Source organism: Salvia miltiorrhiza, chromosome 4 (genome assembly GCF_028751815.1).
Source record: "Salvia miltiorrhiza cultivar Shanhuang (shh) chromosome 4, IMPLAD_Smil_shh, whole genome shotgun sequence".
Classification (NCBI taxonomy): domain Eukaryota; kingdom Viridiplantae; phylum Streptophyta; class Magnoliopsida; order Lamiales; family Lamiaceae; genus Salvia; species Salvia miltiorrhiza.
In genome coordinates, this window is record NC_080390.1 from 13,139,427 (window position 1) to 13,200,374 (window position 60,948).

The following is a 60,948-nucleotide window of genomic DNA, read 5'->3' on the forward strand; positions in this document are numbered from 1 at the left end:
GGAGGGAAACAAGAGAGGAAACGACTTCGTATGTAATTAGGGTGTTAAATTGGTTTTTTCACGACGTAGAGCATCCAAAGTTGACGTTTTTTCCAGAAATCGAAACCTAATCTCAGTCTTCAGATTAAAAAATTGGTGGAATCCATAGTTGTAGAGTTCTTTATACCTCAAATTTCTACTAGTTTCGTCATTAACGTGGTGGTGGTCCCAGATTCTGGTTCACACGGATAATAGTAAATGCGAGATGGGGGATAGGTAGGGCTTTATTCTCTTCTTTTCTGCTTTTAATTTTTTTTAGCTTGGGTTTCTATCGTCTGTAGTCGATTTTAGGGTATACAGTGATTTATTTGTTGTTTTTTTCATTTTTTGCAGTTCATTTAGAATTTACATTCACCATGGTGGTAGATTTGTGCGTTTTGATGGTAAGGACATTTATGTTGGGGGGAGGGGAATGTGAGGCAACCTTCAAACATGATCCAGATAGGTTTGGGTATTTTGATGTGGAAGAACTAGTTAAAAATCTAGGATATGCTAGTTGGGGGAGATTGTGCAATGTAATTCCTAGAAGTCAGTCGTTTCATGTCCTCGAAGATGATAAAAATTGCATGGACATGGTTTCTTTCCTTAATCCATATATCAGGGTTTTACATGTTCATGTTGATCATGGGGTTATTTCTAGTGTGGATGTTTCTGCTAAGAAAGTTGCCTGTGAGAGTAGTAGTAAGGCAGGTGAGGGGAAAGTTGCCTGTGAGAGTAGTAGTAAGGCAGGTGAGGGGAAAGTTACCTGTGAGAGTAGTAGTAAGGCAGGTGAGGGGAATGCTGAGGGTAATAAGTCACTGGTTGATAATGGTGAGGATGTTTTGGGGTATGAAGAATTGACAGGTTGTGAGAGTGATAATAGGTTTCAGGGTGATTGGGCTTGTGATGGGGAGGAAGAACCTATTGCAGAGGGTGATGTTGACGGGGAGGATGAACCTAATGCAGAGGGTGATGTTGATGGGGAGGAAAATGATTTTGATGATGATAAATCCGAAGATTCAACATACCTCCCTCTAGGTCGTGAGTCATCTGATGATGAGTTGGCTGATGATGAGCTTGTACCGGATGATGAAGAGTATGAGAAAACTAGGAAAGAAGTTAAGGCTAAAATAAATTTATTTGATTTAGTGGATCAAGAGCCTGAGAAAGGGATGGGTTTTAGTCTTGTTTATGAGCCTGAGAAAGGGATGGGTTACGTGGAATTAAGTAGACTTAGAAAATTAAAAAAACCTAGACGACGTCGTCTGGGATGGGAGGGAAACAAGAGAGGAAACGACGTCGTATGTAATTAGGGCGTTAAATTGATTTTTTCACGACGTAGAGCATCCAAAGTTGACGTTTTTTCCAGAAATCGAAACCTAATCTCAGTCTTCAGATTAAAAAATTGGTGGAATCCATAGTTGTAGAGTTCTTCATACCTCAAATTTCTACTAGTTTCATCATTAACGTGGTGGTGGTCCCAGATTCTGGTTCACGAGGATAATAGTGAATGCGAGATGGGGGATAGGTAGGGCTTTATTCCCTTCTTTTCTGCTTTTAAATTTTTTTAGCTTGGGTTTCTATCGTCTGTAGTCGATTTTAGGGTATACAGTGATTTATTTGTTGTTTTTTTTCATTTTTTGCACTTCATTTAGAATTTACATTCACCATGGTGGTAGATTTGTGCGTTTTGATGGTAAGGACATTTATGTTGGGGGGAGGGGAATGTGAGGCAACCTTCAAACATGATCCAGATAGGTTTGGGTATTTTGATGTGGAAGAACTAGTTAAAAATCTAGGATATGCTAGTTGGGAGAGATTGTGCTATGTAATTCCTAGAAGTCAGTCGTTTCATGTCCTCGAAGATGATAAAAATTGCATGGACATGCTTTCTTTCCTTAATCCATATATCAGGGTTTTACACGTTCATGTTGATCATGGGGTTATTTCGAGTGTGGATGTTTCTGCAAAGAAAGTTGCCTGTGAGAGTAGTAGTAAGGCAGGTGAGGGGAAAGTTGCCTGTGAGAGTAGTAGTAAGGCAGGTGAGGGGAATGCTGAGGGTTATAAGTCACTGGTTGAAAATGGTGAGGATGTTTCGGTGTATGAAGAATTCACAGGTTATGAGAGTGATAATAGGTTTCAGGGTGATTGGGGTGGTGATGGGGAGGAAGAACCTATAGCAGAGGGTGATGTTGATGGGGAGGATGAACCTAATGCAGAGGGTGATGTTGATGGGTAGGAAGATGATTTTGATGATGATGAATCTGAAGATTCAACATACCTCCCTCTAGGTGGTGAGTCATCTGATGATGAGTTGGTTGATGATGAGCTTGTACCGAATGATGAAGAGTATGAGAAATCTAGGAAAGAAGTTAAGGCTAAAATAAATTTATTTGATTTAGTGGTTCAAGTGCCTGAGACAGGGATGGGTTTTAGTCTTGGTTATGAGCCTGAGAAAGGGATGGGTTACGTGGAATTAAGTAGACATAGAAAATTAAAAAAACCTAGACGACGTCGTCTGGTATGGGAGGGAAACAAGAGAGGAAACGACGTCGTATGTAATTAGGGTGTTAAATTGATTTTTTCACGACGTAGAGTATCCAAAGTTGACATTTTTTCTAGAAATCGAAACCTAATCTCAGTCTTCAGATTAAAAAATTCGTGGAATCCATAGTTGTAGAGTTATTTATACCTCAAATTTCTACTAGTTTCGTCATTAACATGGTGGTGGTCCCAGATTCTGGTTCACGAGGTTAATTGTGAATGCGAGATGGGGGATAGGTAGGGCTTTACTCCATTCTTTTCTGCTTTTAAATTTTTTTTAGCTTGGGTTTCTGTCGTCTGTAGTCGATTGTAGGGTATACAGTGATTTATTTATTGTTTTTTTTTCATTTTTTACAGTTCCTTTAGAATTTGCATTCACCATGGTGGTAGATTTGTGCGTTTTGAAGGTAAGGACATTTATGTTGGGGGGAGGGGAATGTGAGGCAACCTTCAAACTTGATCTAGATAGGTTTGGGTATTTTGATGTGGAAGAACTAGTTAAAAATCTAGCATATGCTAGTTGGGGGAGATTGTGCTATGTTATTCCTAGAAGTCAGTCGTTTTATGTCCTCGAAGATGATAAAAATTGCATGGACATGCTTTCTTTCCTTAATCCATATATCAGGGTTTTACATGTTCATATTGATCATGGGGTTATTTCGAGTGTGGATGTTTCTGCTAAGAAAGTTGCCTGTGAGAGTAGTAGTAAGGCAGGTGAGGGGAATGCTGAGGGTAATAAGTCACTGGTTGAAAATGGTGAGGATGTTTCGGGGTATGAAGAATTGACAGGTTATGAGAGTGATAATAGGTTTCAGGGTGATTGGGGTGGTGATGGGGAGGAAGAACCTATTGCAGAGGGTGATGTTGATGGGGAGGATGAACCTAATGCAGAGGGTGATGTTGATGGGTAGGAAGATGATTTTGATGATGATGAATCTGAAGATTCAACATACCTCCCTCTAGGTGGTGAGTCATCTGATGATGAGTTGGCTGATGATGAGCTTGTACCGGATGATGAAGAGTATGAGAAATCTAGGAAAGAAGTTAAGGCTAAAATAAATTTATTTGATTTAGTGGATCAAGAGCCTGAGAAAGGGATAGGTTTTAGTCTTGTTTATGAGCCTGAGAAAGGGATGGGTTACGTGGAATTAAGTAGACTTGCAAAATTAGAAAAACCTAGACGACGTCATCTGGGATGGGAGGGAAACAAGAGAGAAAACGACTTCGTATGTAATTAGGGTGTTAAATTGATTTTTTCACGACGTAGAGCATTCAAAGTTGACGTTTTTTCCAGAAATCGAAACCTAATCTCAGTCTTCAGATTAAAAAATTGGTGGAATCCATAGTTGTAGAGTTCTTTATACCTCAAATTTCTACTAGTTTCGTCATTAACGTGGTGGTGGTCCCAGATTCTGGTTCACACGGATAATAGTAAATGCGAGATGGGGGATAGGTAGGGCTTTATTCTCTTCTTTTCTGCTTTTAATTTTTTTTAGCTTGGGTTTCTATCGTCTGTAGTCGATTTTAGGGTATACAGTGATTTATTTGTTGTTTTTTTCATTTTTTTCAGTTCATTTAGAATTTACATTCACCATGGTGGTAGCTTTGTGCGTTTTGATGGTAAGGACATTTATGTTGGGGGGGAGGGGAATGTGAGGCAACCTTCAAACATAATCCAGATAGGTTTGGGTATTTTGATGTGGAAGAACTAGTTAAAAATCGAGGATATTCTAGTTGGGGGAGATTGTGCTATGTAATTCCTAGAAGTCAGTCGTTTCATGTCCTCGAAGATGATAAAAATTGCATGGACATGGTTTCTTTCCTTAATCCATCTATCAGGGTTTTACATGTTCATGTTGATCATGGGGTTATTTCGAGTGTGGATGTTTCTGCTATTAAAGTTGCCTGTGAGAGTAGTAGTAAGGCAGGTGAGGGGAAAGTTGCCTGTGAGAGTAGTAGTAAGGCGTGAGGGGAATGCTGAGCTTAATAAGTCACTGGTTGAAAATGGTGAGAATGTTTCGGGGTATGAAGAATTGACAGGTTATGAGAGTGATAATAGGTTTCAGGGTGATTGGGGTGGTGATGGGGAGGAAGAACCTATTGCAGAGGGTGATGTTGATGGGGAGGATGAACCTAATGCAGAGGGTGATGTTGATGGGTAGGAAGATGATTTTGATGATGATGAATCTGAAGATTCAACATACCTCCCTCTAGGTGGTGAGTCATCTGATGATGAGTTGGCTGATGATGAGCTTGTACCGGATGATGAAGAGTATGAGAAATCTAGGAAAGAAGTTAAGGCTAAAATAAATTTATTTGATTTAGTGGATCAAGAGCCTGAGAAAGGGATGGGTTTTAGTCTTGTTTATGAGCCTGAGAAAGGGATGGGTAACGTGGAATTAAGTAGACTTACAAAAGTAAAAAAACCTAGACGACGTCATCTGGGATGGGAGGGAAACAAGAGAGGATACGACGTCGTATGTAATTAGGGTGTTAAATTGATTTTTTTTCACGATGTAGAGCATCCAAAGTTGACGTTTTTTCCAGAAATCGAAACCTAATCTCAGTCTTCAGATTAAAAAATTGGTGGAATCCATAGTTGTAGAGTTCTTTATACCTCAAATTTCTACTAGTTTTGTCATTAACGTGGTGGTGGTCCCAGATTCTAGTTCACAAGGATAATAGTGAATGCGAGATGGGGGATAGGTAGGGCTTTATTCCCTTCTTTTCTGCTTTTAATTTTTTTTTTAGCTTGGGTTTCTATCGTCTGTAGTCGATTTTAGGGTATACAGTGATTTATTTGTTGTTGTTTTCATTTTTTGCAGTTCATTTAGAATTTACATTCACCATGGTGGTAGATTTGTGCGTTTTGATGGTAAGGACATTTATGTTGGGGGGAGGGGAATGTGAGGCAACCTTCAAACATGATCTAGATAGGTTTGGGTATTTTGATGTGGAAGAACTAGTTAAAAATCTAGGATATGCTAGTTGGGGAAGTTTGTGCTATGTAATTCCTAGAAGTCAGTCGTTTCATGTCCTCGAAGATGATAAAAATTGCATGGACATGCTTTCTTTCCTTAATCCATATATCAGGGTTTTACTTGTTCATGTTGATCATGGGGTTATTTCGAGTGTGGATGTTTCTGCTAAGAAAGTTGCCTATGAGAGTAGTAGTAAGGCAGGTGAGGGGAAAGTTGCCTGTGAGAGTAGTAGTAAGGCAGGTGAGGGGAATGTTGAGGGTAATAAATTACTGGTTGAAAATGGTGAGGATGTTTCGGGGTATGAAGAATTGACAGGTTATGAGAGTGATAATAGGTTTCAGGGTGATTGGGGTGGTGATGGGGAGGAAGAACCTATTGCAGAGGGTGATGTTGATGGGGAGGATGAACTTAATGCAGATGGTGATGTTGATGGGTAGGAAGATGATTTTTATGATGATGAATCTCAAGATTCAACATACCTGCCTCTAGGTGGTGAGTCATTTGATGATGAGTTGGCTGATGATGAGCTTGTACCGGATGATGAAGAGTATGAGAAATCTAGGAAAGAAGTTAAGGCTAAAATAAATTTATTTGATTTTGTGGATCAAGAGCCTGAGAAAGGGATGGGTTTTAGTCTTGTTTATGAGCCTGAGAAAGGGATGGGTTACGTGGAATTAAGTAGACTTACAAAATTAAAAAAACCTAGACGACGTCGTCTGGGATGGGAGGGAAACAAGAGAGGAAACGACGTCGTATGTAATTAGGGTGTTAAATTGATTTTTTAACGACGTAGAGTATCCAAAGTTGACGTTTTTTCCAGAAATCGAAACCTAATCTCAGTCTTCAGATTAAAAAATTGGTGGAATCCATAGTTGTAGTGTTCTTTATACCTCAAATTTCTACTAGTTTCGTCATTAACGTGGTGGTGGTCCCAGATTCTGGTTCACGAGGATAATAGTGAATGCGAGATGGGGGATAGGTAGGGCTTTATTCCCTTCTTTTCTGCTTTTAAATTTTTTTTAGCTTGGGTTTCTATCGTCTGTAGTCGATTATAGGGTATACAGTGATTTATTTGTTGTTTTTTTCATTTTTTGCAGTTCATTTATAATTTACATTCACCATGGTGGTAGATTTGTGCTTTTTGATGGAAATGACATTTATGTTGGTGGGGAGGGGAATGTGAGGCAACCTTCAAACATGATCCAGATAGGTTTGGGTATTTTGATGTGTAAGAATTAGTTAAAAATCTAGGATATGCTAGTTGGGGGAGATTGTGCTATGTAATTCCTAGAAGTCAGTTGTTTCATGTCCTCGAAGATAATAAAAATTGCATGGACATGCTTTCTTTCCTTAATCCATATATCAGGATTTTACATGTTCATGTTGATCATGGGGTTATTTCGAGTGTGGATGTTTCTGCTAAGAAAGTTGCCCTTGAGAGTAGTAGTAAGGCAGGTGAGGGGAAAGTTGCCTGTGAGAGTAGTAATAAGGCAGGTGAGGGGAATGCTGAGGGTAATAAGTCACTGGTTGATAATGGTGAGGATGTTTCGGGGTATGAAGAATTGACAGGTTATGAGAGTGGTAATAGGTTTCAGGGTGATTGGGGTGGTGATGGGGATGAAGAACCTATTGCAGAGGGTGATGTTGATGGGGAGGATGAACCTAATGCAGAGGGTGATGTTGATGGGGAGGAAGATGATTTTGTTGATGATGAATCTGAAGATTCAACATACCTGCCTCTAGGTGGTGAGTCATCTGATGATGAGTTGGCTGATGATGAGCTTGTACCGGATGACGAAGAGTATGAGAAATCTAGGAAAGAAGTTAAGGTTAAAATAAATTTATTTGATTTAGTGGATCAAGAGCCTGAGAAAGGGATGGGTTTTAGTCTTGTTTATGAGCCTGAGAAAGGGATGGGTAACGTGGAATTAAGTAGACTTACAAAAGTAAAAAAACCTAGACGACGTCATCTGGGATGGGAGGGAAACAAGAGAGGATACGACGTCGTATGTAATTAGGGTGTTAAATTGATTTTTTTTCACGATGTAGAGCATCCAAAGTTGACGTTTTTTCCAGAAATCGAAACCTAATCTCAGTCTTCAGATTAAAAAATTGGTGGAATCCATAGTTGTAGAGTTCTTTATACCTCAAATTTCTACTAGTTTTGTCATTAACGTGGTGGTGGTCCCAGATTCTAGTTCACAAGGATAATAGTGAATGCGAGATGGGGGATAGGTAGGGCTTTATTCCCTTCTTTTCTGCTTTTAATTTTTTTTTTAGCTTGGGTTTCTATCGTCTGTAGTCGATTTTAGGGTATACAGTGATTTATTTGTTGTTGTTTTCATTTTTTGCAGTTCATTTAGAATTTACATTCACCATGGTGGTAGATTTGTGCGTTTTGATGGTAAGGACATTTATGTTGGGGGGAGGGGAATGTGAGGCAACCTTCAAACATGATCTAGATAGGTTTGGGTATTTTGATGTGGAAGAACTAGTTAAAAATCTAGGATATGCTAGTTGGGGAAGTTTGTGCTATGTAATTCCTAGAAGTCAGTCGTTTCATGTCCTCGAAGATGATAAAAATTGCATGGACATGCTTTCTTTCCTTAATCCATATATCAGGGTTTTACTTGTTCATGTTGATCATGGGGTTATTTCGAGTGTGGATGTTTCTGCTAAGAAAGTTGCCTATGAGAGTAGTAGTAAGGCAGGTGAGGGGAAAGTTGCCTGTGAGAGTAGTAGTAAGGCAGGTGAGGGGAATGTTGAGGGTAATAAATTACTGGTTGAAAATGGTGAGGATGTTTCGGGGTATGAAGAATTGACAGGTTATGAGAGTGATAATAGGTTTCAGGGTGATTGGGGTGGTGATGGGGAGGAAGAACCTATTGCAGAGGGTGATGTTGATGGGGAGGATGAACTTAATGCAGATGGTGATGTTGATGGGTAGGAAGATGATTTTTATGATGATGAATCTCAAGATTCAACATACCTGCCTCTAGGTGGTGAGTCATTTGATGATGAGTTGGCTGATGATGAGCTTGTACCGGATGATGAAGAGTATGAGAAATCTAGGAAAGAAGTTAAGGCTAAAATAAATTTATTTGATTTTGTGGATCAAGAGCCTGAGAAAGGGATGGGTTTTAGTCTTGTTTATGAGCCTGAGAAAGGGATGGGTTACGTGGAATTAAGTAGACTTACAAAATTAAAAAAACCTAGACGACGTCGTCTGGGATGGGAGGGAAACAAGAGAGGAAACGACGTCGTATGTAATTAGGGTGTTAAATTGATTTTTTAACGACGTAGAGTATCCAAAGTTGACGTTTTTTCCAGAAATCGAAACCTAATCTCAGTCTTCAGATTAAAAAATTGGTGGAATCCATAGTTGTAGTGTTCTTTATACCTCAAATTTCTACTAGTTTCGTCATTAACGTGGTGGTGGTCCCAGATTCTGGTTCACGAGGATAATAGTGAATGCGAGATGGGGGATAGGTAGGGCTTTATTCCCTTCTTTTCTGCTTTTAAATTTTTTTTAGCTTGGGTTTCTATCGTCTGTAGTCGATTATAGGGTATACAGTGATTTATTTGTTGTTTTTTTCATTTTTTGCAGTTCATTTATAATTTACATTCACCATGGTGGTAGATTTGTGCTTTTTGATGGAAATGACATTTATGTTGGTGGGGAGGGGAATGTGAGGCAACCTTCAAACATGATCCAGATAGGTTTGGGTATTTTGATGTGTAAGAATTAGTTAAAAATCTAGGATATGCTAGTTGGGGGAGATTGTGCTATGTAATTCCTAGAAGTCAGTTGTTTCATGTCCTCGAAGATAATAAAAATTGCATGGACATGCTTTCTTTCCTTAATCCATATATCAGGATTTTACATGTTCATGTTGATCATGGGGTTATTTCGAGTGTGGATGTTTCTGCTAAGAAAGTTGCCCTTGAGAGTAGTAGTAAGGCAGGTGAGGGGAAAGTTGCCTGTGAGAGTAGTAATAAGGCAGGTGAGGGGAATGCTGAGGGTAATAAGTCACTGGTTGATAATGGTGAGGATGTTTCGGGGTATGAAGAATTGACAGGTTATGAGAGTGGTAATAGGTTTCAGGGTGATTGGGGTGGTGATGGGGATGAAGAACCTATTGCAGAGGGTGATGTTGATGGGGAGGATGAACCTAATGCAGAGGGTGATGTTGATGGGGAGGAAGATGATTTTGTTGATGATGAATCTGAAGATTCAACATACCTGCCTCTAGGTGGTGAGTCATCTGATGATGAGTTGGCTGATGATGAGCTTGTACCGGATGACGAAGAGTATGAGAAATCTAGGAAAGAAGTTAAGGTTAAAATAAATTTATTTGATTTAGTGGATCAAGAGCCTGAGAAAGGGATGGGTTTTAGTCTTGTTTATGAGCCTGAGAAAGGGATGGGTAACGTGGAATTAAGTAGACTTACAAAAGTAAAAAAACCTAGACGACGTCATCTGGGATGGGAGGGAAACAAGAGAGGATACGACGTCGTATGTAATTAGGGTGTTAAATTGATTTTTTTTCACGATGTAGAGCATCCAAAGTTGACGTTTTTTCCAGAAATCGAAACCTAATCTCAGTCTTCAGATTAAAAAATTGGTGGAATCCATAGTTGTAGAGTTCTTTATACCTCAAATTTCTACTAGTTTTGTCATTAACGTGGTGGTGGTCCCAGATTCTAGTTCACAAGGATAATAGTGAATGCGAGATGGGGGATAGGTAGGGCTTTATTCCCTTCTTTTCTGCTTTTAATTTTTTTTTTAGCTTGGGTTTCTATCGTCTGAAGTCGATTTTAGGGTATACAGTGATTTATTTGTTGTTGTTTTCATTTTTTGCAGTTCATTTAGAATTTGCATTCACCATGGTGGTAGATTTGTGCGTTTTGATGGTAAGGACATTTATGTTGGGGGGAGGGGAATGTGAGGCAACCTTCAAACATGATCTAGATAGGTTTGGGTATTTTGATGTGGAAGAACTAGTTAAAAATCTAGGATATGCTAGTTGGGGAAGTTTGTGCTATGTAATTCCTAGAAGTCAGTCGTTTCATGTCCTCGAAGATGATAAAAATTGCATGGACATGCTTTCTTTCCTTAATCCATATATCAGGGTTTTACTTGTTCATGTTGATCATGGGGTTATTTCGAGTGTGGATGTTTCTGCTAAGAAAGTTGCCTATGAGAGTAGTAGTAAGGCAGGTGAGGGGAAAGTTGCCTGTGAGAGTAGTAGTAAGGCAGGTGAGGGGAATGCTGAGGGTAATAAATTACTGGTTGAAAATGGTGAGGATGTTTCGGGGTATGAAGAATTGACAGGTTATGAGAGTGATAATAGGTTTCAGGGTGATTGGGGTGGTGATGGGGAGGAAGAACCTATTGCAGAGGGTGATGTTGATGGGGAGGATGAACTTAATGCAGATGGTGATGTTGATGGGTAGGAAGTTGATTTTTATGATGATGAATCTCAAGATTCAACATACCTGCCTCTAGGTGGTGAGTCATTTGATGATGAGTTGGCTGATGATGAGCTTGTACCGGATGATGAAGAGTATGAGAAATCTAGGAAAGAAGTTAAGGCTAAAATAAATTTATCTGAGGAAACGACGTCGTATGTAATTAGGGTGTTAAATTGATTTTTTAACGACGTAGAGTATCCAAAGTTGACGTTTTTTTCCAGAAATCGAAACCTAATCTCAGTCTTCAGATTAAAAAATTGGTGGAATCCATAGTTGTAGTGTTCTTTATACCTCAAATTTCTACTAGTTTCGTCATTAACGTGGTGGTGGTCCCAGATTCTGGTTCACGAGGATAATAGTGAATGCGAGATGGGGGATAGGTAGGGCTTTATTCCCTTCTTTTCTGCTTTTAAATTTTTTTTAGCTTGGGTTTCTATCGTCTGTAGTCGATTATAGGGTATACAGTGATTTATTTGTTGTTTTTTTCATTTTTTGCAGTTCATTTATAATTTACATTCACCATGGTGGTAGATTTGTGCTTTTTGATGGAAATGACATTTATGTTGGGGGGGAGGGGAATGTGAGGCAACCTTCAAACATGATCCAGATAGGTTTGGGTATTTTGATGTGTAAGAATTAGTTAAAAATCTAGGATATGCTAGTTGGGGGAGATTGTGCTATGTAATTCCTAGAAGTCAGTTGTTTCATGTCCTCGAAGATAATAAAAATTGCATGGACATGCTTTCTTTCCTTAATCCATATATCAGGATTTTACATGTTCATGTTGATCATGGGGTTATTTCGAGTGTGGATGTTTCTGCTAAGAAAGTTGCCCTTGAGAGTAGTAGTAAGGCAGGTGAGGGGAAAGTTGCCTGTGAGAGTAGTAATAAGGCAGGTGAGGGGAATGCTGAGGGTAATAAGTCACTGGTTGATAATGGTGAGGATGTTTCGGGGTATGAAGAATTGACAGGTTATGAGAGTGGTAATAGGTTTCAGGGTGATTGGGGTGGTGATGGGGATGAAGAACCTATTGCAGAGGGTGATGTTGATGGGGAGGATGAACCTAATGCAGAGGGTGATGTTGATGGGGAGGAAGATGATTTTGTTGATGATGAATCTGAAGATTCAACATACCTGCCTCTAGGTGGTGAGTCATCTGATGATGAGTTGGCTGATGATGAGCTTGTACCGGATGACGAAGAGTATGAGAAATCTAGGAAAGAAGTTAAGGTTAAAATAAATTTATTTGATTTAGTGGATCAAGAGCCTGAGAAAGGGATGGGTTTTAGTCTTGTTTATGAGCCTGAGAAAGGGATGGGTAACGTGGAATTAAGTAGACATACAAAAGTAAAAAAACCTAGACGACGTCATCTGGGATGGGAGGGAAACAAGAGAGGATACGACGTCGTATGTAATTAGGGTGTTAAATTGATTTTTTTTCACGATGTAGAGCATCCAAAGTTGACGTTTTTTTCCAGAAATCGAAACCTAATCTCAGTCTTCAGATTAAAAAATTGGTGGAATCCATAGTTGTAGAGTTCTTTATACCTCAAATTTCTACTAGTTTTGTCATTAACGTGGTGGTGGTCCCAGATTCTAGTTCACAAGGATAATAGTGAATGCGAGATGGGGGATAGGTAGGGCTTTATTCCCTTCTTTTCTGCTTTTAATTTTTTTTTTAGCTTGGGTTTCTATCGTCTGAAGTCGATTTTAGGGTATACAGTGATTTATTTGTTGTTGTTTTCATTTTTTGCAGTTCATTTAGAATTTGCATTCACCATGGTGGTAGATTTGTGCGTTTTGATGGTAAGGACATTTATGTTGGGGGGAGGGGAATGTGAGGCAACCTTCAAACATGATCTAGATAGGTTTGGGTATTTTGATGTGGAAGAACTAGTTAAAAATCTAGGATATGCTAGTTGGGGAAGTTTGTGCTATGTAATTCCTAGAAGTCAGTCGTTTCATGTCCTCGAAGATGATAAAAATTGCATGGACATGCTTTCTTTCCTTAATCCATATATCAGGGTTTTACTTGTTCATGTTGATCATGGGGTTATTTCGAGTGTGGATGTTTCTGCTAAGAAAGTTGCCTATGAGAGTAGTAGTAAGGCAGGTGAGGGGAAAGTTGCCTGTGAGAGTAGTAGTAAGGCAGGTGAGGGGAATGCTGAGGGTAATAAATTACTGGTTGAAAATGGTGAGGATGTTTCGGGGTATGAAGAATTGACAGGTTATGAGAGTGATAATAGGTTTCAGGGTGATTGGGGTGGTGATGGGGAGGAAGAACCTATTGCAGAGGGTGATGTTGATGGGGAGGATGAACTTAATGCAGATGGTGATGTTGATGGGTAGGAAGTTGATTTTTATGATGATGAATCTCAAGATTCAACATACCTGCCTCTAGGTGGTGAGTCATTTGATGATGAGTTGGCTGATGATGAGCTTGTACCGGATGATGAAGAGTATGAGAAATCTAGGAAAGAAGTTAAGGCTAAAATAAATTTATCTGAGGAAACGACGTCGTATGTAATTAGGGTGTTAAATTGATTTTTTAACGACGTAGAGTATCCAAAGTTGACGTTTTTTCCAGAAATCGAAACCTAATCTCAGTCTTCAGATTAAAAAATTGGTGGAATCCATAGTTGTAGTGTTCTTTATACCTCAAATTTCTACTAGTTTCGTCATTAACGTGGTGGTGGTCCCAGATTCTGGTTCACGAGGATAATAGTGAATGCGAGATGGGGGATAGGTAGGGCTTTATTCCCTTCTTTTCTGCTTTTAAATTTTTTTTAGCTTGGGTTTCTATCGTCTGTAGTCGATTATAGGGTATACAGTGATTTATTTGTTGTTTTTTTCATTTTTTGCAGTTCATTTATAATTTACATTCACCATGGTGGTAGATTTGTGCTTTTTGATGGAAATGACATTTATGTTGGGGGGGGAGGGGAATGTGAGGCAACCTTCAAACATGATCCAGATAGGTTTGGGTATTTTGATGTGTAAGAATTAGTTAAAAATCTAGGATATGCTAGTTGGGGGAGATTGTGCTATGTAATTCCTAGAAGTCAGTTGTTTCATGTCCTCGAAGATAATAAAAATTGCATGGACATGCTTTCTTTCCTTAATCCATATATCAGGATTTTACATGTTCATGTTGATCATGGGGTTATTTCGAGTGTGGATGTTTCTGCTAAGAAAGTTGCCCTTGAGAGTAGTAGTAAGGCAGGTGAGGGGAAAGTTGCCTGTGAGAGTAGTAATAAGGCAGGTGAGGGGAATGCTGAGGGTAATAAGTCACTGGTTGATAATGGTGAGGATGTTTCGGGGTATGAAGAATTGACAGGTTATGAGAGTGGTAATAGGTTTCAGGGTGATTGGGGTGGTGATGGGGATGAAGAACCTATTGCAGAGGGTGATGTTGATGGGGAGGATGAACCTAATGCAGAGGGTGATGTTGATGGGGAGGAAGATGATTTTGTTGATGATGAATCTGAAGATTCAACATACCTGCCTCTAGGTGGTGAGTCATCTGATGATGAGTTGGCTGATGATGAGCTTGTACCGGATGACGAAGAGTATGAGAAATCTAGGAAAGAAGTTAAGGTTAAAATAAATTTATTTGATTTAGTGGATCAAGAGCCTGAGAAAGGGATGGGTTTTTGTCTTGTTTATGAGCCTGAGAAAGCGATGGGTTACGTGGAATTAAGTAGACTTAGAAAATTAAAAAAAACCTAGACGACGTCGTTTGGGATGGGAGGGAAACAAGAGAGAAAACGACGTCATATGCAATTAGGGTGTTAAATTGATTTTTTCACGACGTAGATGACACGCACCCAGTCGCGGCCAAGCCCGCTAGGGATAGCGAACTCGGGGAACCCGCGACTAGGGGAGGGGATTTAGGAGCGGGGTTAGAAATGGGGCATGCTTGACTTCTTGAAGACTCGAATATATATAAAGGAAACAAACGGAGTGACTGGATATTAATCAAGGGCCGAAAGGGGGGCCGCACATAATTATCCGAGAGGGTACTCGAAGAGTTTGAAAACATTGTTGAATAGTACATATTGTTTGAGAAATGACATGATAACTAAGCAAAAACAGTGTATGCAGCGGAAAAACATCAACTCGAGTATATGTATGAAGACATATACTCCTGCTCTGAGGCTCTCATCCTATCTTGACAAAAGCTCCGCTTGCACACCACATTCTCGATCACCACTCAACCTGCACATTTAGAAATATATGCAGGGCTAAGTACGGAAGTACTTAGTGGACACTTGCCGAAATATACATACATACATAAATAAAAGCATTTTATTGTCAAGCCAATCATAGGTAGTAAGATACGAGGGTTTTCCTTTAAAGACTCGTACTTACTACAAAAACAATATCATTTCTTTCATAAATATCTCGAGCCGGCATTTTAATATCATTAATCACCATATCAGTTACTCGTGCTGAGAGGTAGGCCTCCATCTACGGACACTATGATCGGCCAACCCGCTAGATGACTCACGATCACAAGGGTGTACACTAATTCTGAAGGGATTTGCGGTCCCATCCAGAATCCGAATTCGATTAGCATCAGATAGGTAATTAATAACAAAACATAAGGCATTTAGGCATTGACAATATCATTCAAAATCATAAGCATAAAGTCATAACAATTCTATAATATGGTTTTAGTTTTCGTAAGAAAGCCCACCTGGTAATGGTGACTCACGGTTAAGCCTTAGACTCTTGCGTTCAACCTTGATTCGGAAAGAATAACGTAAGGTCTTAGTCCGCGGAAATTCTAACATAAATGAGGATGCGTAATGCAATTATGCATGGCTCATATTCCTTTTTATTAACCAATTAACCCAACTAGGTTCCGTCCCATGAAGTCAGGTGATTAACTACATTGATTCGTTCTCATTAGGCATTTTAAACGGTCAGCAAAATGTAATAATCCCTCTTTGTGTAAGCAAGGGAAGAAAATAGCAAAGATTCGCAACACCCTAAATTCTCTTCTCTCTCTCTCTCGGTCCGCTCTGCTCCTTCGCTCTCTGCTCTGGAGGTCAGCCCTGGCCTCTAAGTCAGCTCTGGCATGAGCTAGCTCTGAGGCGAAGTGATTCCTCGGGGCGGAACGATTCCTCTGATGAAAGTGATTTCTCTGGCGAGGAACGATTCCTCTGGTGAAGTGATTCCTCTGGCGATGTGATTCCTCTGGCGAAGCGATTCCTCTGGCGATGCGATTTCTCTGGCGAGTCGATTCCTCCGGCGGCGCAATTCCTCTGGCGACGCGATTCCTCTGGCGAGGCGATTCCTCTGGCGAGGCGATTCCTCTGACGAGTCGATTCCTCTGGCGAAGCGATTCCTCTGGCGAGGCGATTTCTCTGGCGACGGGATTCCTCTGGCGAGGCGATTTCTCTGGCGACGCGATTCCTCTGGCGAGGTGATTCCTCTGTCGACGCGATTCCTCTGGCAAGGCGATTCCTCTGGCGACGCGATTCCTCTGGCGAAGCGATTCCTCTGGCGACGCGATTCCTCTGGCGAGGCGATTTCTCTGGCGACGCGATTCCTCTGGCGAGGCGATTTCTCTGGCGACGCGATTCCTCTGGCGCTTTGACTCCTTTGGCGCCTCATCTCCTCTCGCACCTTGGCTCCCCTGGTCTGGCCGTTCCTCCGGCCATTCCTCTGGCCATTTCTCTGCTCTGGGAAGAGCGATGGGGAGTCCAGTTTTCCAAAACCAGATGCATACTGATTAAGTAGCAACAAGGGTCGACGATTACCTTGGTATAACATGCTTTGGTTGGGTAAAGAATGATGGTTTCTCGCTGTTTCGAGCGTCGAGGTGCAAACTGGAAATGAAATGGCTGCTGTTCTTAGGTTGAAAATAGGCGGAAAGAATCATGGCAAAGGATGGAAAATTAAGCCGAGTTTTTACCTTGTTCAAGTTGGAAGCAAGAATCTCGATCTACTCCCCTTCGTGCAAGGCGTCGAGAGAGATGAACTTCTTGCTGTTGCTGCTGAAATTTCTACGTGTTTTGAAATGGAGAAAGGGGTGGCTCAAGGATTGAAGAGTGAATTTATAGGAAGAGCTCGGCTGTGTGCACTTGAGTGCCTAAGGGAGAGCATAGGCTGAAATAGGGTGCAGCAGGTGAGGTGGCGTGAGGCCTTTCGATTTCCTGGCCAATGGGAGGAGAGCTGCTGCTGCTGCCGTGCCGTGCTCGGCAGGCGTGGAGGTGGAGTGTGTGGCAGCAGCTGAGGCGTGGGTGTCCCTTCGGCTGCCCAGCCAATGGGTGCTGCCGCCGTGGCTGCCGCTGTTCTGGCGTGGAGGTGGCGTGCGGCCCTTCGGCTGCTCGCCCAATGGGAGGAGAGCTGCTGCTGCTGCAGCTTGCGTAGGAGGCCTTTCGCCTGCCCAGCCAATGGCTGTTGCTGCAGCACCTTATCCACCTTTTCCTTTCTCCCCTTTTTCCTTCTTTTCCTTACATGTGGCTTTAGCAGGTGGCGGATATGGTGGCGTGGGCGGCGGTGTGATTTAAAAAGGAAAGAACTAAATATAATCCTTCAGTGTAGGTCTCTCTCAGTATTAGAAATACCGGTTCCGCATTTCTGCTGAAATCGATACTTGCTAAATTAAATCCGTAGATTTAATTCGTTCGTCATTCTAATACTTAAATTAAATCCGTAGATTTAATTATCCTCAAAGTCGGAATTAATTCACGACTTGGTAAATCATGCGATGTTAAACTCCATCTTGATAAATAACACAACTTAGCTAAGTTGGTTATAACTCGGATTAATAATCAGTTCAAAGATTCTCATCGCGGTCTTGAAACGCGAAAATAAATAAAGCATACTGTTAGCTAAGTGACTTTGTCATCAAGATTCATAAACATAATAGAAAACATAAAACTTCAATTACTGGCAGATAGGTAAATAAACACACAATACTATAATTAAAATACTGATAAAAGAGCGGGTTACTACACACCCATCGTGCGGTGCGGGCAAAATACTTGTGTATGCCTAGTACAGACGATACACACTCCTACGTCTCACAACAAGAATTCAGTCTTAGTGGCAAGTGTAGGGTCGAATCCCGCAGGGAGTGAGGAACCACTTTGTTCTCCAACGACAAACTGAGGTGTCACAAGTCTCAATCTGTATACTCTGCACAAGAAATTAACGAGATCAATAATAACAAAGGGGTGAGGTTATTCGGTTAGGTCATAACTGTTGTCAACATTCGTTTCGGTCACAGGCATACTAATGATCCGTTCATGATCCATATAAACCCAAGGTGTGGCCCAAAGACATTGTGGCATTTCAAGGGTTACACTTCACATTTAGGATGGTTGATCCCATTATGGTCACTTGGTCCGAACGTCACACATTCCCCGGTCACAAGGCAGTGCTTCACTTCTCCTTAGATGGTAGTGATACCCGTTACTCACCAAGTATGACCCTCACCAACCTTCTCTCCCGAGGTCCCCAACTCTGCACTTTGAGTGACACATGCCTCCTGGACACAACCATTTTCGGCTTGTCAGCCGACCAGTCATAGACATGCTACGGCGCAAAGATTGCTTTCCTCGTTTGATAACCATGGCTTTATGCCTCGTCACAGTTTGATGGATAGTCTCTAGAGAAGCCCAAGACTGGAGAAGGACAATGTATCCCATCAATCCTTTCCCCACCGTCCGGATCTACAACGCCTTTTGTTGACGCTGCTCAGTTACTCGGTCTTGGGTATACCGATTGTCACCCCCTGGTACACCCTTGCCTTTGCTTGACATGGACAGCGTTTTACCGAACGGAGATCACCCGTTAGGCCCCTACTGCCCATGGTTTCGAACAGATCCTTCTGGAACCACGAGATTCAACCGAAAGAACAAATGCCTCACGAATGTTTACATGTTGACAACAATTATTTCCACCCCTAAAACCTCACCTAAGGAATTACTCACACATTACAGAATTCATAAATGCGAAATGAATTAAACATATCATGAAACAAACGGAAATACTTAAATAAGATGAAATAATACCTAAGGCTACGAGCCTTGAATCTTGTTCGAACTGAAAACACACGGAAATGGGAAATAGTGTTGAAATGTAAATTGTTTGGATGTCACACACGGCGAATTAAAGTAGTAAACTAAAATAAAACAGAGTTCAAAAGAGTGCCAAGAGCTTCTTCACGGCGCACATCCTTAACCTTTTATACTGCCAATCGGTGAAGGTCTAACCCTAGCTGCGCCAGCTTCATATCTTCATCGAGATCTTCTTTCCTTCTTTAGCTGAATCCTTGATTGATCCGATTGAAGATAGCTTCCAGCTGCATGCTGTAGTCAAACTTTCCCTTTCTCCAGATTCTTCCAGTTCCTTCTTCGTTCTTCTCCATCCTTCCTCCAAATCTTCGGGATTTACTTTCCTTTCTTGGCCTTGGCTGTCTGCTTCTCATTGTAGTGGTCAGACGGATTGCTTCATTCGGTTTGACTCATACCAGGTGGGTTGCTTCAGGTTCCCATGCCCCAAGTTAAATTGGAGAGGTACTGCGGCCGAAGCTCCATGCTGGTAAACATGACATTGCAATCTAGGCTTGGTAGTGCCCATTCCAACCACATTCTTTCCGTTTCCGGTCCACTGGACCTTCCTTCCTCAACAACTTCATCCTCCCCTGGACAGACCTGAACTGACACAAATAAAGAGAAAAAATAGGGCCAAATGGCCCAAAATTCGAAGACGCATCACACCTACACACTTAAACCATACTTGCCCTCAAGTATGTGGGTGGATTCACAGAAGACACGGACGAAAAGCTTGAAAGGAAAGAAATAAAACTACGAGACATGAAACTTGCACCAACATCAGGATCAGATCATACTAACATGCATCATTCAGTTTAGTCTAACCACAAACTACAAAGTAATGATAATGCATAAAGTGTGATAGTAGTTTCTTTCTCTCTCTCAAGTACCGGGCTAAGTGTATACACTCTTGCTTTGTTGTACCAGTTCTTCTATGAGTTTGATTGAAAACTACAAGTGAAGCATACTAGCATGACTCATCAGAGGGCCTTTGCTTGGTTGTAATGGGGTATACGGAGCAAAGGTGAGATAAATATAGATCAGTGGTTAATTCAGTATCACCCATACCCAGCATATATATTTAGTAAAACCTCAACCAGCTTTTTATTTCCCTGTTTTAATAGGGACCAACCTTTCTTCGATTTTTGGCAACATTTATTATTCATTTTTTTTATGCCCAGATTTTCTTTCTTTTCTTCAATTCCTTTGTTTACCATTTCATGCACACATCAATTCTTTCCTTTAAATATGACAACAGAAAGGCTCAAGAAAGAATAAGTTTGGCTCAAGTTGGCGTAACAAGGGACTTTATCATATTCAACAAAGAAAAATTCTGGGGCCCTAATCAAAGAAATGTGCCCTAATCACACAAGTCATTTCCAGCAATAGAAGTTTTCAAACAAAGTCTAGATTCCCTAGTACAGCAAAGTCTCAGCAGAATACCTGCAATTTTTTTTTCTAAATATGGTTCTGATCTCACTGGTGGGGTACTATCTGTATGCTCACAACTACCATCATGCATATCACACTCAACCACCAAATCAAACCATAACCAAAATCAGCATGCATAATCTCATCACCATCACACAGTGCAAGTAAGACTCGACTTCAAACAAAATTTTAAAGACACTAAAACATGAAAATCAAAAGATAAAATAAAACCTAATCTAAGAGTTCAGGGGAAAAGAACTTAGTCATTTTGGTTGGAGGGCTCACCCGCCGCCTCCAGCTTTTCCTTGATTTCTTTAAAACCAGCTTCCATCGCTTTGAATCCTTCTTCCATGGTGTCTCTCAAAGTGGCCACTTCTGCACCCAACATCAACAGCTCATCCTTAATCTCCTTCAGTTCGACCGTCAGCATGGCAATCTCACTACTGACCAGGCGAGATGCACCCTGTTCCTTTGCAATTTTCGGTTCAGGTCTAACTGAGCTGCCCTCCGGGTGGACCAGGCGGTGACCGTCTCTCTCATCAACCTCGACAATCCGCCAACGCACAAGACGCCCAATATCAAGGAATCGGGTCTCTGCTACAGCTGCTTCATCTGGGGCCTCAACATTGAAATTCGTGAGTTTCTTCGCTAGAAGGGTCACCAGCGGGCATAGGGAGAGGTATTTGTTGGTATGGGTTACCCCATACTGAAACTGCATTGCTGCGGTGAATCCGAAGTTCACCCTCTTCTTCTCCACCATGCACCAGAGCAAGAAAAGCTCTTGCTGCGTGACCACATTCGACCTCGATCCGGCCGTAGATGTTGTATGCCAACCATCGATGGCATATTTGCAGAGCTGGATCGCGGATTTCGTTAGACTTACTGATGTTCTTTACATACTTGGCCCCTGTTGAGATTTGGGACCAGTACTGGTCAATCTGACTTCGCCACTCGGGTGGAGCCATGGTCTCAGCTTGCTTGTACTCATCATCGTACACCTCCTTGTCTTCAATTACCCCCAGGTGGATGTTCAAATCGTTGATGGAAAGTGGGAACATCCTCCCCCGCAGCTGGAAACGCAGGGTACCTGTGGTTTCAATCGTGTAGTTTCCCTTCGGTTTGAACTCCACAGTGCTCATAAACTCCTCTGACATCTGCTTGAATGCCAACACATTCCATCCCAAAACCTTCCCCCAACCAATGCTCTTGAAATACCCTTCTACACGCTCTTTTATCCCAAAATCTTCCAACACTTCAGTTATTAGAAAGTACCATGGTGTTATCTCCCGATTCTGCAGAATGGCATACCTCTGGTTGTCTCTCGGTATGGCGCGCTGCCTCCATGGCGCTAGGTCGTACCAAGCCCTTGCGCTTAACACCTTTCGGCCTCGAGGTGATTGTACTTGTTACCGGCTTAGCAGGGGCAACGACGTCCTCCGAGTTGGAGCTTTCCACCGTTTCAGTCTTCTCTGGATCTGCCTCTAGTGGTATTTTCGTCTCCTTGGCTTTTCCCTTCCCGGCTGCAGTAGGCTTCCTCTGTCTCCGGCTCTGTTCACCTTTGGTTCTGGTCTTACTGCCTACCGGTGCTGGTCTAGCCTTAACGGGCAGTGGAGGCTTTGCGACGTCGAGCTTCCTTTTGACCCCTGGCCTCTTACTTTGTGGTGTCGGGATTTCCACCTCCTCCCTCTCCTTCTTCAACCTCCTCCTCTTCCGCCTTCTCTTGTTCTTCTTCTTCTCCTTCCGTATTCTCGGAAGCGGTTCTTCCCTCCTGCATGGAGGTCTCGGGAATTTGCGGTTGAGGTTGGGCTTGAACAGGTGGTGGCACGACAATGGATCGCGTCGGAGTTGCCTTGCCCGTTTGGGCTTTCTTCGATTTCTTTGTAGGATGCGTGAGTTCAGGCTCCTCTTCTTCAGGCTTCCCTGGTTGTTTTGACTCAGCGGCTGTTCTTGCGACCTCCCGTTCCTCTTGTTGTAGAACTTCAGTACGTCCCCTGTCCTCAGGCTGAATAGTTAGCAAGGGATCTTCGGTGACCTTGGTAGAGGTCTCCTCTGAGGTGGTTCGCCTTGTAGATCGCTTCGGAGGTTAGGGTTTGGTAGTTTTCCCCTTTGGTGGTTGGGTGCTTCCTGAGCCCGTTCCTCCCTTAGTTTTTGCCATGATGATCTGCAGAGATCAAAGAGTAGGTGTTTGTGTGGAAGTTTTGGGTTGTGTGGGAATTTTGGGAACAAGGTTGGCTTTTAAAAGATTAGCGGCAGTTATGGAAATTTATGGTTTGGAGAGAGTGGAGATCGTGGTGTAGCAGTTTCGGAAGTTAGGGTTTATGGGGGAAATCGTGGGTTGAAGGGTTTAAAGAAGGCAAGAATGGCGGTTATGGCAGTAATTTAATTCTTAAGGAAAGAAATCATGGCAAAAATTTGAATTTCAAATTTTCTGCGGAAACCGAAGGGCTCCCGTCACATCGCCGCCTGCCGCTGACACGCTTACGTCACCCTCCTTCGTAAGCCCTTATCCAGATTGTTCCAACCCCAACTCTCCACCAACACACTTTGCAATGCAAAGTGGGCTCGGATTCTCCGCTGAGCCTCCACCCCTTCTTACTCTTTCGGCCCATCTCACCTGCGAGTTAGTTCATCCAAAACAAAACAAAACAACTTAAAAGAAAAGAAAATTCGGTACAGTCTATACCGAAGCACAGCACTGGGTTGCCTCCCAGCAAGTGCTCTTGTTTTTCATCTTGAGCTCGACTATCCCTTCTTCTTCACTCGTACACAGGGTCGAGAAGGTGGCATTCCTCCTTCTCCTTCTCTACTTCAGCTAGTTCATGGTAGGGTTTCAGGCGATGCCCATTTACCACGAACGTATCAACTCCATTGTGATCATACACTTCTATGCTCCCATTTGAGAAAATCCCTTTGATCACGAATGGTCCTGACCATTTTGAACGAAGCTTCCCGGCCATCATCTTGAAGCGTGAATTGAAAAGTAGGACTTTTTGTCCCACCAAGAATTCATTTTTTCTGATCTTGGCATCATGAATCCTCATGGTTCGCTCTTTATAGAGCACCGCATTGTCGTAAGCCTTCAACCGAAGCTCTTCCAACTCACTCAGCTGCAATTTCCTTACTTCTCCAGCTAGGGTCATACTGAGGTTAATTTGCTTGATTGCCCAGTACGCCTTATGTTCGATTTCCACAAGCAAATTACATCTTTTTCCATAGAGCAAACGGAACAGGGACATCCCTATGGGTGTCTTGAAAGCATTTCGGTATGCCCATAACGCGTCTCCCAAATGATTACTCCAATCCTTGCGGTTGGGGTGTACCACATTTTCCAGGATGCTTTTTATCTCTCTATTGGAAATCTCATCCTGGCCATTTGCTTGGGGGTGATATGCTGTAGTGACCTTGTGTGTCACCCCCACCTTCTGAGTTAGTGCTCTGATAGTGGCGTTACAGAAGTGAGACCCCTGATCACTGATTAGGATTTTGGGTATACCATACCTCTCGAACACTTGTTCCTTCAGGAACCCTACCACGGTGTGAGCATCATTGATTGCGGTTGCCTTGGCTTCAACCCACTTTGACACGTAATCAACGGCCACCAGAATATACTCGTAGTTCCTCGACTTTGGAAAGGGCCCCATAAAGTCAATTCCCCACACGTCAAAAATCTCAACTGGCATGATTGGAACTTGTGGCATTTCATCTCTTGCGGTAATACCTCCAGTCATTTGGCACTTCGGGCAGCTCTGTACCCATTTCCTTGCGTCCGCAAATATGGTAGGCCAGTAGAATCCACTTTCTAGAATTCTGTGGGCTGTGCGCTTTCCTCCAAAGTGCCCATTGTTGGCTGTTCCATGACACATGTCTAGAATTTGGGCATGTTCATCCTCAGGTACGCACCTCCGTATGACCTGATCCGCTCGAATCCTCCAAAGATATGGATCCTCCCAGTAGTAGAATCGTGCTTGCACAAGTAACTTCCTTTGCTCGAACTTTGTCAATCCTGGGGGCAACTCTTTAGTGATCAGATAGTTAGCTATATCGGCATACCATGGCTCCTGGTTGGTTAGAGCATTCAGTTCTCCTCCTTCTACTCGGGCGCATACGGAGTATAAATTTTCGTCTGAAAAGTATCAGTAATGGGCATACCATCATCCTCTTCCAGTTGCAACCTGCTCAAATGATCTGCCACAAGATTGGCAGCTCCCTTTTTGTCTCTTATTTCGATGTTGAACTCTTGCAAAAGTAGAATCCACCTGATGAGCCGAGGTTTGGACTCTTTTTTTGCCATCAAATACTTCAACGTTGCATGATCTGTGTAGACCACTGTTGTCGGGTAGGGCACTTTGACGACAGAATCGACCTTAGGTTTATCCACTTCGATTCCCCTCTCCGAGATCACGTGCCCCAGCACTATTCCTTCTCTCACCATAAAATGACATTTCTCATAGTTAAGGACCAGGCTTTTCTCCACGCACCTTTTCAACACGAGCTCTAGATGCTTCAAACAAGTGTCAAAAGAGTTTCCATATACGGTGAAGTCATCCATAAAAACCTCAATGCAATTCTCAAGTAGGTCGGAGAAAATGCTCATCATGCACCGTTGAAAAGTTCCCGGTGCATTGCATAATCCAAACGGCATTCTTCGATATGCAAATGTTCCAAATACACAGGTGAAAGTGGTTTTCTCCTGATCTTCATGTGCGACAAAGATTTGCATGTACCCTGAATATCCATCGAGGAAGCAGTAATAGGCATTACCAGCTAGCCTTTCAAGCATCTGGTCGATAAAGGGCAAAGGGAAGTGATCCTTCCTGGTTGCCTCATTCAGCTTCCTGTAGTCGATGCAAACTCTCCATCCTGTCTGCAAACGGGTGGGTACCAGCTCGCCCATACTTTCAGTTTCTGTACTATTTTTACATTAACTAATATTTGTTCATGTTTTTACTTAGGATGGGAACAACCAAATGTTCCCAATTGCATGGGCAGTGGTTGAGGTTGAGAATGAGAGTTGTTGGACTTGGTTTTTGGAGATTCTGCTCGAAGATCTTGCTATCACAGATGGTAATGGATGGAGTTTTATTTCTGATCAACAAATGGTAAAAATTTATGATGGTGCTTGTTGCTATGTCTTCTGAAGCTAATTGCTATAACAAGTGTACATGAACTGGTTGCTATGTATTATGATGGTGAATGCTAGTTGTTGCACATTGACTCATCCTAAAACACCTAATGGATGGACTCGAATTTATACGAGGTCGTCCTAGGGTGGTAAGGTGACTCAAGTCGTCTCTCAAGGAAGACTTAACAGGGCTTCGATTATGCTACTCACAAGTACAGAAATAAAACCTAAACACTCTAATCGGATAATTGGGGCTGGCACTGACTAACGCTCTAACACCGGTACGTAATTGAAATGAAGCAATAAACATTAACTAATGCAGAAACATGTACGAACACATATAAGAACTAGAACACGGCATTTAAACATTAACGGAATCAACTAGGGTTTCAATCTCGAACTCTGAACCAAACAATCATAAACTCATAAGCATTAGCAATAAATCATTACCTAGGCAAGAAACTAAATCAAGCATCAAATTCAACTCACAAAAATCTTCAATCACCATAAAAGAGATTACTAAACATTCACCAACAAAAGAAATCCTAAGGCGCAATACTTAACAATGATTCATGTACTTCTCACGATTCAAAAAGAAATCCTAAGGCGCAATACTTAACAATGATTCATGTACTTCTCACGATTCAACGACACTGATCTACAATCACCACATTCATCAAAAACACAAACTAAAGGATTCAAGTGACCAAAGATTCAAATCAACTAAATAAAGTAAATGAGTTCTTACAAACGTAGTGATCCGAGCAAAACAAATCCAACGGAAAGAAACGATCGATCCACGGCAATCCAGTGAATCCAAGAATGTATAATAATGTTTTGAATCTCTAAAAACCAAGGAAAAATAAATGAAAATCGCCCTAGAGGCTGTGCTGATCGGAACTACCCAATAAAACCCTAAAAATGGGTTTTTATACTAAAAACCGTAACTGCCGAAAAATAACAGCGGCGGCGGCCGCCGTGAGACGGCGGCGCCGTGGACGGCGGCCGCCGTGGCACGGCGCCGCCGTGGCACGGCGCCGCCGTGATGCCCTTTCGCAGAAACTCCCAAAAACGTGCACGGCCCGCGCCGTGGGGCTGCGGCGCCGTCTAGACGGCGGCCGCCGTGGCGCGGCGGCGGCCGTGGGTTGTCTTCGAATTTTGCTTCAATCTATGCTGAAAAACTTGACAACTCTCGAATCCTGCACATGACAACAATATACCAAGAAGGTCATCGAGCACGTGAAAAATAAGGCAAAGAGGAATAAAACATGCTCGAAAACACGGTAGAACACTAGCAAGCACCGCCCAAAAACGAGGTAAACAACCCCCCCACACTTAAATCCTTGCTTGTCCTCAAGCAACAAACACACAATCGAAAGAAAACTCACAGGCGATTCTTCTCACCAATCAAACTCAAACCAATCCAAGCCTTTCAAGAAATCGATGTCCCCCAATCAAGTGTTCAAAGCTAAGATTTAAAAGTGCAACAACGAGGTGATACAACTCAATCCGATCAGACCCAGTTCTCCGCTAAGGGTGAATTTCCTAATGCAATTCCCTTTACAATCATGTCTCATTCCTTTTCATATTCTTTCACTATTCGCATTACGCTTCTCTTCTCTCTTTTTTTTTTTTTTTTTTTTTGGGGTTAAGTTATTTTCGCTCTTAATAGATGGGCCATAATTCACGAGATTTCACTTTTGGAGGTGATCCAAAATGTTCTCGTGTGGTTTCCCATGCCCATAATGAAATCATTAGAGGAGCAGAGACCCAGACTATCAGAAGCTCAACAACCAACCAAACATTTCACAACAGAGACAGATATTAGGAAATTGCACTGAAAACACTCCCCTTAGCATCTACCGGACAAATCACGTCAAGAGTTGCTCATCAGGGTGTTGCACCAAAACCTTAAACTTATTACACTTCATAGGGAGCAAATCAATCAAGAAAAACGAGGACACAATCCAAACAGACACAATCCAGAATCGCCAATAAGTCACCATCAATCATGTGAAGTACTTAAAAGAAACAGGCAAGAAGAAAAAGGAAGGGGACCATTCGCCCCAAGACAAACAACCAGGACAACAAAACCAAGCATGCAACGAATTGATAAAGCATCATAAACCGCATGCGGCACAACCAACAACAAAACCAAGACAGATCCCCACAACAAAAAATAACGGCCCTCCCCCTCACAGAAAAACTTGCACTGTCCTCAGGGCATGAAAAGGATAAAGTTAGAGAAAGTCCCTGAATAGGAGTGCAGTCAACACGGCGACGGCGGTAGAGAGAGCGGCGACCGAGAGCCTGTAAACCAAACAACCACAAAACCCACAAGAGAAAAAAAACAGCAGAAAAGCAAGAAAGAAAATAAAGACAAAGCAACTATGTACAAAGGTGGGTAAGAGGATGCTCAGTAGGGGCCCCGAGGGGGGCCCGGGGGCGGGTGCCAGAACTGGTCCTGGTTCTGCAACGAGAAGGCGGCCCACTGTCTCTCTAGGTCGGCGAGGTAGTAGTTGGTGTCGGTTAGTCCGTGGTTGGCAGCAGTGAGGCCCTGGTTGTATTCGCCAAACCGAGCATCAAATGACGACACCTGTTCACGCAGACGCGTGACCTCTCCGCCAATGGTGTTCACCTGGCCGTAGACGTCGCCCAACTGTGCATGCATGGGCGTCACATAACCACCAAGATGGTCCAGATGACCAGATATGTCGTCGATCCTAGCATAGAGGCCGCCCACCGAGTCCTCCACTGAATCAAAACGGGAGGAGACCTCCTGGCGGAACTGGCCAAAGGACTCGTCAAAATGGGCCTGGAACTGCTGAAAGGCATTTGAGGGTCCGGCCTCAGGATCATACACGAAAGTAGGTGGTGGCACAGGTTCTTCGTACTCCGCCTCTTTATCGTCCTCATCATTGTCATCTACGACATGGCGCACCGAGGATGACGTGCCCTCGCCCCGTTAGAGTTGCTGCAAAATGGAACGGACGTTGGGGCGTTTGGCCTGTGGAATGATGGTGAAGTCTTTGGCCACAAAAGTCTTGAGCTCAGAGTGATCAATCGCCCGTGTCTCAGAGGCGCGCAGGTGTGAGGGAACCTGGGTCGGCGGGAAGAGGCCGAAATGGAGGGCCAGGGCGGTGGAGATGGGGCTCAGAGAAGGCTTGAAACCCCCATACCGGGCCATGCTGTGAAGCTGGTTCCAAATGATGGTCGTGGCGTCAATCTTCTTCTTCCGCTTTGCACACCATAGCATATAGAGTTCTGTCTCATTTACTTTGTTGGCCTTGTCCTTGCCCAGAATGCAGAATGACAGGAACTTATGGAGCACGCCGATGTCAGCGTCAATGAGTTGGTTGCTCGGGGCACCTTGGCCAGTCCAAGTGGGCAATCCAGTCAGTTCTTTCCAAGCCTTAGCCGGCACCCACGTATCCGGGAATCCCCTCAATCGCTTCGGGTGAAACCCAAAGGCTTCACTCATGATCCGGTAGGTGACGACGCATGGCGTATCGAGCATGCGGAAATGGAGCTGGGACTTGTCTGCTGTCATGTTGAGTGTGCAAAGGAACTCCAAGTGTAATGGAAGCAAACCCGGCGGCGTGGTTTGGGAAAACTTGTAAAGTCCCAAACTCTTCAAATGTGCCGTGACGTCTTGGTCGAGTTGCGCCCTTCGGAGCAGGGGCCAATCAAGACATCGAGGCTGAGTCACCTTCTTCCCTTTAAGGGCCTTCCATCGGGTGCCTTCCCAGTCCTCAAAGATAGCAAAAGGGGCATTGTAGACATGCCGGATGTCCTTCGGTGGCGAGGGAGGGCGGGGAATCGGCGAGGCCGGCTGGCGGCTGGAAGAGGCCGGCTGGCGGCTAGGAGGGGCCTGAGGGCTAGGCGGGGCCTCATCTTCGCTTTCGTCGACGACGAGGGGGCGGCGGCGCTTGTAGGTGGTGAGAGGTGCCATGGGAAGGGCCGAAAGTAGACGGCGGCGGCTGTGCTGACGGCGGGGGCGGTGCAGACGGCGGCGGCCGTGGAGACAGCGGTGGCTGTGGGATACGGCGGCGGCCGTGGAGACAGCGGCGGCCGTAAGCGGCGGGAGGAGAAGGGCTGGTCTGCTCTGCGTCGGCGGCTGCGTACTCGGAACGGCGGTGGCTGCAGGGGTGGTGGTGATGGAGGTTGTTAAAGGTGGAGACGGGCTGGCGGGGGGTGGTGGACGGTGGTGGTCGGATGTGGGTAGTAGAGGTGGTGGGGCGGCGATTATTGAGAAAGGGGGAGAGAGATAGGGAGGGAGGCGGGAAGGTGGGGGGAGGCAGCTAGGGTTGGGTTCTTTTAAAGGGTGGGGACGGGCCGGGCTGGGCTTAGCGGGCTGGGCTGGCTGGGCTGGGGGTGACGGCGGCCGCCGTGGGACGGCGCCGTCGTGCACCCCCTTCGGGGTTTTTGTGAAAAGAGCTGGTGAAAATGGTGGCTGCGCCCGCTGTCAGGCGGCGGCGCCGTGCACTGCGGCCGCCGTGAGACGGCGCCGCCGTCCCCCTCTTTCGGCGTTTTGTGTAGATTTTGAAGATTTTGGTGGCAGCAATTGGCGGCGCCCGCCGTGTGGCGGCGGCGGCCGTGTGCGGCGGCCGCCGTGAGACGGCGCCGCCGTCCCTCCCCTTCGGCTGTTTGCTGAATTCAGCCAGAATTACACTCTTTGGGCTCGGGGACAGTCCGGGAAGCCTATTTCCTGCATCACCACAAAAGAACACCAATGAAAACCCATCTAACGCCGGCAACAACAGGAAACAACACCTCAAGGATTCACTCCACACAAAACAAAAAGGAAAGAAAGAAAAGAAGAAACGTGGGTTGCCACCCACGAAGCGCTCTAGTTAAGGTCGAGAGCTCGACGGTATTAAGCTTGTCAAAACAAAGGGTCGTGGAGTGCTTGGGACTCCACTACGGCGGCAACCACTTCATGCTCCAAGTAGGGCTTCACTCTATGTCCATTGACGGTAAACGTCTCTTCGTTATTCTCCTTGCTTAAGATCACAGCGCCATGAGGGAGAATCTCCTTAAGAATGAACGGGCCACTCCAACGAGACTTGAGCTTGCCCGGGAAAAGTTTCAACCTTGAGTTGAACAAAAGAACTTTCATTCCGGGTTGGAGATTCTTTGGCACAATACGGCTATCATGCAACCTCTTGACCTTGTCTTTGTAGATCCTTGCATTCTCGTACGCCTCGTTGCGCAATTCATCGAGTTCTTCCATTTGCAAGGCTCTGTGCTTCCCCGCGGTAGTAATGTCGCAATTGGTGGCCTTGATTGCCCAATAAGCTCGGTGCTCAACCTCCACCGGTAAGTGGCATGCTTTACCGTAGACAAGGCGGTAGGGGCTCATTCCCAAGACTCCTTTGAAGGCGGTGCGATATGCCCACAAGGCATCATTGAGCTTAAGAGACCAATCCTTACGCGAGGGTTGGACCGTCTTTTCCAGTATGCCCTTGATTTGCCGATTACTTGTTTCGGCTTGGCCCGAGGTCTGAGGATGATAAGGTGTGGCCACTTTGTGAGTAATGCCGTTTTTCCTCATAAGCTTCTCAAAAAGCTTGTTGCAGAAGTGTTTGCCTCCATCACTGATTATGGCCTTGGGAAATCCAAACCTACATAATATGTTCTCCTGCACAAACTTCAAGACGACATTAGCATCACATGTCCTTGTGGGGATGGCCTCAACCCACTTGGACACATAATCAACGGCAAGCAAGATATATTCATAACCGTAAGACATGGGGAAGGGGCCCATGAAATCTATGCCCCACACATCAAAAATCTCCACAACAAGAATGCTCGTGAGGGGCATTTCATTCCTGCGCCCAATTGTCCCCACTCTTTGACACCGGTCACAAGCAATATAAAAAGAATGAGCATCTTTGAAAAGAGTTGGCCAAAACAAACCGGATTGGAGGACCTTATGAGCCGTCTTTTGTCCACCAAAATGCCCACCACAATGGGCTTCATGGCAAAGCCTCAACACTTGTTGTTGCTCCACATCCGGGATGCATCTCCGAATCACCTCGTCCTTTCCCAACTTGAAAAGGTAGGGATCTTCCCAATAGTATTGCCTGCAAGTAGCCAAAAACCTTTTCCTCTCTTGGGATGTTAGATCGGGTCTTAATTCCCCACAAGCAAGGTAATTGACAATATCAGCAAACCAAGGCACAGAGGCAATTTCATAAGTATGCTCAAACGGGAAAGACTCATGTATGACACCTTGACTCGATTCAACCACCATATGCTCAAGTCTAGACAAGTGATCGGCAACAGAGTTTTCACTCCCCTTCCTATCCTTAATCTCAAGATCAAACTCTTGCAATAATAAAATCCAACGGATAAGGCGTGGCTTAGCTTGGGACTTAGTCAACAAATACCTTAGAGCCGCATGATCACTATGGACAATTACTTTAGAGCCTATGATATAAGCACGAAACTTGTCTAAAGCAAAGACCACAGCAAGCAACTCTTTTTCAGTGGTGGTGTAATTCACTTGTGCGCTATTCAAAGTCAAGCTAGCATAGTAAATGACACGCAACATTTTATCCACACGTTGACCAAGAACGGCTCCCACAGCGGAGTTTGACGCATCACACATAATCTCAAAAGGCAAAGACCAATTGGGTGCAACAACAACAGGTGCAGTGCTCAACTTAAGCTTCAACAATTCAAAAGCATGCATACATGTTTCATTAAAATCAAATTCCACATCTTGAGCAAGTAGACGACATAAAGGTTGGGTAATTTTAGAGAAATCCTTAATGAAACGCCGGTAAAACCCGGCATGACCTAGGAAACTCCGTATACCTTTCACATCAATTGGTGGGGGTAATTTTTCAATCACCTCCACCTTAGCCCTATCAACCTCTATACCATCTTTTGACACCACGTGGCCAAGAACGATGCCACTAGTCACCATGAAGTGACTCTTTTCCCAACTAAGAGTTAGCCCACTCTCTATACACCTTTTTAAAACCAAATTAATTTTACCCAAGCAATCACTATACGAATTTCCAAACACGGAAAAGTCATCCATGAAAATTTCAACAAAATCACCTATCATTTCCGCGAAGATCGACATCATGCACCGTTGGAAGGTCCCCGGTGCATTGCACAGCCCAAAAGGCATCCTCTTCCACGCAAAGGTACCAAATGGGGTTGTGAACGCCGTCTTGTCCTGGTCCTCCGGCGCGATTGCTATTTGGTAATAACCTGACAAACCATCAAGGAAACAGTAAAAATCATGGCCAGCTAAACGATCCAACATTTGATCAATGAAAGGAAGCGGAAAATGATCCTTCTTTGTGACGGCGTTTAGCTTCCTGTAGTCAATACACATACGCCAACCCGTGACCGGGCGGGTCGGCACCAGCTCCTTGTTGTCATTCAGGACAACCGTGATTCCTCCCTTCTTGGGCACCACATGCACCGGGCTTACCCACTCACTATCGGCGATAGGGTAAATGATCCCTTCCGCTAATAGCTTGAGTACCTCCTTGCGTACTACCTCCATGAGGACGGGGTTGAGTCTTCGTTGACCATCCCTCTTAGGTGTTGCTCCATCCTCTAGGTGAATCCGATGCATGCACGTGGCGGGGCTAATACCACTAATGTCGGCAAGGCCCCAACCAAATGCCAACTTGTTGCTCCTTAGCACTCCCATCAACGCCAGTTCTTGCTCATGCGTGAGCTCGGCGGATATTATCACGGGCTTCTCCTCTCCTTCTTCCAAGTACACATACTTGAGGTGTTTAGGGAGATCCTTGAGTTCCAACTTGGGCTTTTTGCACTTCGTGGCCTCTTCAAGCACCACAGGCTCATCAATGGGGAGTTTGTCTCTTCGTTCTCTCTCTCTTTCCTCGGCTTCCCGAGCAAACTCCTCCATGTCCGCCGATCCTGCAAAGACCCCCACTATCTCTTGTTCCTGCGCAAAAACCATCTCGGCGAGGCCATCAATAGCATCTATATAAGAGCATTCATTAGTGAAAGAAGATGATGGCGAAGCGCGACTATGATGCACAGAAAAAGACACGGACTCTCCTAACACGGTCATTTTTATTGTTCCATTTTTCACATCAATCAACGTGTTAGTGGTGGCCATGAATGGTCTTCCTAGCAGTAAAGTGTGTTCCTTGCCATTCTCATGGACTTCTCCTATCTCAAGCACAACAAAATCGACAGGCACAATCAAACCACCCACTTTAACTAGGATATCCTCAATAACCCCGCGAGGATACCTAACTGATCTATCGGCCAATTGTAAGCACATTCTAGTGGGTTTTAAATCGCCTAACTCTAATTGCTTAAAAATAGAGTACGGCATCAAATTAATCCCTGCCCCCAAATCAAGCATACCCGAGGCCTCCTTACCGTTCCCCAAAGTAATATTGATAACAAAACTACCTGGATCTCGTTGCTTGGGTGGCAAGGGCTGCTGCATGATGGAATTGGCAACCTCGGACACAAGAATCTTCTCGTTGTCAACAAACTTCCTTTTTTTGGACGCCAGCTCCTTGAAGAACTTCACGTAAGCTGGGACATTTCTGATCACGTCCAGAAGTGGCAGGTTCACGTTCACCTTTGCCAACATGTTATAGAAGTCGGTGAACTGTTGGTCCAGCTTTTCATTCTTCAACCGGCTTGGGTAGGGAACCGGTGGCTTGTATGGCTTGGCAGCCTTGTGGAGCTTCACCTCGGGCTCCTTCTCTTTCTCCTTTTCCTCCTCTCTTGGCTGCAGCGGCTCCTTTACTTGCTCTTCCATGCGAGCTTGTTTGGGTGGTTCTTCCACAGGGGCTTCCACTTTGTTATTCACCACCTTTCCATTGCGTAAAACAGTAACTGCTTGGGCTTGGTGGGGCTGCAATCCTTGTCCATGGAGCTTCCCTGGTTGTTGCTGCTGCTGCATCTGGTTCAATGTCCCGGAGAGCTGCCCAACGGTTGTCTCGAGACGCTTGATTGTAGCCGACTGGGACTCCATGCTCTGCTTGGTCATCTCCATAAAAGATTGCATGGTGTCCTCGAGAGTCGGCTTCTGTGGTTGGGCTTGCTTCTGAAACTGTTGGGGAGCAGTCTGAAATTGCTGCTGCTGCTGCTGCTGAAAATTCCCCTGCTGCATAGGGGGTTGTTGGTACTGCTGATACTGCGGTGGCTGCTGCTGGTAAGCTTGTGGGTAGTTCTGCTGCTGAGGAAAGGGGAACTGCTGTTGAGGTGGGTAGAACTGCTGCTGGTTCTGATACCCAAATTGCTGAGGAGGACGGCGGAATAGATTTCCTTGATTTGATCCCGACCCTTGGCCAGGCGCTTGGTTCCTCCATCCAGAATTCTGCTGAGTTCGCCACCCCGAGTTGGAATTCTGTTGCCCTTGATTAAACATGGGCCTCTGTTCAAATTGAGGTCTCCCCTGGTATCCCTGAGCAGCATAGACCTCTGCCTCCCCTTCAGGTGTGAACTCCCCCATTCGGTGGCACTCGTTAGTTCCGTGGCTAAAATCGCCACAAATGCCACACCCTTCTGCTGGCGGTGCCTGAGCTGGCGGTGCTTGTGCTGGCGGTGCTTGAACGGGTTGAGGCTCCACCTGATTCATTCTTAGATGCTGAACTTGCCTCATCAGGTCCGCTACTTGCTTCTGCAGCTCATTGTTTGGGGCTACCGCATTGGCTTCGATCCTCCTTCCTCTGACTGATTTTTGTTGAGAACTCGCGGCAAGAGTGTTGAAGATCTCCTTGAGCTGATCAGCTGTCTTTCGGGCAATGTTGCCCCCAGCGGTACTATCCACCATAAACTGTGCCGTCTGAATCAATCCGTCATAGAAGAACTGCATCAGCATGACGGGAGCCAACTGGTGCTGCGGGCACTGGCGGAGAAGCTCTTGGAATCTCTCCCAAGCCTCGTGAAGGGGCTCGTCAGCTCCTTGCATGAAGTTCATTATCTGTGTCCTAATCTCTTGCGTCTTGTGATTAGGGTAGTATTTGAGCATGAACTTCTCACTCGCCTCCGCCCATGTGGTGATGGAGTTTGGCGGCAAGGACAGTAACCATGTTCTAGCCCGGTCCTTGAGTGCATAAGGTAAGCACTTGAGTCTCAACTGATCCTCGGTGAGCTCCAATAGTGGGAAGGTCTGCACTTGAGTGCAGAAGTCACGGATGAACTGTAAGGCGTCCTCACTCGGCATCCCATAAAAGAGCGGCAACAGGTTCGAATCGTTGGGCTTCAGATTGTAGTTCCGGACTGCCGTGGGAAGCACTATCGCTGACGTGCTGGTGGTCCCAATGACTGGCCTGGAAAAATCTCCCATGTACTGGACATTCTGCTCCGCCATGGTTTCTTGGTCAGGATTAGGCTGAGCTTCTTCTTCTCCTTCCGAGTGCAACGGAGGTGTATCCTCGACGGCTTCCAGAATGGGGTTGGAAGCGATTCTCTCTTCACGGTCTCCCTCTCGAGACTGTGATTCCACAAGGGTTCTCGAACTGGACTCAGACTCCTCCTCCAGATTTAAAAGGACCTCACGAGGTCGGTGAATGTTGTCAAAGTAAGGCACTAGCTTTCTCTTCAAGCTACGGCGACCTTGCATACACAACACTAGCAAACCAAATCAAACGCACCGGAGGGAGAAAATAACCAAGTCAAAAGAAAGAAACAAAAATAAACACGGAAAACAATGCAACACAATCAAATGCCTAAAGCCTTCCCCGGCAACGGCGCCAAAATTTGACTCATCCTAAAACACCTAATGGATGGACTCGAATTTATACGAGGTCGTCCTAGGGTGGTAAGGTGACTCAAGTCGTCTCTCAAGGAAGACTTAACAGGGCTTCGATTATGCTACTCACAAGTACAGAAATAAAACCTAAACACTCTAATCGGATAATTGGGGCTGGCACTGACTAACGCTCTAACACCGGTACGTAATTGAAATGAAGCAATAAACATTAACTAATACAGAAACATGTACGAACACATATAAGAACTAGAACACGGCATTTAAACATTAACGGAATCAACTAGGGTTTCAATCTCGAACTCTGAACCAAACAATCATAAACTCATAAGCATTAGCAATAAATCATTACCTAGGCAAGAAACTAAATCAAGCATCAAATTCAACTCACAAAAATCTTCAATCACCATAAAAGAGATTACTAAACATTCACCAACAAAAGAAATCCTAAGGCGCAATACTTAACAATGATTCATGTACTTCTCACGATTCAAAAAGAAATCCTAAGGCGCAATACTTAACAATGATTCATGTACTTCTCACGATTCAACGACACTGATCTACAATCACCACATTCATCAAAAACACAAACTAAAGGATTCAAGTGACCAAAGATTCAAATCAACTAAATAAAGTAAATGAGTTCTTACAAACGTAGTGATCCGAGCAAAACAAATCCAACGGAAAGAAACGATCGATCCACGGCAATCCAGCGAATCCAAGAATGTATAATAATGTTTTGAATCTCTAAAAACCAAGGAAAAATAAATGAAAATCGCCCTAGAGGCTGTGCTGATCGGAACTACCCAATAAAACCCTAAAAATGGGTTTTTATACTAAAAACCGTAACTGCCGAAAAATAACAGCGGCGGCGGCGCCGTGGACGGCGGCCGCCGTGGCACGGCGCCGCCGTGATGCCCTTTCGCAGAAACTCCCAAAAACGTGCACGGCCCGCGCCGTGGGGCTGCGGCGCCGTCTAGACGGCGGCCGCCGTGGCGCGGCGGCGGCCGTGGGTTGTCTTCGAATTTTGCTTCAATCTATGCTGAAAAACTTGACAACTCTCGAATCCTGCACATGACAACAATATACCAAAAAGGTCATCGAGCACGTGAAAAATAAGGCAAAGAGGAATAAAACATGCTCGAAAACACGGTAGAACACTAGCAAGCACCGCCCAAAAACGAGGTAAACACACATGTAGGGATTGCTATGTCTTCTGAAACTAATTGCTTATGATGTCTTCAGGGATTAATGAATGTTGTACACAATTTGGCACCAATGGCTGAGCACAGGAATTGTGCCAGACATGTGTACATGAACTGGAAAAAACAACACAAAGCCACAAGTTTGAAGAATATTTTCTGGAGTATTGTGAAGAGCACATATGTCCAGGAGTACAACATGAAGCTGGAGGAACTAAAGAAGGAGAATGTTGCTGCCTATGATGATTTTATATCCAGAGATGTCAAGCGTTTCTGTAAGGCTTTCATTTCCCTGTCACCATGTAGTGATTGATAGACAATAACATTGCAGAGACATTCAACGGGTACATAATAGCTGCTAGGGGAATGCATATTATTCATATGTGTGAGCAGATAATGAGGGATCTTATGGTTAGGCAGGTAGAAAAGTTGAAATTGATGGCTATGGTCAGTGATAGAGTTTGTCCTGGTATAATAAAGGGTCTGGAGAAAACAAAGAGTAAGAGTGTGGAAGCATATGTGTTTTCTAACATGAACAAGAAGTATGAGGTCAGTTTCAGGGGTAGAGCTTTTGTGGTGGATGTCAATGCTAGAAGTTGTACATGTAGGGAGTGGGATGTGACTGGAATCCCCTGTCTTCATGCATGTGCTGCCATCCAGTTTGAGGGTGAGGAGCCATCTGCATACGTGCATGGATACTATACTGTAGAAAGGTATCTAGAAGCATACAAGTATGCTATAGAGTCTTTGGTGAGTGGGGAGATGTGGCTCGAGGCTAATGGATTTGTGGTGAAGCCCCCAGCTATTAGGAAATTGCCTGGTAGACCCAAAAAAGTCAGGAGAAGGGATCTTGAAGAAGATCCTAAAAATCCACATAAATTGAAGAGGTTTGGACTTGTAATGACATGTCGTAACTGCCAGCAAAAGGGGCACAACAGCAAGACTTGTAAGAATGAGAAGGCACCACCTAAACCCAAGGTATGTGATTCTCTGCATTATTTGTTTATGCATATTTGTTTACATACTCTTCTTTTATCTTGAACCAGGGTAAACGAGGAAGGCCAAGAATTCATCCAATCCAACCTCCAAGGCCCAAAAAAAGCAAGGATCAGCAGCTTGAAGCAACTTCAAGGCAACAGGAGCAAACAAGGCAAACAAGGCAGAGGAGAGGCTTTGTTGTAAGTAGTATAAAGTGTGTTGCTTATTTTATATTTCTTATGTCAACTGACTACTACTAACTAATTTGGGGATATTATTACCTCTAGATTCCTAGGAGGACAGTTTGGCAAGAGAATGTGTCTTATTCACAAAGCAATGTCACAAGAGCCCTTGAAGGCCCCTCAATACAAGAGAGCAGGAATCCAGCTGGAAACTAGCTAGTAAATGCATATTTTTGATGTAATAGCTAGGTCTTCTTTTGTGAACTTGTTATGGAAATATTTGTGTAACAGCTAGGCCTTTTTTGTGGACAAGACTAGTAGATTCATATGGCACTTTCGATGTAACAGAAGGGTCATTAGCCCTTTTTAAGCTTATAACAAGTGTTTGTGCATACATTTCTCATTACTCAGTTTATTAAAGCACAAAAGAAAGTAATAACATAAGTTCTTAGCATTAAACTGGAACAAAGAGTTAAACAATACAGCAACAAGTGCTCAACACACTACACCACCAAAAGGTATAAAATACATTGGCATCATCTACCACAATAACTACATACTAAAACCAAGCAAAGAAGACAAGTACAACAACAACTACAAAACCCATATACAATAGCTTCATCCTTTTCTCCACATTATGATTTTGGCTCCCAAGTTTCCTGTAGTCATCATCACCTACTGATGAAGGTATATCTTCTTCATCCACAATGGAGGGATTTTTATCTGCATTTTTTTTTCCTCAGCCGAATTATTTCTTCAAGCGCCAATTCCTTTTCAAGCTTCATCTTCAAGAAGCAATCCTTATAGTACGCCGGTAGAACTGGATCAATCCACTCCCAATACTTGCAATCACCACGCTACCAACACAATAAAAAAATGTAATGAATCGATGCAAAAAAGGCTTGAAACGATGCAATACTATGCAATTCTCACCCGACCACGACGGCGACAGTGGTAGTAGCGCCTCTCCGGATTAGTCACACTATTTGAGGCCTGCATGTAACACCCCGATTTTCCATAAGATAATATTAGATTATTCTCTAAGATATTTGGTGAGATTTGAAAAAATCTAGGATTTATTTAAACCTAAAATAAATTAGATTTTAAAATAAATGTGTTGTTACTCATTTCTCATTATATTTAAAATTTGCATTTACATTTCTTTAAGCATTTTCACAGCATTAGCTCAACTGCATTATATTGTCATATTATTTTCTAAATTTGAAGATATATTTTACCTAAAAGAATTTGTTTATACTTATATATATATATAAGAGATATATTATTATATATATTCCCTTAAAATTTCTTATAAATATAATATAATATATAGTGCATACATATACATATATATCTTGAGCTAATTGTATTTTAGTTAATTATATATTTACACTATATGTAATAGTATGCAGTATATATATTATAATATACAGGTAATTAACCATATAGCTTTGTAAGCTAAATGATTAAGCTATTATATATATATAAAACGAAAAGTGCATGCATGTACATTACTAATTATTAACATATAGGTGTTTAATATATAACACCTTGTGACGAGTGACGAGTGACGATTGGATCGGGTAGGAGAATTTTGATAAATTGATAGAGCATCGTAAAATTAAGGTGGGTTCTATTTTCCAAAATATATTTGAGTTATTAAGCTCTGATGATATTATATAAAATGTGATATGTTCATGAAATGTTTTCACGTTCTCCCACTGTTTAATGCTCTTATGTTAACAATTGTGGCTTTTAATGGGTCTGACACACCTATTAAAAGTTGTGCGCACTGTCTTAAGGTAGTGGATTGATCCCCACGAGCCTTATAGACGAAAGGAGGATTTTGGGTTCGCCCTTAATCCGGCTAGATGGTGTAGCTGACATGGGTTCGTCCCGGGGTCCCATCTAGTTAATGAATGAATGAATGATTACTTCCCAGGGGTCGCCCAGGGACTACGAATGAAAGGATAAGGGTAACAGTGGTGTTACGGTATGGCGCGCACAAATGAATGAAAATATTTTGTGATTATAGAAGTTAAATATTTATTTTTAAAATCTTCTATAATTCACGTACATGCATGGACTATCATATGGAAATGATTATTTCAAAAATGCATGACCCACTGGGTACACTAGTACTCAGCCCAAAATTCTTTTAATCTTTTCAGGTCAATAAGTTGGTGGAGATGGAAGCAGTTGTGGAGGGCTGGCTGCAATATTTTGAAATAGCTATTATAATAAAAAGTCTATTATACATTTTGAGTATGTAAAAATTATAATAAAAGATTATATATATATAGAATGTTTGGTATTATTATTTATTTGTACGCAAATTATTTATTATTTACCGCTCGATGGAGAGTGCATGTAGTCGGCCCCTCTTGGACGCTTGACCCAAGCCCTCATGATCATGTTGTGCTATGCCAATTTCATGAGTGAGCTGGTCGGTCAACTCCTTTTAGCGAGCTAGATTCGGTTACCCCATCATTTACCGCTTTATTAAAATTGTAATTAAATGTCCGATTGTTTAGCCGCACGTATTTGTAGACTGGTTCTAAACCACCAGCGTGCTGAGCCAAACTTTCCGACTTTAATATTAAAAATATTGCTACTTAAATAAGTTATCTATATTATTATTATTATTATTATTATTATTATTATTATTATTATTATTATTATTATTATTATTATTATTATTATTATTATTATTATTATTACCCCATTCTTTCCCGCTTCTTAAATCCAACCCCTAGTCACGTTTCGGCATTCGTGCCTTCCTTTGGGAATTGGGGCGTGACAGAGTGGTATCAGAGCAGGATCCTGTCGGATTCGCGCTCCCAGTTTGGTACCAATTTAATATTAAAGTAATATTTTTGACTTGAATCAATCAATAAATGAATAAGACTATATGATTAAGTATGTAAATGCAGCAACCCCCAGCTAGCTATCTCTCCACCAAGGTACAATATTTTTACATGCAGCATGAATTAAAAGTTGCATATGTTTAAATTACATATGCGTAATAGCGCGCAAGAAATGACTTTTCAGGAAATATTTGACATGTTCTATTTGAGTTTCTCATATGAGTTTCTCATGATGAATGAATCACAAATGGCATAAAATTATTATGCATTAAAGATATATTTAAAAATGATGATTGATTTCTTCCATGTATTATGGTTGAAAGTTTGTGATTATTTACATGTTATATTATTAAAAGTGATAATAATGAGTTATAAAGGAATGATGATAAAAAAAAATGTGCATTGATCACGAGACTATAAGAAGAGGTTTCGTTGTACCACTATACATAAGTTAGTGGTCTTTATAAATTAATTATGCTAGTTGATATATATTATATTTTCTATAGATTTGTTGTATCACAGATGGACTTATGGGATGTAGAATCCGAAAATGCTTGGTACATGAACCAACTTTTACAGTGTGACGTGGAATACTTCAAAACATATACGGTAAACCAAAACAAGTCCCTAGGACAGATGCTTGCCGATTTCTGTACTATTTGGCAACCGGTCAGATATTGGATTACAGATTGGGAAGTGGCAAATATGTTTTGTTCACAAGTACCACTTTCATGGAAGCCATGGGTGGAGCAAGAAATCATGAGGCTTAGAGAAGATGACTCAATGTACTACCCAGTCATTCACTTCCCAACTTTTGCAACCACTCTGTTCAAACAATGGGTAACTATTGGTGCACCGCCACCAGAAGTAGATGATATGAATATATATCAACAAATGACCCGTAAGAAATGTAGCAAGCAACAGGTCCAAGAAAGAAAATACATGCCAATTTCCCCAATAGGTTTTCAACAACCTAATTATCCAATCAGGGCACATGACCACGAAGCGGGTTCTTCTATGTTTCAGTCTAGGAAGCCACGTTGCAGGATTTGTACGGATTTTGAATATTTTCGTTTTGAAGCACCGCGTGAAGAAGATATCAAGATGAAAGATAGTGATGATGAGGAAAATTGGTCAATGATTGTGGAGACTGCATCAAATACAACACCGGGAAGTCAGAAACGTCCGCTCGAAATCTCTAGCGACAACGATGATGATGAAGTTAAGCGTTTGGGTTTAGGCTATGGAGGGGAAAATAAGAAAAATAAGAAGAGTCGGGGATAGACTGATAAAGCAAAGTTTTGATGTCAGGGATTGACAATTTTACTTCGTCACCTTGACACTAGATCGGCTATATTTGTGTAATATATCTAAACATGTATCCATACTTCCAAAGACCTCAGTGGAGGCATTGTAAAATATAAAGTCTGTATGTGTATTACCTTTGAATTTCTTCACGTAATACATGTTGAATACTATAAAGTCTTATTATTACTTCTTTTGACAGATGACAACTAGAACTCGAGCTAGAAACAACGAAAATCCCGAGGGTGACGAACTAGTTAATCACATCCCAATCCGTGATATCGAAAACATGTTTAGAAAACAACACCCTCCAACTTTTGACGGCTTAGGCAATCCGTTAGATGCCGAAAAATGGGTTAGAGCGATAGAGCGAATATTTGCATATATAAGGTGTGAAGATCGTGAGAAGGTAATATATGCAAAATACCAGCTGATTGATGAAGCTGACTTTTGGTGGGAGTCAGTCGAAAGGACTATGACTCAAGCGCAAAAAGACACTTTGACTTGGGAAGGCTTCAAAGAAAAGTTATTTGAAAAATTTATTCCAGAATGTTATAGGCAAAAGAGACAAAATGAGTTTTGGAATTTAAGACAGGGAAAAAGTATGGTCACAGAATATGATCGTGCATTTAATCGATTGTCAAGATATTATCCACAACTGGTGGATACTGATGAAAAGAAAGCTGACAGATTCAGAAAAGGGCTGCGTCCTGAAATCGCAGTTTCATTGGCTAGTCAGGGAACACTAACCTATGCCCAATCACTAACAAGGGCATTAAACATTGAGACATTACTGCCAAAAGAAAGAGAGAAAGGAGCCATACAACAATTTGAGGGGGATAGAGGAAAAAGGAAATGGGAGGATCGAGCATCGGGAGAAGAAATTGTAAAAAAGGGATTTTGGAGAGGGCCACCACAACAACAATTCCTACCACAACAACTCCAACAACAACAATTTCAACCTCGACAGCCACAACAACAATTTCAACAACGGCCATTGCGACCCCAACAATATTATCAGCAGTACCCCCAACAGTGGGGATTTTCAGGACAGAAACCTGTGTGTCCCCAATGTAAGAAACCTCACTTAGGAGAATGTCGGATTGGAACAAATGTTTGCTTTAGATGTGGGAAGTCGGGACATATGATTAAAGATTGCACCAATGGAAAATGGTCAATGAAGGGTCAGCAACAGCAAGGTCAAGGACCTACTAAGACTCAAGGGCCAATAATGAGACAACCTCAACAGGCAAGGGCTTATGCTTTGAACAAGCAACAGGTTGGAAATGCGCCCGAGAACTTAGCAGGTATGATCTATATAAACGAAACTCCAATCTTAGCGCTATTTGATACAGGAGCTTCACATTCGTTTATATCTAAGGTTGCGTGTGAAAAGTTATCTATAGTAACTGAAGTACCTGAATTGGCATTGAGCGTGAGTATACCAGCAGGAAATACGGTTACTATATTAGAAGTTAGTAAGGGTCAAGACGTTAAAGTTGGAGACCTAATATTTAAAGCTGACCTGCATGTCATCGACATGAAAGAAATTGACGTTATTTTCGGAATGGACTGGTTAGAAAAAAATAGAGCAACGATACGCTGCCAGGAGAGGGAAATTTTGTTCCAAACACCTAATGGAGAGAAAATTATTTTTCAAGGAGGGAGACTTGGAACAGAAGTGCCTGTTATAACTGCAATGAAAGCCATTAAGATGTTGAGAAAAGAAAATTGCCAAGCATTCTTGGTAAACTTAACGGCGGAAAAGGAAAATGAATTGAAAATAGATGATGTGTCAGTAGTACGAGACTATCCAGATGTGTTTCCCAATAACTTACCTGGATTACCACCAGATAGACAAGTGGAATTTTCCATTGACTTGAAACCAGGAGCAGCTCCAGTATCAAAAGCCCCCTACCGTATGGCACCAAAGGAATTGCATGAATTAAAGGTGCAATTGCAAGAATTATTGGATCTTGGATTTATCCAACCAAGTGTATCACCATGGGGAGCGCCGGTTCTCTTTGTGAAGAAGAAAGATGGAACCATGAGAATGTGCATTGATTACCGTGAATTGAACAAATTGACCATTAAGAATAGATACCCATTACCTCGAATCGACGACTTGTTCGATCAATTAAAGGGAGCGGGCGTGTTCTCCAAGATTGACTTGAAATCGGGATATCATCAGTTGAAAATAAAGAAAGAAGATATACCGAAAACAGCGTTTAGGACGAGATATGGGCATTACGAATTTACAGTTATGCCTTTTGGGTTGACAAACGCTCCTGCAGTTTTCATGGATTTGATGAATCGAGTTTTTCATCAGTACTTGGATAAGTTCGTATTAGTTTTCATCGATGACATATTAATTTACTCGAAGGATGGAGTACAACACGAGGAACACTTGAGAATCATGTTGGAAATTTTGCGAGCAGAACGGCTCTACGCTAAGTTTAGTAAATGCGAATTTTGGTTGAAAGAAGTTATGTTTCTTGGGCATATAGTATCAACCGAGGGAATTAAAGTTGATCCCACTAAAGTAGAAGCCGTGAGTGGATGGAAAACACCAACAAGCGTGAATGATATCAGAAGTTTTCTAGGATTGGCGGGTTACTATAGAAGATTCATTGAAGGATTCTCGAAAATAGCAAAACCCATGACACAACTATTAAGGAAAGGAGTTAAGTTCGAATGGACTAAAGAATGCGAGAAGAGTTTTCAAGAGCTCAAGAAAAGATTGACTACAGCACCGGTATTAGCAATACCAGAAGAAAATGAAGAATTCGTAGTATATACCGATGCTTCGAAGTTGGGGTTAGGATGTGTGCTAATGCAAGATGGGAAAGTAATAGCCTATGCATCACGACAGTTGAAACCTCACGAAATGAACTATCCTACCCATGACTTGGAATTGGCCGCAGTAGTACATGCGTTGAAGATTTGGAGGCATTATCTTTATGGAGCTAAATAAAAATTTTTTACGGATCACAAGAGTTTGAAATACTTTTTCGAGCAAAAAGATCTGAATATGAGGCAAAGAAGGTGGCTCGAATTAGTAAAGGATTACGATTGCACTATTAGTTATCACCCTGGAAAAGCAAATGTGGTAGCAGACGCCTTGAGTAGAAAAACAAAAGTGAATTTGGGTTATCTTCTCACTGAGCAGAGAGAATTGATAAAGGAATTTGAAGGATTGAGTCTAGAAGTGGTATGCCCGCCCGAATCCATAACAAGTTGTATCGCAACCTTGGTAGCGGAACCCGATTTAAGAGAAAGAATAGTAATTACTCAAAGATCAGACGCATCTTTAGAAAAGAAACGATTAATTGCAAGGATTGATCAAACGAAAGGGTTTACCGAGGGAAAAGATAATGCTTTGTTATTCAAAGGAAGGTTGTGTGTACCTAATAGTGAGGAGTTAAGAAAGGAAATCTTGATCGAAGCTCATGAGACGCCCTACACAGCCCACCCAGGAAGCACTAAGATGTATAGAGATCTAAAAAGAAACTTTTGGTGGGAAGGTATGAAGAAAGACATCGCCTCATTCGTTGAACGATGTTTAACATGTCAACAAGTAAAAGCAATACATCAACGACCATCAGGTATGTTGCAACCCTTACCTATACCCGAGTGGAAATGGAAGCATATCACGATGGATTTCGTGACAGGATTACCAAAAACAATCAAGGGGAATACTGCAATATGGGTGATAGTAGATCGTTTGACGAAATCCTCACATTTTGTTCCAATCAAGATTACATTTGGACTGGAACGTCTAGCTCAATTATATGTTAAGGAAATTGTACGTCTTCATGGAGTACCGGTGTCAATCACATCAGATCGTGATACAAGATTTACTTCACGTTTTTGGAAAAGTCTGCAAGAAGCCATGGGTACGCAACTAAATTTCAGCACAGCATTTCATCCCCAAACTGACGGGCAATTAGAAAGGACGATTCAAGTTTTAGAAGATATGTTGCGAACGATCGTTATAGATAAAGGTGAAAATTGGGAAGATGTTCTGCCTTTGGTCGAATTCGCTTATAATAATAGTTATCAGGCAACGATCGGAATGGCACCTTTTGAAGCATTGTACGGGAGAAAATGTAGATCGCCTCTTTATTGGGATGAAGTTGGGGAACGAAGAATTCTAGGGCCGGATCTGGTTCGACGAATGGTTGAGCAAGTTGACCTTATCAAGAGACGAATTAAAGAAGCTCAAGATAGACAAAAATCATATGCTGATAGGCGTCGAACAGATTTACAGTTTAATGTTGGAGACCACGTGTTTTTGAAAGTTTCTCCATCAAAAGGAGTAACGAGATTTGGTAAACGAGGAAAATTGAGACCCAGATTTATAGGACCTTTCGAGATCTTAGAAAGAATAGGCCATGTCGCATATAGATTGGCATTACCTCCGAGTTTGCCAGATGTGCATGACGTGTTCCACGTCTCAATGCTAAGAAAGTATGTTTACGATCCAAAGCATGTCGTAAGATATGATGAAGTTGTTCTAAACCATGACCTAAGCTATGAGGAAAAACCAGTAAAGATACTTGACCGCAAGGTCCAAGTCTTGAGGAATAAAGAAATACCTATAGTAAAGATTTTGTGGAATCGTCATGGCCAGGAAGAAGCTACATGGGAACTAGAAGAAAAAATGTTAGCTGAATACCCTGAATTGAGTGATCAAGGTACGCAAATTTCGAGGACGAAATTTTTATAAGGAGGGAAGGATGTAACACCCCGATTTTCCATAAGATAATATTAGATTATTCTCTAGGATATTTGGTGAGATTTGAAAAAATCTAGGATTTATTTAAACCTAAAATAAATTAGATTTTAAAATAAATGTGTTGTTACTCATTTCTCATTATATTTAAAATTTGCATTTACATTTCTTTAAGCATTTTCACAGCATTAGCTCAACTGCATTATATTGTCATATTATTTTCTAAATTTGAAGATATATTTTACCTAAAAGAATTTGTTTATACTTATATATATATATATATATATATATAAGAGATATATTATTATATATATTCCCTTAAAATTTCTTATAAATATAATATAATATATAGTGCATACATATACATATATATCTTGAGCTAATTGTATTTTAGTTAATTATATATTTACACTATATGTAATAGTATGCAGTATATATATTATAATATACAGGTAATTAACCATATAGCTTTGTAAGCTAAATGATTAAGCTATTATATATATATATAAAACGAAAAGTGCATGCATGTACATTACTAATTATTAACATATAGGTGTTTAATATATAACACCTTGTGACGAGTGACGAGTGACGATTGGATCGGGTAGGAGAATTTTGATAAATTGATAGGGCATCGTAAAATTAAGGTGGGTTCTATTTTCCAAAATATATTTGAGTTATTAAGCTCTGATGATATTATATAAAATGTGATATGTTCATGAAATGTTTTCACGTTCTCCCACTGTTTAATGCTCTTATGTTAACAATTGTGGCTTTTAATGGGTCTGACACACCTATTAAAAGTTGTGCGCACTGTCTTAAGGTAGTGGATTGATCCCCACGAGCCTTATAGACGAAAGGAGGATTTTGGGTTCGCCCTTAATCCGGCTAGATGGTGTAGCTGACATGGGTTCGTCCCGGGGTCCCATCTAGTTAATGAATGAATGAATGATTACTTCCCAGGGGTCGCCCAGGGACTACGAATGAAAGGATAAGGGTAACAGTGGTGTTACGGTATGACGCGCACAAATGAATGAAAATATTTTGTGATTATAGAAGTTAAATATTTATTTTTAAAATCTTCTATAATTCACGTACATGCATGGACTATCATATGGAAATGATTATTTCAAAAATGCATGACCCACTGGGTACACTAGTACTCAGCCCAAAATTCTTTTAATCTTTTCAGGTCAATAAGTTGGTGGAGATGGAAGCAGTTGTGGAGGGCTGGCTGCAATATTTTGAAATAGCTATTATAATAAAAAGTCTATTATACATTTTGAGTATGTAAAAATTATAATAAAAGATTATATATATATAGAATGTTTGGTATTATTATTTATTTGTACGCAAATTATTTATTATTTACCGCTCGATGGAGAGTGCATGTAGTCGGCCCCTCTTGGATGCTTGACCCAAGCCCTCATGATCATGTTGTGCTATGCCAATTTCATGAGTGAGCTGGTCGGTCAACTCCTTTTGGCGAGCTAGATTCGGTTACCCCATCATTTACCGCTTTATTAAAATTGTAATTAAATGTCCGATTGTTTAGCCGCACGTATTTGTAGACTGGTTCTAAACCACCAGCGTGCTGAGCCAAACTTTCCGACTTTAATATTAAAAATATTGCTACTTAAATAAGTTATCTATATTATTATTATTATTATTATTATTATTATTATTATTATTATTATTATTATTACCCCATTCTTTCCCGCTTCTTAAATCCAACCCCTAGTCACGTTTCGGCATTCGTGCCTTCCTTTGGGAATTGGGGCGTGACACTGCAAGATGCAAGGCTCCGGCTCTTCGCACATGCAGAATCTTTGAGGTAATGGAAAGTGGGATGAGCTCAATTATCCCGTTTGAGAAGAAGACTCCATCGCTTAGACCTCAGATTTTGAACCGAGAAGAAATGGGAGAAGACTCTCGATGCGTGCTTTGAACTGAGAAGAAATTGGAGAAGAGATGAGGAGATTTCTTTGAACCGAGAAGAAATTGGAGAGATGAGGAGATTTGAAGCCATAAATCGATATATATTGAACCCAAGATTTGATTTTGTTAAAATTTGAATGAAACGATGATGTTTTAATATAACTTGGGACGACATCGTTTAATTAGCGGCCACCACTTGCCACATCAACTTCACGGGATTCCACATAAGCATTCACTTGGCCGGAAAAACACCGGGGATGCCAATTGCAATAAATTGAAAGGTCGTTCAATTTCTTGCTACAATTAAAAAGTTTGTCAAAAAATCGAAATTTAGTATAAAGTGAGGTGTTTTCATGCAATTTGCCCTACATATATATATATATATATATGTGTGTGTGTGTGTGTGTGTGTGTGTGTTGTCATAATAAATTGAATTAAGTAGTGCTTATAAATTATCAAACTAAATTTTTATTTTCCATACAAATTTCAAAGTGTAACGTGGTAATTATTGAATTATTGATTTAATTTAATTTTGCTATCAATCATAATTTCAACGAATTATTGTTTACATGCTAGCCACTAGCGTGAAATATATATGTTGTCGTCATAATAAATTGAATTAAGTAGTGCTTATAAATTATCAAACCTCCATCAAATTTTTATTTTCCATACAAATTTCAAAGTGTAACGTGATAATTGAATTATTGATTTAATTTAATTTTGCTATCAATCATAATTTTAACAAATTATTGTTTACATGCTAGCCAAACAAGTAGCTAGCGTGAAATAATCATTCTTACGTAGCAATCAATTGACAGAACGATGTCGTTTCTTGTGAAACAACGTCAATTATTCGACTTGTCATGTCAGCAGTAAATTTAGTCGGAATTTTAATTGGTAGTAAAATCATTTTAATCAATAATTTTGTAATTACAAAGCAAAACTTAGAAATTTATATGTAAAATCAAATATTTATAAAAAGTTTGAATAATTTATATTGATCATTACCCTTATTAAATTTACCTGCTCGTATTTTAGCTATTTATAGTCACGTCAAATTCAAAACATCAAATCAACGTCTGTTCCAGTTAAATTTTAATATCAAGACAAGAGTACTGTAGATAATAAATTTTACTATATTAGGTTGATTATTATTATTGCAGTCTGGAGCAAAAAAATTGGCCCTCACCACAGTTTTTGAAGAGGCTGACTTCTATCTATAACGTACACAAAAAATCATGCAGCTAAATTTACCAACTTTTGAAATATCTCATAACTGGAGACTTTTCTCACTGAAATTCATTCAATTTTTTTACAACATTTAATTTCTTATATATATAGTATATTTTTTCTTTAGTAGGGTTATCCCCACTATGGCTGCTTTAATCATACATTCTGTCGTGGAGATGCTTGCAGCACATACTTACACCGTTACACGTGTGTGGATGCTATATGGACCCTAAAGTTCTTGCAATTTTTGTCTCACTGTTATTTATTAGTTTGTGAGATTTTTGTCTCAGTGGAAAAAATTAATACCAAGATAATTTTGAAGAGACAAATTAAATTTATATCTATATTATCGTGTAGTGCGTGTCTACTAATTATTTACGACTTTTGATTGAAATTAGTCAAACTGGGTAAAATCAAAGTGTAAATCTATTTAGATCAAAATTGATCCTGATGAACGAGGATAAAATAATCATATTATTAAAAGTAAAAATATATTTTATTTTAAATACCTCTATTAAAAGCTTCCCTATATATATAAATATATATATTAAATCAAGTTCAGAATTTGAATTACATATATTTTAATATTATTTAAATAACTAAACATATTTTTAAAAATGGAATGAAAATTTATATTTTAATTAAAATAAATTACCATAAAAAAAACTATCCATTTTGATGATGACTTTTAAATTTTTCAAAATTTTTATTGAAAATACAAACATTTAATTAATTTTTTATTCCCAATATATAATTAAATTATAGAATGAAAATGTATAAAGGGTAAAAAAAAATTATGTTAAAACTAACTATTTATTACATTTAACCCGAATTAAATTGATCCAAATAGCATCACCCAAAATCAAAATAGTAAAAGAAAAGGGCAAGGAAATGTACCTCTCCCATAATTACAACAATATTAATTAGTTTTAGTAGAATTTAATTAATTACTGATTGACAGGAAATTGTATTATAATTATATGACGTGGAATTAATTAAATAAAAATTGTAAACGGTGGAATTAATAATATTATTTATATATATGGTCTTCGTCGGCGAGCCGTAAGGGGGTGAGCAATGTGTTTTGTCGTTTTATGAAAAGAACACAAATGAAAACAGATTAAATTATCAGTAGTCAAAACGAAGATTTTTCTTTTTCAGACACGACACAATGCGTAGATTCTGGGTTTGGCCCTTAATTAAATTATGTTTGTCTCCTCCTTTCTCTCTCTCTTTCTCAATTTAATTATAAACAGTTATAAACTATAATAAAATGGGTGCAGATTGGAGAGATATATACAGCAGCATGCCTTAGAAATTAAAATGGCTCCCAACTCTGCATGATATATTAGTAGATAATTAACTACCAAAATAAGCGTGGTTTGGGTTATTTTATAGGAGTAGGTGAAATTTGTGTTATAGTATTTATATTGTATGCGTGTTGAACGTGTTAGAAAAAGGGCACAATACTACATAAGTCTGCGCACACGAATGTGCTACCAAACAACATATAGAGAGCTTCTCCCATGTGCTCTCATGTACAACTGGAGCTACCATTCGTTATATATATATATAAGTTGGGTGTCGTAAAAATTATATTTTATTATGATAAATAATATTGCACCGACGTGTAAAGTTATTGTATTCGTGTGAAAATAGTTATACTAAAAAAATTAGATAAAAATGAATTTTTTCTCCCTCTAAGATTTGAAACCAGATGCACTACCTACCGTAGATCTTCATGATCGAAGGACTGAGAATACTTCTTCATTCTAATTTTAAATGAAAAATTCTCATTTGAACATCTTCCTATATATGAAATTGTTGATTATCATGGAAAAAAACATCAAATTTTATCTTGAGAAGTGATTAACATGTAAAGTTACTGCATTTCTCGTGAAATTAACTACACTCGTGGAACAAAAATGAAATTTTCAAGCTCCCCGGACCCCGATTAATTTCACAGCGAATACAGTAACTTTAAAATATGCAATTTTGTTCTTAACCATTATGCATTTTATGTGTTCAACGTTAAACACTAAAAATGCGTTTATATCATTCTTATCATTAAAAATTCCTTTAAAATTTAGAAACCAAATGCGAAAAACTTCAACTTTATTTTAAAAGGGTAATTGCCTGTAAATCCATAATGTTTTCCAAAAATTGGTTATTGCACCAGATTTAAAAAATCGACTTCTAAATCTATAATGTTTAATTTTTGTCTAAAATTAGTCCGGTGATCGATTTTTTCTTACACCGGAACCGAATATGACACGGTGGCAGCAAGAATTGACACAGTGGCAATTGAAATTGACACCTAAGCATATTTTTGACATGTGAAAAAAAAGGAAAATACTCTGCCCCCCATCGTCTACTTCCCCCTTCCCCCCACCCCCAAACCTGAATTCCCCGCCGGCACCGCCCCCTGCCGCCACCATCACCGGCGCCACACACGCACACGACCACACACACCACACGCCGGCGCCGCCCCCTGCCCTCCCTTCCAACACAGCCATGGGATCGCGAGAAAGTAGAAAAGAGAAGAGGTCGTTGCTAGCCGGGGATCAGTTGACGTCGACGGCGGTCCCCTCTAGATCGTGCTCGTGGATCGCGAGGAATATTGTCAAGGAGAGGAATGGGAAGAGGCCGTTGTTGGCTGAGGATCAGTTGAGCATCACCATGAGAGATGGCGTTTGCTTCGTCGGAGATGTCGAATTTATCGACAATTCGAGCTGGATCCACAACAGGAAGTTTCGGCTGGCAGTGAGGGTGGTGGCCGCCCAAGCTCAGTCGCAGGCGAGGGTGGTGGTGGCGGCAGGGGGCGACGCCGACGGTGGTAGCGGCAACGGGTGGGGGAAGGGGAATTAGGGTTTGAGGGTGGGGGAAGGGGGAATTTTTGTATTTTTTTTTTAATTCAATATGTTAAAAAAAATCAAGTATCATTTCTAGCGCCACTGTGTCATTTCCGATGCCCACGTAAATAATGGACCGATCACCGAATAAATTTGAGACGAAAATGATGAATTTAAAAGGCAAATTTTCAGATCAAATGCAATAACCAATTTCTGAAACGCTATGAATTTACATACAATTATCCTATTTTAAATAAGAACATCATATAAGATTGAATATTATACATATAATGCGTGTGTACGGTAGCGAATAAATTTGATTTTTTTATATATCTATATATTGAACAAAGAAGCAGTTAATTTTTTTTTTTTTTTTTGGAGATACAAAGTAGCACTTAAGTTAAAGGCAAGGTTACTGTGAAAGTGGTGGTTCAAAGCGATGAGATCTTGTACGTTGTGTCATTAGATTTTTGTGGGGTTGGCGATGCCGACAATTCAACTAATTAAATGTTTTTTCGCCTCGCCAAAAAAGAATTTATGAATTTAGAAATGCAAGAGACGAATCTACAACCACCATCAATATAAAGTCAATCCCAAATCCACGTAAATCCGTGGCTTTTATTTCACAAAATATATGGTGGGTTTGATGTGAGCTTTTATTTCACAAAATATATGGTGGGTATGATATATTCACATCAAATCAGTAAATGCAGTGTGACATTTATCAAAACACTCTAATCAAAATGAGACTAAATCTCTCTCCCTACTATTAATTTCTATTCCATTCGTATTCAGGTAATGGAATTATATGATTATATCAATGACTTATTCACTCGAGATTTAAAAAAAAATAGTGTCTTTGAATTATCATGTACATAATTAATGACATATAAAAAAAATTAAGTGAACTTATACAACAACTTTGACTACACTGTCATATTGCCATGTTGGATTTTGGAACAATGAATGTGCCCACCGAAGAAATAATGCTAGCTGGTAATTAATTTCTTAAAAAATATATTGAATCGTTTACCAATCAAAACTATTTAATTTTGCATATACCTCGAAATAGGGAAGGGATCAAGTTGGACCTATTATTTCTATAGTATCGTATATCAATGCATTTTTGTGTATACAATCATTTGTAATTGTATAAATAATTATGCATATTTCAGTAATGTATTTTCAAATTAATGCACTTATGCATTTTTTAATTTTTATATGTACGTATTTTTTTTTTTTTTGTTTATTACTCTCTCTGTCGACGCAAGAACTTTGTAGGAGGGAGTGACACGGATTTTAAGAAAAATATTGTTGAGTGTATTGAGAATGGAGAAAATGTTGTTGAGAGCATTGAAAATATATGGTGAAAATGTGTTTTAATTAATATTGAGAGTTGTGAAAATGTGAAAAGTAAGGATAAATGAGATATTTATAAGTGGTGGGTATAGTCGAAAAATAGATAAGAAGTTCTTTTCATTGACGGATGTAGTAATATGCAATTTTGTGGTAAATATTACTCCCTCCGTCCCCAAAATAAGTTCCTCTTTGGAGACGGCACGGGTTTTAAGGAAAAGTGGTAAAGTGTATTGATAGCAGAGAAAAATATATTATAATTAGTATTGAGAATGGTGAAAATGTGAAAAAATGTTATAATTAGTATTGGAAGTGGTGAAAAAGTGAAAAGTAAGAATAAATAAAGTATTATTAGTGGTGGGGTAGTTGTCCAAAAATAGAAAGAAAGAAAGATGAACTTATTTGGGAAACGTCCCAAAAAGGAAAAAGATGAACTTATTTTAGGGACGGAGTGAGTATGCACTTTTAAGATAATTATGATATTATCTTAGGACTGAGAAAATATATACTAAAAACTTTGTATATATATATATATATATATATATATATATATATGTCATACCGTATTAGAAAATATTGTAAAATATTAAACTTAGGTTTAAACTTTACTGTGTACTGAAAACTTTGTTGTTGGGAACTTAATGAAATATCCTAATCCTAGTTTTGATGATACCAAAATCAATAGGTTTCACTTGTAAAAGACTAGAACTGTTCGAACTCAAGTGTTAGAGTTCTTTTTCTAGTTTAGTTGTTGTTCTGCTGACTGTAGACTGAAGAACGAAGGACTAAAGACTGAAGATGCCGACTAATGTAACGATTAAGGCATAGTCAAATACTGATATTTGACTTATCAGTCGAAGGATCAGTTTTGACTGATTACTTAATGTGCGCCACGTGGATTCAGCGGACTGATACTAAATTCAAGCATCAGTTAAACATTCTTCCTCGGACTAAACCTCTAGAGTTCAAAGGAAGCCACGCACTCCAGAAGTACAGCCGCATTAAATGCAGAGATTTCAGGATCGTCCTTTCTCTACAGAGGCCATTCCTTTTGGTGATTACCTTTTCAGAGATGTCTGACTCATCCAAAAACACCTAGCGGATGGACTCGAATTTACACGAGGTCGTCCTAGGGTGGTAAGGTGACTCAAGTCGTCTCTCAAGGAAGACTTAGCAGGGCTTCAATTGTGCTACTCACAAGTACAGAAATAAAACCTAAACACTCTAATCGGAAAGTTGGGTCTGGCACTATCTCGCACTCTAATCACCAAAACATAAACGGAAGAAAGCAATAAATATTAACTAATGCAGTAGACATGTAATAACTAAGGACATAGAGATTAAACATTAAGGCAATCAACTAGGGTTTCAATCTAGTACTCTAAACCAAACGATCATAAACTCATGAACATCAACGATTAATTACTACCTAGGCAAGAAACTAAATCAAGCATCCAATTCAAACTTAAGAAAACTTCAAGACCATTAAAAAGATTATTAAACATCCACCAATAAGATATTCTGAAAGCAACAATAATAAACCAACGATTCTAACAATTTAAACGAGATCAAACGTCATCAATCACAAAACATAACATTCACCATCATCACAATCATCAAAGCATTAACTAAGAATTCAAATAAAACCAACGATTCAATTAACTAAGGAAAATGGAGAAGTTCTTACACAACGTAACGATCCAATGAAAAGTAATCCGATGAAGTGATAGTATGAATCACAAACAATCCGATGAATCCGAAAGCGAAAATCAAAGTTTAGAAACTCTAAAAATAATGGGAAATACTGGAAAATCGCCCTAGAGGCTCTGCTGATCGGGAGCCCCTAGAAAAACCCTAAAAATGGGTTTTTATACGAAAATCCGTAACTGCCGGATTTGAACAGGCACGGCGGCGGCCGTGAGACGGCGGCGCCGTGGGACGGCGCCGCCGTGATGGCCTTTCGCAGACTCTCCAAAAAATTGCACGGCTCGCGCCGTGGGGCTGCGGCGCCGTCTAGACGGCGGCCGCCGTGGGACGGCGGCGCCGTATACGGCGGCGGCCGTGGGACGGCGGCGGCCGTGAGCTTTTCCTCTGAAACTGCTCCAAACGAAGCCAACACGCACGGTAACTCCTAATTCCTGCATACGACAGTAACATACCCAAAAGATCATCGAGCACGTGAAATAGAAGGCACAAGTCATGAAAACACGCTCGAAAGCACAGCAGAACATACGCAAAAACTGCCCAAATACGAGGTAAACAACCCCCCCACACTTAAATCCTTGCTTGTCCTCAAGCAACAAACACAAAATCAAAAGAAAACCCACAAGCGATTCTTCTCACCAATCAAGCTCAAACCAATTCAAGCCCTTCAAGAAATCAATGTCCCCCAAACAAGTGTTCAAAGCTAAGATTTAAAAGTGCAACAACGAGGTGATACAACTCGATCCGATCAGACCCAATTCTCCGCTAAGGGTGAATTTCCTAATGCAATTTCCTTTACAATCATGTCTCATTCCTTTTTCATAATCTTTCATTTCACTTCCCTCTTTTTTTTTTTGGGGTCATGTTATTTTTGCTCATAAAAGATGGGCCATAATTCACGAGATTGCACTTTTGGAGGTGATCCAAAATGTTCTCGTGTGGTTTCCCATGCTCATAATGACAACATTAGAGGAGCAGAGACCCAAACTATCAGAACTCAACAACCAACCAGACAATTCAAAACAGAGACAGATATTAGGAATTGCACTGAAAACACTCCCCTTAGCATCTACCGGACAAATCACGTCAAGAGTTGCTCATCAGGGTGTTGCACCAAAACCTTAAACTAATTGCACTTCATTGGGGACAAATCAATCAAAAAGAACGAGGACAACAATCCAAACAGACACAATCCAGAATCGCCAATGAGCCACCATCAATCATGTGATGCACTTAAGAACAGGCAAGAAAACAAGAGAAGGGGACCATTTGCCCCAAAACAAGCAAAACAGGGCATCACAACCAAGCATGCAACGCAAAGATAAGGCATCATAAAAAAAAAAACTGCATGCGGCACAACAAACAACGCAACCAAGGCAGAACCATAAAACCCCCAAAACTCATAAAACACGCCCCTCCCCCACAGAGAAAAACATGCACTGTCCTCAGGGCACAAAAAGTGAAAGTTTAAGGACATCCCTGGGTAGTAGTGCAGCCAACACGGCGACGGCGGTAGAGAGTGCGACGACCACAACCTGTAAAACGAGCAACCAGAAAAACCCACAAAAGAAGACAGCAGAAAAAAAAAAAAAAAAAAAAAAAAAAAAAAAAAAAAGAAAACAAAGTAAAAGGAAAGAAAACAAAAATGTACAAAGGTGGGTAAAAGGGTTGCTCAATTGGGGCCCCGAGGGGGGCCCGGGGGAGGGTGCCAGAACTGGTCCTGGTTCTGCAACGAGAAGGCGGCCCACTGTCTCTCTAAGTCGGCGAGGTAGTAGTTGGTGTCGGTTAGTCCGTGGTTGGCGTCAGTGAGGCCCTGGTTGTATTCGCCAAACCGAGCATCAAAAGACGACACCTGTTCACGCAGACGCGTGACCTCTCCGCCAATGGTGTTCATCTGACCGTAGACGTCGCCCAACTGCGCATGCATGGGCGTCACATAACCACCAAGATGGTCCAGATGACCAGATATGTCGTCGATCCTAGCATAGAGGCCGCCCACCGAGTCCTCCACTGAATCAAAACGGGAGGAGACCTCCTGGCGGAACTGGCCAAAAGACTCGTCAAAATGGGCCTGGAACTGCTGAAATGCATCGGAGGGGCCCGCCTCAGGCTCATAAACGAAAGCAGGTGGTGGCGCAGGTTCGTCGTACTCCTCCTCATCATTGTCCTCCTCATTGTCGTCATTGACCTGGCGCGCCGAAGATGACGTGCCCTCGCCCCGTTGGAGTTGCTGCAAAATGGAACGGACGTTGTGGCGTTTGGACTGTGGAATGATGGTGAGGTCTTTGGCCAGAAAAGTCTTGAGCTCAGAGTGATCAATCGTCCTTGTCTCAGCGGCGCTTAGGTGGGCGGGAACCCGGTTCGGCGGGAAGAGGCCGAAATGGAGGGCCAGGGCGGTGGAGATGGGGCTCAGAGAAGGCTTGAAACCCCCATACCGGGCCATGCTGTGCAGCTGGTTCCAAATGATAGTCGTGGCGTCAATCTTCTTCTTCCGCTTTGCACACCATAGCATGTATAATTCAGTCTCATTGACTTTGTTGGCTTGCTCCTTGCCCAGAATGCAGAATGACAGGAATTTGTGGAGCACGCCAATGTCGGCGTCAATGAGTTGGTTGCTCGGGGCACCTTGGCCGGTCCAAGTGGGCAGTCCAGTCAGTTCTTTCCAAGCCTTAGCCGGCACCCACGTATCGGGGAAACCCTTCAATCGCTTCGGGTGAAACCCAAAGGCGTCACTCATAATCTGGTAGGTGACGACGCATGGCGTATTGAGCATGCGGCAATGGAGCTGGGACTTGTCTGCGGTCATATTGAGTGTGCAAAGGAACTCCAAGTGCATTGGAAGCAAACCCGGCGGCGTGGTTTGGGAAAACTTGTAGAGTCCCAAACTCTTCAAATGTGCCGTGACGGCTTGGTCGAGTTGCGCCCTTCGGAGCAGGTGCCAATCAAGACATCGAGGCTGATTCACCTTCTTGCCTTTAAGGGCCTTCCATCGAGTGCCCTCCCAGTCTTCAAAAATAGCAAACGGGGCATTATAGATATGCCGTATGTCCTTCGGTGGCGAGGGAGGGCGGGGAATCGGCGAGGCCGGCTGCCGGCTAGAAGAGGCCGGCTGGCGGCTGGAAGAGACCGGCTGGCGGCTGGAAGATGCCGGCTGGCGGCTAGGAGAGGCCTGAGGGCTAGGCGGGGCCTCATCTTCGCTTTCGTCGACGACGAGGGGGCGGCGGCGTTTGTAGGTGGTGAGAGGTGCCATGGGAAGAGCCGGAAGTAGACGGCGGCGGCTGTGCTGACGGCGGGGGCGGTGCAGACGGCGGCGGCCGTAGAGACAGCGGTGGCTGTGGGTTACGGCGGCGGCCGTGTAGGCGGCGGCGGCCGTGGGCGGCGGAGGATGGCACTGCGGAACGGTGCAGCGTCGGCAGCTGTGGTTGTGGCTGGGAGGGGGTGGCGCTGCAGCGGCAGTTGGGAAGGAGGCCGGGAGTTGTTGAGACTGCGTAGTGGTGGTGGAGTTTGGTGGGCGGTGGTTGGCGGTGGGGAGTGTTGGTGGTGACGGCGGGTGGTGGCGTGGAAGGAGGTTGGAGGTGGTGGACGGTGGTGGTCGGATGTGGGTGGTAGAGGTGGTGGTCGGATGTGGGTGGTAGAGGTGGTGGGGCGGCGATTATGGAGAAAGGGATAGAGAGATAGGGAGGGAGGCGGGAAGGTGGGGGGGGGGTGGCAGCTAGGGTTGGGTTCTTTTAAAGGGTGGGGACGGGCCGGGCTGGGCTTAGCGGGCTGGGCTGGCCGGGCTGGGGGTGACAGCGGCCGCCGTGGGACGGCGCCGCCGTACACCCCCTTCGGGGTTTTTGTGAAAAGCGTTGGTGAGAATGGTGGCTGCGCCCGCCGTGAGGCGGCGACGCCGTGCGCGGCGGCCGCCGTGAGACGGCGCCGCCGTCCCCCCCTTTCGGTGTTTTGTGTAAATTTTGAAGAATGTGGTGACAGCAAATGGCGGCGCCCGCCGTGTGGCAGCGGCGGCCGTGCGCGGCGGCCGCCGTGAGACGGCGCCGCCGTCCCTCCCCTTCGGCTTTTTGCTGAATCCAGCCAGAATTACACTCTTTTGGCTCGGGGACAGTCCGGTAAACCTATTTCCTGCAGCACCACAAAAGAACACCAATGAAAACCCAGCTAACACCGGCAACAACAGGGACAACACCTCAAGGACTCACTCCACACAAAACAAAAAGGAAAAGAGAA

General features: G+C 42.0%; 2 protein-coding genes across 2 annotated transcripts; both read left to right on the top strand.

Moving 5' to 3' along the window:
* Positions 1-37,653: 37,653 nt before the first annotated feature.
* Positions 37,654-38,953, top strand: LOC131023028 (uncharacterized). The gene is made up of 4 exons (XM_057952565.1): positions 37,654-37,852; positions 37,894-38,555; positions 38,624-38,755; positions 38,843-38,953. Exons 1-4 carry the CDS (start codon positions 37,654-37,656, stop codon positions 38,951-38,953), a joined length of 1,104 nt encoding a protein of 367 aa, XP_057808548.1.
* A 4,158-nt stretch (positions 38,954-43,111) lies between these two features.
* LOC131023029 (uncharacterized) lies at positions 43,112-47,836 on the top strand. The gene is made up of 5 exons (XM_057952566.1): positions 43,112-45,374; positions 45,417-45,682; positions 46,004-46,109; positions 46,914-47,606; positions 47,820-47,836. Exons 1-5 carry the CDS (start codon positions 43,112-43,114, stop codon positions 47,834-47,836), a joined length of 3,345 nt encoding a protein of 1,114 aa, XP_057808549.1.
* The last annotated feature ends 13,112 nt before the right edge of the window (positions 47,837-60,948 follow it).

Excerpts from the sequence above, each read along its gene's own strand:
- LOC131023028 (XM_057952565.1), top strand. The coding sequence starts at position 37,654 with ATGGCTGAGCACAGGAATTGTGCCAGACATGTGTACATGAACTGGAAA. Across the intron at positions 38,556-38,623 it reads AGGCACCACCTAAACCCAAG|GGTAAACGAGGAAGGCCAAG; the intron begins GTATGTGATTCT and ends ATCTTGAACCAG. Across the intron at positions 38,756-38,842 it reads GGCAGAGGAGAGGCTTTGTT|ATTCCTAGGAGGACAGTTTG; the intron begins GTAAGTAGTATA and ends TATTACCTCTAG.
- LOC131023029 (XM_057952566.1), top strand. The coding sequence starts at position 43,112 with ATGACAACTAGAACTCGAGCTAGAAACAACGAAAATCCCGAGGGTGAC. Across the intron at positions 45,375-45,416 it reads CTACGCTAAGTTTAGTAAAT|TATCAACCGAGGGAATTAAA; the intron begins GCGAATTTTGGT and ends TTGGGCATATAG. Across the intron at positions 45,683-46,003 it reads CGGTATTAGCAATACCAGAA|GGAAAAGCAAATGTGGTAGC; the intron begins GAAAATGAAGAA and ends AGTTATCACCCT.